The sequence below is a fragment of the Magnolia sinica genome, chromosome 8, assembly GCF_029962835.1.
Source record: "Magnolia sinica isolate HGM2019 chromosome 8, MsV1, whole genome shotgun sequence".
Lineage (NCBI taxonomy): Eukaryota > Viridiplantae > Streptophyta > Magnoliopsida > Magnoliales > Magnoliaceae > Magnolia > Magnolia sinica.
In genome coordinates this window covers 13,916,107-13,988,195 of record NC_080580.1, presented here as the reverse complement: position 1 = coordinate 13,988,195, position 72,089 = coordinate 13,916,107, and the positions used below count along the sequence as shown (strand labels likewise).

The 72,089-nt window shown below is 39.1% G+C and overlaps 5 protein-coding genes and 1 non-coding gene across 10 annotated transcripts; 3 read left to right on the top strand and 3 right to left on the bottom strand.

Moving 5' to 3' along the window:
- Positions 1 to 2,697: 2,697 nt before the first annotated feature.
- On the top strand, positions 2,698 to 3,108 carry LOC131254139 (RING-H2 finger protein ATL51-like). The gene has a single exon (XM_058255145.1). The coding sequence runs from the start codon at positions 2,698 to 2,700 to the stop codon at positions 3,106 to 3,108; it is 411 nt and encodes a 136-aa protein (XP_058111128.1).
- Positions 3,109 to 16,799: 13,691 nt separating this feature from the next.
- Positions 16,800 to 18,002, top strand: LOC131253871 (RING-H2 finger protein ATL52-like). The gene has a single exon (XM_058254998.1). It carries the CDS (start codon positions 16,854 to 16,856, stop codon positions 17,271 to 17,273), a length of 420 nt encoding a protein of 139 aa, XP_058110981.1. The 5' UTR covers positions 16,800 to 16,853; the 3' UTR covers positions 17,274 to 18,002.
- Positions 18,003 to 24,254: 6,252 nt separating this feature from the next.
- Positions 24,255 to 24,746, top strand: LOC131254138 (RING-H2 finger protein ATL52-like). The gene has a single exon (XM_058255144.1). The coding sequence runs from the start codon at positions 24,255 to 24,257 to the stop codon at positions 24,744 to 24,746; it is 492 nt and encodes a 163-aa protein (XP_058111127.1).
- A 7,644-nt stretch (positions 24,747 to 32,390) lies between these two features.
- LOC131254470 (small nucleolar RNA R71) lies at positions 32,391 to 32,497 on the bottom strand. Its single transcript, XR_009175584.1, has one exon. It is a non-coding gene; the product is annotated as a small nucleolar RNA R71 (small nucleolar RNA).
- Positions 32,498 to 49,445: 16,948 nt separating this feature from the next.
- LOC131252935 (vacuolar protein sorting-associated protein 2 homolog 1-like) lies at positions 49,446 to 50,753 on the bottom strand. Its single transcript, XM_058253731.1, has 2 exons — positions 50,659 to 50,753; positions 49,446 to 49,849 (listed from the first exon to the last, which is right to left on the bottom strand). The coding sequence occupies exons 1-2, from the start codon at positions 50,749 to 50,751 to the stop codon at positions 49,712 to 49,714; spliced, it is 231 nt and encodes a 76-aa protein (XP_058109714.1). The 5' UTR covers positions 50,752 to 50,753; the 3' UTR covers positions 49,446 to 49,711.
- A 6,167-nt stretch (positions 50,754 to 56,920) lies between these two features.
- Positions 56,921 to 67,037, bottom strand: LOC131252934 (uncharacterized). Of its 5 annotated transcripts, XM_058253729.1 has the most exons (3): positions 66,779 to 67,008; positions 59,801 to 59,862; positions 56,921 to 57,941 (listed from the first exon to the last, which is right to left on the bottom strand). In XM_058253729.1, exons 1-3 carry the CDS (start codon positions 66,904 to 66,906, stop codon positions 57,763 to 57,765), a joined length of 369 nt encoding a protein of 122 aa, XP_058109712.1. In that variant the 5' UTR covers positions 66,907 to 67,008; the 3' UTR covers positions 56,921 to 57,762. The 5 variants fall into 5 exon arrangements, 2 of the variants coding, with proteins under 2 accessions (XP_058109712.1, XP_058109713.1); XR_009174754.1 differs by lacking the exon at positions 59,801 to 59,862 and having other exon boundaries at positions 66,779 to 67,037; XR_009174755.1 differs by lacking the exons at positions 56,921 to 57,941; positions 59,801 to 59,862 and adding an exon at positions 65,746 to 65,901 and having other exon boundaries at positions 66,779 to 67,037.
- Between the last annotated feature and the right edge of the window lie 5,052 nt (positions 67,038 to 72,089).

The following is a 72,089-nucleotide window of genomic DNA, read 5'->3' as shown; positions in this document are numbered from 1 at the left end:
ATGTTGAGACTCAAATATTGCATAATTTTTTCCATTTATATTTTGGTTTTATGAACATGAATCAACTTAATGTTCTATTTTACTCATGTATGTGTTGCAAGGAGAATTTAAGAGCTTGGATTGAAAAAGGATGCTAAAAGCATGGATTTGATGCTCAAGAATCACCAGGGCAATGGATGAATCTTAGGAGACCAAGATTGAAGAATTCACATGCTAAAGATCTAAGAAAATCAAGTAAGGAATAAAAAGAATCGAAGATTTGAAGTGAAGAATCTTAAAAACGTCTTGAAAAAGTATATTCTTAAACTTTGAAGTTTATTTTGAGAAACCACATGGCGTAAAAATCTATTTTAAATAAACTGCGCAGCAAGAAGTCTATTTTGAGAAACTGCCTAAATTTGAGGTAATTTCTAGAGTTTTCCAACTTTGTACGAAAATTAGAGTTCCCCACTTATAAATAGGGCTTCCCAGGGCATTCCTAAGCATCATTAAAAGTATTCAAGAGCAAAATTTAAGGTTTTTAGAGGGTTTTCAATTTTATTAAAGTTTTATAAGTTATTTTTTCCTTTTAAATATTTTCTATTTACATTTATTTCTTTCTTGTTACTTTCTTTCTCTATTCTAATTATGTTTTTATAAGTTCCTTCCAATCCAAGCTAGAATGGATGCACATTAGTTTAATGTTTTCATAGTTATGATGATTGATTATTTTAATGATGAGAAGAATGGTGTATACATGTTATCTATTGTTTAGGTCTAGGTTTTTTATCCTCATGTGAGAATTATATGTTTCCATCATATGAGATCCACATTGATGGATAGGCTTACCCTAGATCATTTAGATTTCCTAGATAGGAGAGGTTCTCAACTTGTTATATTTCTTTGATTTTCATTATCTTATAGATATGATTTCTTAAAATCATTGATGCTTGAGAATATATATCAATGGTGCAAATCCATGATTTTCTAATCTTTTACATCATTTATTAAAATATTTAAACTATTTTATTTTCCGATTAGGCTGACCATAGTGCTCAGATCCTAGTTGTGTTATCCAAGTCATCATGATTTTGGAACATTAACCTATGTGTAGAATTTTGAAGTTTGGGTGTTATTTTAATTCAATTGAATTACATTCATTTAAAACTCTTAAAATTAAATCATCAGTTTAGTTTTTTTTATTACTTAGTTTGTTTTGCATTTGATTTTCTCCTTCTCACAATTCGTCTCCATGTGCGATCAACTCTATATTCACAAGATATTACTTACGAACCTCTGCACTTGGAGGCAAGCAATCAGTCACCGAACTGGTTCGATCCGTGTTCGATTCAAGTTAGGTTCGATCCGAGTCGAGTCGAGCTCAGGCAAGCTCAAACTCGGTTCGAAATTTTTTCAAGCTCAAAAAATCAGCTCAACTCGGCTCGAACTCAGTTTCTAACCAAGTCGAATTGATCTTTTTCAAGTCAAGTTGAGCGAGCTAACCGAGCTAACTCGTTTCGTGTACAGCCCTAGTTATTGGAGATAATTATAAACTTTTTTCTTTTTGAAATTCTGGTATTCTTGATTTTCGAAAGGAATTTGAAAATTTACAAAAAAACTCTCATTAAAAAAACACCTTATATTTTGAAATAAAATCATAGATAATACCAATCTTAGAATATACTAATTTAATAGTCTAGCTGTCATGCATATATTGCCCCCTCCAATGTGGAGCAAAACGTGGATCAATCCAAAGCTTCAAGGTGCACCATAATTAATTTTGGTGGGAAAAATGTGGTGCAAGTTCAGTTGACTTTCCCGCCAAGGTGACGGTGTCACATGCGTATATCTGACCCATGCAAAAAAGGTAGGCTGCACCATCAAGATCACCTCTTTCAAAAATCAGTCTGATCCACTCTTTAGGTGTGCCGCAGGTTCACCTCTTTCAAAAATCAGGTTGATCCACTCGTCAGGTGGGCCGCACCTGCAGATTAAGTGAGGTTCATTAGCCACATGGAGTCATAGATCAGCCCAATTTTGGCCAAGTGATCTTCATCGCTCGACCGACCATTTGAATGGCTTCAATGTCATACGCGAAGTCACAAACAACATTTTGGCAGGAAAGCCGGCAGTTGGAGATCATCTCTTACCAAAAGCAGAAAGATCGGAGCCCATGGTTACTACATCCAAACCATTGATCTGATGGCCCCCTTCACAAATGAACCATGCCCAAAATATCTCTTCATTTGGAGAAATCTAACCTTTCCATTGTTGGCATGTAAGTGCATCATTAAGAAGAAATTCACCAATATATAGTCCACATTCAATGGAGAAAATACAAACGATTAGATGGTAAGGATCGACCAACTTCAGATATTTTTTTACAATGGTCCATCCATGATGGGGCCATAGGATTAACTGCTGGGATAAACCAGCCATGGCCCCTCATATGTACAAATTCTACGCACGACATCACAAACAGGAAACTCAATCTCCTTGATAAAATACACGATATTTTCATTTTTAATGCACGTATTGTCTTGCATGGGAACGGACAGAGACACAACGTACTCCCACAAATATATAATACCCATAGTAGGACCATGTTGCACCCTTGCAATCATCGCCGTTAGTTTTTTTGTTTTTTTTTTTCTAATCTTTCTTGCTCTAGCTAGCCTTGCCAATCTCCCTCTCATGGGCCCTCTCATGGGCCCCGTCATGGTGACCCTCATCGGCATCATATCGACGGTCGTCGTCGTCCTGATCTACGATTGCATTTTTCTGAGATGGCGTGAACGGCGCCGGCTTGGCCCACCATCTTCATCACGTGAAGAAAGGAGTAGGTTAGGGAATTCTATTATACAAATGATCCCAGCGTATAAGTACCGGAAAGAGGCGCAGATCAACGGTTGTGAAAGCGAATGTGCGGTGTGCTTGTGCGAGTTCGAGGAGGGGGACGAGGTACGCCTGCTGCCTGAGTGCTTGCACTCTTTTCATGCGCCTTGTATCGATATGTGGCTCTTCTCGCATTCCAACTGTCCGCTCTGCCGGACCCATTTGGTTCCTCCACCCATTCTACAGCCAGTGGTTGCACCAGAATCCGGTGGTTTGCGGAATTTGGTTGCGTAGTCAATGGTATTCTCTTGCGCGTGTGTGACATATGTGCCATTCATCAGGTAGGGTCCAATGGGCGACGGTGAACTGTTGTGGGCCCGAAGTTTAGGAGGTAGGGCAAAGCTGAATATGTTGAAGTTGTCACTGACCATTTATACACTGCGTGGGGTAATTTGATGTGTGGACTTGATGTGATTTAGATGGGCCTCACCTGATGAACGGCCTTCATGTTGTACATGTGTATCAAAGATGAGCCACTTTACTTCTGGTTCAAGCAAGTGAGAACCGTTGAAATTCATCAGTTATGCCATGATAGGGCTTGAAAGTATTTTTGTTGCGCATTTTATTGTATTCTAATATTTAGGAAGGTTTTGTATTCATCTCTAAAATTGAGATAATATATATATATATATATATATATATATATATATATATATATAATCTTTTTGATTTCTAAACTTTAATGGCTGGAATTTTCCCATCTAGTAGATTTTTGGCATCAATGGGAATTCCAAATGGACCTATCATGTGAACAAGTTGTATTATTTATTGATGAGGTATAATTTTACAAACTAAATTAAGATAAGAAAACTATACAAATCATCATATCAACTGTTCTATCCATATTTTATGCTTAGTTTGCGTTAGGTGGATTGGCTTTTAATGTTGGTAATGTACACGAATAATTCATGATGGATTCGTAGTAATAATCACGGATCATATGTGCTTGTTACATTAATGACAAATTATCCTTTTATAGAGAAAAAAATCTTTACTTTTCACTGTAAACCTGCATCCAATAGAAATACACGATGATTTTTTATTGAGATACATTAGTAGTCGCAGGAAATTCACAGGCAATCTGCTTATGCTGATAGTGGGTTGGATGGAACTATTGGCACTCAGACCTAAACACATCTAGTATGAGCATGGGATACAGTGAATTGGCCTTGAGATTGAATTTGGCATCAATGGTTATTCTTAGTGGTTGTGGCTATCATGTGAACAATTTGTATTATTTAACAGTGAGGGCTACTTTTACAAATTAAAAAGATGAGCAAACTATATAGATTATTGGATCAAGTGCTTTAATCATAATTTGGAATCAGTTTAAGTTAGTCAACTTGGCCGCGGTGTCGGTAATGGATGCAGATGCTCTATAATCAGATTTATGGCTCAATGAAAAAGCATTTATATGAAGAGAATCTTTACTTCTTTACTGTAACCTCCACATCTAATAGGAGTGCGCAATGCTTTTTCATTAAGCCACACCAGTGGTTTCAAAAGATTCCTGAGGCACTCTGCATCCTCTGGTAATGGGCAGGATGGAACAAATTAGTGCTCAGACCTGGACAAATATGATATGGGCATGGGCCATGGTTAAAGGAATGGCCTTCGGATTTAATTTGAACCAGTTAAATAGTTGGACTGGGCTAGCTGGGCCCATCTTTGGCTGTTACGAAATTTTTTCATGGAGTGGATTGTGCAAGGCCCATTAGCTAATATATGACCAGGCTTAGGCCTACAATTTAGACCTGTACTGGAATTGGGTCTGGATCATAATGTGGGTCCACATAGAGATTGAGTGGACCTAGCCTGTTTATCAATCGGGCATAGATAATGACTTACCCAGACCTAAATTAACACATGGCCATGAAACCTAGACCTGGTTTGAGCTGGGGGTGGCAATCTGGCAGGCTAAGGTTGGGCTGACCTAGCCCAGACCAGCCCTGACCAAGGCCCTCCATACAGGGCTGAGCCAGTAAGGGGAGATTTAAATCATCAAAGTTTGGGTATCATTTATCTATGAGAGTCCCCGATTGTTTGTATCATTAAAACGTGAGCTGGGTCCAATGAGTTTCTTTAAACTACACATATGGATGATATCAACTCATAATTGGCTCTAAACTGTTCGTTTTTTAAGATTGGGCCAACCGCGTCAGTCTCTGAGCCCATAGGAGCCCAAGCCGCCCAGCCCATTGCCACCCTCAGGTTGTAGGCTACATGCAGGAGAGGTGGGTAAGGGTGGGGGAGAAAAAAAGGAATTCCCTACTATGTAAATCTCCACCACTGATTACAGCGAAGTCGGTAAATCCGAGTAATCCATTGGTAAGCATGTACTTTACAAAATTCGGTAAATCTTGATTCTCAACGAACGGAAAATTATCATCTATTGAGCTTTATGGGCCAAAGTTTTCACACCCCGAATTCGGCACCTGCGTACAGAGACTTTATTTTCGAGTTCTTGGGTATGAGCTTAAAAGAAATGGACATGTGTTCTCATTCAGGTTCATATTCATTTATACACAAATCATTAGAGTAACGCATTTTAACTTAGCAGATTCAAAGAAAGGTAGAAATATCAAAATTCAAAAATATAACGCTAAAAATCAAAATGTACAATTACATAAGTGATGTCCACCCAAATATGGATTATACAGATCACAATAAATTCAACAAGTATGATAAATATAATTATCAAATGGATAACGATATAAGTCTACTGGGGCACCTAGAGCACACCACCAACTAATGCATATTCATGAGTCATTTGCATATGTCAAATAAAAAGCGTCAAACGCCAACATAGTAAAGAAATATCTCCAAGATTTAACTCAGGACATTTTAGTGATAAGCATGTTCATGACAAATACATATTCGTACATGTAATACTCTTCAGCATGTTATCTCTAACGCACAAATAATGAACAAGTTACACATGTTATCGACACAACTAATCGTAGGTAATGATGGCATAATAAAACAAAAAAATTTATAATTTAGTTGTTAAGTGCATTAATGTTATGATGAAATGATGCATAATTCTTACAATTCAACATTCTCTTAATAAGCGACTTCAATGCCTATTTCACAGAATGTCAGCACTCCATCACTAAGCAACTCCAACACCTTTCGCAAGTACATATCGTATGATATGTATGATTGACCAAGTGATTATTAATCACAGTTCATACAAATTAAATGTTGGCGAAGCTAGGATACCGCCATTATGTTATGAATCATTAACTAGATCACATGACTCGTTGTAGCATGTAGTGACTCCTCAACAGCGTCCATTATTCTAAATTAAGGGTTCATTACTTAAGGATGACAACAAATAATGTAAGGGTCGTCACACATGCACATCTGTAGCAAAGTCACGACACCAATTCTATTAATAGTACAGTAGGCTCATGGTCTTCACTAGTGCTCAATGTTCACTATAGAGAGGTTTGTCACCCAATTTTGTACCGATATGGCAGGCTCATCAACCCATTTTTTATCAATATGGTGTCACCCTAGCATAAGTCGACAGTTCGGACACATTGTCCCATACCACCATGCCCACTTATGAGTCTTTGTAGGATCATAACGCATTAATGGTTATGAGTAAACATAAATTAATGGTAATAATGGTATCCAAGATTCTATCAAATATTATACGATCACTAACTATAAAAATGATCAAGTCCTACATTAAATTGATGTGATCAACTACGAAAGTCCCCTTGGCAAACATGCATTGGGTGTAAGGAATCATATATAGTTCTAACTACTGTCGATCGTTCGTATTCAACTCTGATCAACCGTATAAGTCTAGGATAGCCACCCTAAAGCAAGTTATCCACTTATTTAAATAATTTGTGGAGCTCGATCCACCACAATAATAATTTAGATTTATCAACTTCAAGAACATAATCATAAGAAAATTCAATACCACCAATGTATACTAATTGAGCACATGTATGAATCAGTACAATCCAACCAATATCAATACAGTCCAACCTATATCAATACATGACAATTGAACACATATACAATTCAGTGCAATTCAATTTACATCAACACAATTCAATATATATCAACAATTCTTAACATTCGACATCAAAGAGTTATAATATTATGAGTTTCATATCACTTGAGCATTTCATCGAGAATGTTATTAACCAAATAGCAAACAAACACATTTAATCATATAAAATACTCAGTAGAAGCTTGAGGGTATATTTTCACCTTAGAGTCGAAAATCCTCGATTCGTATGCGGCCCTAGCGTCAGAAATTTTTTCAAAGAAAAAAAAACGCTCTAAAACCTAATTCATCAACAATCTCATCGTTAGTAATGTGAATTCTGACCTAATTAGATTTAATCAGGGGTTAGGAATTTTACTTAACTTAATACGAGCAAATCCCTACTTGATTTAACGAGTTGGGACATGAAACTGGCGTACAACAATATCCACATGTGCATACGCCAAAATACGACTTCCACAATAGCATGAGCCATTCCTACTTGATTGTTAGGACCCCAAGTCTTAGCAGGAATAAACCTTAGAAGAATGATTTTCGAGAAACAATGGAAACAAAAAGATATTTCTAACCCTATTGGCTCAAAAATATAGTAAACGAAAGAAAGAGATAGAATGATAGCTAAGAAACCTCTTACCTAGCAAGGGGTAAAGAATTCGACTTGGAATCGTTGAATTTTGGCCGTGGAAGACGTGAAACCAAGAGTATAGGGGAGATATTGCAAAATCCGATGATCACGGGGATCTGACAATGTGATCCAGTACTGAGCCCCATCGTTTCTCACATCCCTCTTTTCTTTCTCTTCTTCTTTCTTCCTTTGGCTAAGGCGCCAAATTCGTATGAAATGGAGGGGTACATGAAGGTTTGCTATTTATAGTGCCAATTGTGATGAAAATTACCTTAATGGCCTGGTATTTGTTATATCAACCCTATAGGAAGTCATTTTTAGTTGTTGGGCCCAATAGGAGATATATTAGGTCGATCTACACTACAGGATAGTTGCCCTAAGTAGAGATCTAAGTATGAATATAATCGGTCTGCCATTTGAATGCACTAATTGATGGGTATGATTAAAAGTCAATTCGATCGTCATCGATGATTGATCGGGGATACAGTTATACGAATATGTGTAAGGTATTGTCCTAAGTTAGCTTCTAAAGTTTGATCATATCATCTAACGGTTCGAAAGCCACAACTTAGACCAAGAGTGAAAGAGGGACATTTAACTTAAGTTCCTAATAGACTCTAAAGGTATTCACGCATCTTTTGCACTCACTTTGCGAGATCAAGTTAAACGATTTGAGATATAATCTCAGCTCGATGTCCAGCGATGGACACCACACCTGCTAAGATGAATATATCTTCCTATAGTTTCGAGTTCAGCAGCTCACTAACCAAAGCCTAGAGCTAGTTTGGTTAATTAAGGCATTTTTTAAATGAACTGGGTGACGAGATTTCTTGTGCACGGCAACTAGAGTTTGGAGTATCTAAGTTCATATTGTGGCCTATTCGTAATTAGTGAAAATTATGATTCGACTCTAATCACCCTAATCAATGACTCTAATTCAACTATATTAGAAACTATCTAAATTAGTAAAATATACTACAAATATAAAATACTAATTTAATTATATAGGATATTTTTTAGTAATTTATCATCAAGTCTAATTTAGCCTCCTCCAAATTTCATTCCATTTTAAGTAGAGGTGGGCATCGAGTCGAGTCGGATAGGATTGGGCCCAACTCAACTCGATCCGAAGTTTTCAATACCTGACCCGAACTCGATCCGATCCAGGACCGAGTCCGGGTCCTCTAACTCGATCCGATCCGTTGTATTGCTGGCTTGACTCGAAGCGAGTCCGACTCAGTTAGGAAAATCGAGTCAGATCGGGTTATGTACGGTTGGGATCGAATATTCTTGACCCTAAAAGAGTTTCAATGGTAGACGTTCAATCCCATTGCTTTTTGTAGTGTGGTCCACTTAATCTTTAAATCTATCTTATTTTTCAGCTCAAGCCTTAAGACGAGCCCGCCGAGTGTATGGATGTTTTAGATATAATACATACCTCATGATGGGACCCACAGAACTTGCTGACGACAACACGCCAAACCAGTTGTGCTGGTGCGTGGTACACCTACCGATTCGCGTCCCAAGGTTTTTCCTTGGGACGTGGATTTTATGCTATGTGGGCCCATAGTGATATTTGTAAGAATTCCACACCGTCCATTAGTTGTGAGGGCTCATTTTAGGACATGATACCAAAAAAATAGGTGGATCCAAAACTCAAGTGTGCTGGACGAGAGGGAAAACAGAGGAATTGGTGGTCATTGAATCTACACTATTTCCTCTCGTAAGGGCCACTTGAGTCTTGGATATACTTCATTTTTAGTAGCATGTACTAAAATGAGCTCCCAAAATGGATGGACGATGTGGATTTGTCACAAACATCACGGTGGGACCCACCTAACATCCCAAGCAAGAACGTGAAAGGCTTGCTTATGTCGTCAGGGAGCTATGCTCGAGGCACCTCGAGCCGTGTGAGAAGATGGATTGGCTACTCTCCATCCCACCAGTCAAAGGATGGTGAGTTGGTGCTCTGTGGGCCCCACCATAATGTATTTACTTCATCCATGCCATCCATCTATTTTTCTAGATCATTTTGTGGTATTAAAAAAAATGAGGTATATCCCAATCTCAAGTGGACAACATTACAGGAAACAATGGTGAATAAACATTATGCAGATCGAATCGAATCGGATCCAATTGAATCGGATTGCGGAACGGGTCGGTCCGGGTTACCATTGATCTGAAATCGATCCGATTAAAAGTCGAATCTTGCTCGGCCAGCTCGATCCGACCCGATCCTGGCCTTCGGTTCAGATCTGTTCGGGTTGGATCGGGGCGGATCGGGTCGGATCTGCCAGATCGGGCCCTTTCTGCTCAGCTCTAATTTTAAGTTTCATCAAAATTCTTAAAATTCTAGAAGTACTAGCTTCCTGAAACCAACAATTTTCTATATAGTTTTTAAAATGTCTTAAAATTAACATGCTTTAAATTATTATTTTTAAAAAAACTAGACTCATCAAGCTTCAATTTGGCATTTGAATCACCTCAATTGGAGTTCTAAAAAATAAGTATGAATTTTTTATGTCAATACACTGAAACTATCCGTTGCTGAACAGGGGGTGGCTATGACTCCACCGACTGCTGTCTAATTTTGGCAGTGGCACCACTGGGGTTTGTCCAAAAACTCTTTTTTCACGATAGCACCACTAGTTCGGTAGTGACACCACCAGGATCAGTCATGCTCTATAAAATTCGAACTTTCACTCTTTTTTTTTTTTTGCAGTTTCGGTGGACCCCACATCACTTATTTTAACCCCAAACACGTACAAAAGTATGCATGGATATGCACTCAAATCGAAAAATCAAAGGTAATGTCTAAGGATGTCCAACTCCCAAGTTGTCAAAAATCTGAGACGTTACAAAAGTGCTCATCCATATCAAATCCAATCCACCTAAATGAATAAACCCACTTGTAGATCATGGGCTCCAATCATAAAGTGGGCCGCACTATTGGTGCACTAAACACGTGAGACCAAATTGATGTTATGATTATCTAAATTGTATGATTTTTATATGTCATTGATCATCACTAAACTTAGCCGAACCCAATATCGGATTAGGCCAGTTCAATTCGGAGCTAAGCTAACCGAAAGTTGTGTCATTTTACAAAGTATCGAAGGACACATCAATTTCCACCGGTGTATATATTTGTGTGATCTGTGGATCACTTTATACTTTCTATCATATTTTCTTGTATTTTATATTTATTTATATATTTATCTTTTTTATACTTTTTTATTCATTATAATTAATAGAATGGAGGAAGAAAATATCGATCCATAGATTACGACAAACTTAGTCAATTTACAATCTCAATTCTCAATGGACGGAAAATTATTATCTATTAAGTTTCATGGGCCAAATACTCACCCCATGTCGAATGTGATCCACTTAAATGAATAGACCCACTTGTAGATTATTGGTTCCAATTATTAAGTGGGCCACACTGTTGGCAAACTAAACACATATGACCAACCTGATGTTAGGATCATCCAAATTATATGCCTTGTATGTCATTGATCATCTCTAACCTTAGCTCAATTCAAAATCAAAATACACAAGCTCCGTTCCGGGTTGAGCCAACCCAAGTTGCACCATTTTACAAAATATTAAATGACACATCAGTCTCCACTAGTGTCTACACACACATACACACACACAGTGTGTGTCGAACATTTACCCCATTAGCCATATGCAACATTCCATGCTGGGCCACGGCCTTAAAAATCAAGTCAATTCATGACTTGCTTGGGCCACACCACATACAACAATTGACATGGGTTACTCTCCAATTAAAACATTCATAATCATTTATTGGGCCCACTGAGCAGTGGTTCACAAATCCAGCTCATGCATTATATGTCCCACTTGGATGAGGGGTCAGACCAAGTTTCGGCCACATACCAAACTCAGGTGGGCCCCACCAAATGCTTTTATATATTTTAGTCATGTCTTCACGTGGTTTTAGATGATATGACCCACCTGAGTTCCCTGTATAGCTGATTCTTGGGATATCCAATAACCTAAAGGGGATCCATCAAATGCGCTGTGTTGATGTTTGACACACATCATGGTGGGGCCCACACAGCTCAACCTCATGGGAAGTTCCCATCTGGTCGACCTCATAGTATCATTTCCATATATGTGTGTGTGTGTGTTTTATTTTATATATTTTTACTTATTATAATTACGGAAAATTATCATCTATTGAGTTTCATGTGCCAAGTGCTTGCCCATATAAAATTTGATCCACCTAAATGTGGATAGACCCACTTGTTGATCATGGGCTCCAATCATTAAGTGGGCCGCACTGTTGGCACACGAAACACGTTTCGTGAAACCAACCTGCTTCCAGAATCATCCAAATTGTATGCTTTATATGTCATTGATCATCACTACATTGCATATATGTTTATATTTATTCGGCATACGTAGTGGAATTAGCAATCCTTAACCAAACCAACGGCCACGGAACGAAATCCCCTGCAACAGCTGTTGCAGTAAGACTGGAATAGCGTGCTAGCCACTGTGATGTATGTGTGTCGCATCCATCTGTCCATCCACTATGGCTGGGATGGGATGAGTACACCTTCTCGGAGCCACCGTGTTGTTTACAAGCCATCCAACCCCTTTATCTGGTGAGCCCCACCAGGATTATGATATATCACACTAAGTAAAAGTGGAAGGTTTAGGCCTAAGTTTACATTGTTGCTGCGGTGCAACCACCCAAGTTTTAGATCGAGCTTACTTTTGTTATGTACTGTGAAAATGATACGATGCAACTGATGAACAGAGCAGATTTTACACAAACATCACAGTGGGCCCCACAGATACCAGGTGTTGCACGCGCTTCCTAGAACCTGTGTTGCACGAGTTTCCAGTTTGGGCTGTCTAACGGGCCTGGCCTGGGGTAGGTGTTGGACTGGCTTGTCAACTGTTACGGGCTGGGCCTGTTCAAAAAACTGATTTTTCAGGCCCGATCCTGGCCCATTGGCTCCACTAGGTCCAACAGGGTCACATCACCGTAGATCAAGAGACTTAGGGGTAGAACTGTACACAAATCAAGTTAGCTCCGTTAACTTGCTCAACTCGACTCGGCTCGACTCAACTCAGAAAACTTCGACTGCATTTGAGCTGATTTTTTTAGCTTGAAAAAATTTTGAGCCAAGTCCAATCTAAATTAAGCTTGATTTGACTCAACTCGAAATTTGACTTGAACTTGACTCGGACCGAATCGGTTCGACTCAATTCGAGTTCGCTTAATATAAATGTTTTGTAAATATTTATATGTAAATAAATTATATATTATATATTATATGTATCAAAAATCTTAAAATCTAAACTCGAAATCAATGGTTAGGCTTGAACTCAAAAGATAGAGCTCAAGCTCGGCTCAAATGTAGCTCAAGCTAGCCCAAGCTGTTGATTGAGCCGAGCCAACCTGGCCAACCAGGCTCGAAGACTGAGCGGAGCCAAGTTCGAGCCGGGAACCTTACTAGCTCCGCTGGGCTAAGCATGCCATCCAGTCCCTTCCAATCCGACCGGCCAAACGGGCCCTTAGGGGTATCGTGGGGCGTGCTCATGCCTTAAATTCAGAATTTTGAATAGGGTGGCCCGATGGCCTGCTTGAAACTGTTCAAAATCTGGGCTGAGACTTACCCAGGCCCGGCCCGTGGACAGCCCTACAGGAGAATACGGAAAACTTCGTGCTAAATAAGGCTAATCCAGTACACATTAGGTACCATTTTGTAGATGCACCAATCATACCATCCAAAAATTTGGCATGTTTCCTTATAAGATCTGAGCCGAACAATAGGATGCCAACACCATGGATGGCCCATGTTTTATCTGTGGACTGATGATCTAAACTTTTTCCAACCACCCAATAGTGGGAGGTGAATGTATAACTATGAATTCCTTACATCCACAGTTTTCAGGATAATTAAACGGTTCAGATTCATCCTCATATCACCGGTCAACGGTTTATAGATGCGCTACACTAGCCATTAAATGAACGAGTGGTACCATGAGGGTTTTCTTAGAACCAATGTCATTATCTTTTGTCTGATCTTTTGGACACGGCCATGTCCACGTCTCCCTCTGATGGAGGAAGGATCCCTACCCTTCCACCTCTTACCAATCTTCATCACCACTGTTCATGATCATCCGGAATTCTGGATGGTCATTGTGGTGAGGATCTACCATCGCCTTGCCTTTGGGTGGTGCGATGACACTTGATGGCCCACCGGAAGAAGAAACTATGAGTGGCTTTGATAACGCCTCGATACTTGGCTCTACTCTCCCTCGAATTGCTACTTTACCTAATTAAAATCATGTTTTTGTTACGTGTTTTTCCACTCGGCTCTATCAATGGACCATATTATCAGGTTCATCCATGAGTCTTCTAATCTTCTCTTGCAAATATCATGAAATTTCATCATATTTTGCAACATGGATTGATTAATCATAAAAAATACCATGATATTTGGTGCAACCAAACGTACCCATAAGTGGCGAAATTCGGGGTGTGTGCGTGTGTAAAAAATAAAAAATTAAAAAAAAATTTTAAAAAAAAAGTTAACTAAAAGAAGCTGCATAACCTCTCTTTGGTGAAGACTCGTTCGATACTTAAATCGACTCGGAATGAAATAATAATAAAAAAAATAAAAAATCAGGAAAACCCACTCACTGGGTCAACTCAGAGTTTTCGGTAGTCGAGACTGAAACAACTCAACTGAGTTACACGACTCGACTAGACAAGACTCCCAGACGAGTTTGAGTTCTAAACCCACTCCTGGAGTTCGAGGGTAATTTGGACATTTGCTTCGATTTTCTTAAGGAAAGCGCCTCTCTGGTGGGCCACCCTCTGGGCGGGTTATTGTAAAAAAATAATTTTTTTTTTTTTTAAAAGACAATAATAGTTGGACAACTCCAACGTGTGTATTGCTGGCTGCATGTGGACTGCTGAAAATTTGTTTGATCTAACCATTCCTTTTGAAGGCCACTGATTAATTGACCACCACAGCCCAAACCATTCTCTTTCAGGGTGTATGTGGCCTATCCACGCGGTGGCCCACCAATCAACGGCTCAATCAGAACACCCGCTTGCCACGTGGACCATGATGAGCGAGCTGCATGTGAGTCCTGGTAATAGCTGGCACGTGTACGATGATCCTAACTATACATCCAGGAGACTCACCTTCGATGGACATTTTTATTTGATTAGACTATCTTAACCATCTAATAAATGAGCCTTTTCTCACTTAATATGCGATGTAGAGTGGATTCGCGACACTTATGTCTAAGATGGACCAGGGAAGGCTTGATCAGAGGAGTAGGTGATTCAGATAGTCAAAACCTTAGAATAGGCGTATCTCATAAATAGTAACAAGTTATTCAACATACCATATGTGTTTTGGACAGGAGAAGCTACTTTAGCTAACCAACCTAGCCATGCTGGTTGCCCACACTGAATTTGTGAGATTCCATCACATCTATGATCGAAAATTTATTTTATTTCCATTTTTCCTATTTATGTCATAATATTGGTTAAGCTAAATAAGACCCTTATAGTAAGTTGCGAATTTTAGAGAGTTTGAGTTGGAGTTTAATTCTTAAACTTCTTCCAAGGTTTGGTATCAGTATTTAAAGGATTGTAAATTCATTTTTATCATTTATGAATGTAATTTTAAATTTTTACAATTTATTTATATATTTTTATTTTTTCTTGTGAATTCAAGATATCTTTATGAAGAATCCAGAAAAGGTACATAGATTTAAGGTAATTATCCTATTGAGAAAGACGGTGATCGACCTCATCATGTTCATCCCTTCGTCAATATATCAATCGTTGTTGGTTTAAGTCATTACGTTAATTTCAATGCTGAAGGGCATTGCTATTTTTTGCCATGGCCTACTCACTATTACAAGCATGAAATAGACATTTCCAATGTCATCCATGTGTTACAATCCACTCTCAACAAAAACAAGTACCACTTTGGAATGTAGGGTTGCTCCAGGTGTCATCTTACAATAAGCTTATGTTACAAGTGCTGCTTGTGAGGCCTTCCTTGGTGTGTATATAACATCCATCCTGTCCATCGTAAACACTCACCATGAAATTTAGATGCCCAAAAAATCAGACCAATCCAACCATCACATGATCAATGAAGTGAATTTGGAGGTTTTTGAACGGTTATCCATATGACATATGATGGCCTCTAAGGACATGTTTCATTTTTCAAAGTAACGACAAATGCAGTGCAAACATGTAATAATTACTTCCTAGGGTAATTACCTCATCATTTATTAGGGTTGATTTTCCTCTACTTTTTCAACACTAAAATCGAGGTTGCCCACAAATATATGTGGGGCCCATCGTGATATATGTAAATTATTCACACCATCCATCCGTTATACCAACTGAATTTAAGGCATGAGTCAAAAAATGAGGTAGATTCAAAGTTCAAGTGGACCACACTATAGAAAAAAGAAATTAAACACCTATCTTTAAAAACTTCTTGAGGCCACTGTTTACTTTGGTGTGGGCCACTTGAATGTTAGATTTGTCTTATTTTTTGGGTCATGCCTCAAAATGTTGTGGTAAAATGAATTGACGAAACGGATATATCATATACATCAAAGTGGTGTTTAGAAATGTAAACAAACACTTTTAAACCGATTCCCAAGACAAAATCCCGATGGATTTCTAAAAGGGTGAAATGGTAATAATTACCCATTTACAAGGTAATTTACACTTCTTTAAAAAATGAAACAGGCCCGCTAACGTATTAAGTATAAGTCATATTATAATAATAGTATTCAAAAATTCAGGCTAACTTAATAACTACTTTGATTTAGGCAATCATTAGGTGGACCGTACCATGGAAAATAATAAACAATCATCCAAAAATCTCTAAATTCATGCAGTGGGTCTGGCTGATGATGATCGTTGAATCAGCCCTTTTTGAGGCGTTCAACTTTCCCGGAAGGGAGACCCCGATGGACAGGATGCCATCCACATGCAGTAATAAACTCCAGTTTTATGGTCCACTGGACTACCAGTTCAGGTAGTCTTTCCAATCCATCAGTTCAAACAATGTTGGAGGCACAAACAATACGAGGAATCATGACACACGAGTGGGTCCCACTATCTTCAACGACTTGGGTGACCACCTGAATTGGTAATCCAACGGAGACCACAAGACTTCTCCCTTATATGTAAGAGTCCGGATGCATGCGCGCTCGTGGTGGGACCGTGCATGTTCCTGCAATCGACGCCGGTGTATTTATTCCATCTTTTGGCCGTAGCCAGCCCATGTTCCTATGATGGAGGAAACGCCTCAAAAGATCCAGTTCTCACCGTTCCTAGCCGCCCTGATCGTGATCGTAACGGCCGCTATCCTGCTCATCTTCTACCATTGCTTAGGCTGCAATCATCGCGGCCCACCACGTGGCCCACACAACCAGCAGTTCGCACCGGCCGAAGAACAAACGAGCGGCTTACAGGCGTCGATCATACATCTCATCCCCGCATACACGTACGGCGAGGAAGGTCTGGCCAGCAAAGGCGACGATGGCACGTGTGCGGTGTGCTTGTCTGAGTTCAAGGACGGTGAGTCGCTACGATTGTTGCCGGAGTGCATGCACTCATTCCACGTACCTTGTATTGATACATGGCTCGAATCGCACTCCAATTGCCCGCTTTGCCGGACTGACATGACGCCGTCGCCGTCGCCGTCGTGATGGGAGGGGGTGCACCGGATCTGGTAGGTTGCAGGACTTTGGAGGTTGATATTTGAATTGGTAGGGAGGGTGGACTGGCATGAGGAGGTGACGGAGTCAGGTTCCTCTACAAACATTTGTAGATAAGCTTATTCTACAACATGCTTTGTGGGGCCCACCATTATGATTTATTGACATCTAATCCGTCCATCATGTGAATCACATCAATTTATCGTTGGAAATAAAAAAATTATTGGGATTAAAAAATCGGTTGGGCCACAGTATGTGAACTCATGAATTAAATGTCTAAAATTATGTGGTCTGGTCTACCTGAGTTGGTCTGATGTTGTTCATTCATCCTTGCGGGGTCACATATTATGAATGGATTGGATGGCATATATAAAACACAGTGGGCCCACGGACAATTTGCTGGTTTCAATGGTGGGTGTCCCACCCAATAATTTACCTTGGTATGGCCTATTTACATTCTCTATTAGGCTGATTTTTGAGAAGTGAGATAATGTTGAAAGGCCTAACATTTTGGACGGATTGGATATCATTTAATCATCACCATGGGCCCCACATACCACCTTGTAGTATAAGCTTATTCTACAAACGTTGCGGAGGAACCGGCCTCAAAGGGTGTTTCTATAATTCTCATAGATGTTGTACATGGATGTATGGTTTTGGTGTATATGAAATTGGTTATGATCCATTGATTAGCTTTGAAATCTTGTACTATAATTCTTGATGGGGTCCACATGGATGCAAGGTGTGGTGGTTTGGACCATCCATCCAGCCGGTCCATGGGTTATGTTCAAAAGGTCATACTGGTTGCTGATCCTGCCCTCTGATTGGTGGAGTTTAAACCACGGATGAAAACAAAATAGTCAGTGGTCCACATTAAAATTAATTGTATTGACATCTGATTATGATTTTTCGGATCTTAGTTCATGGTGGGCCCATATGATTTACTGTTCAGATTCAGGTGGGCCAACCACCTGATTTACAGTTATATAGAGAGAGGGATGTTGGAGGTTTATTACTTGCACCTAATTGCTTTCCAAGAATCTTCTGAAAAATTATCCTAACTTGATCACACAGTTGTCACATGTAGAGACTGCCACTTTGGGGCCCACCAAGTAGGTTTCTCTCTCACATCTGACAACCGTCAAAGATCGAACGGTTGTCATTTTTTCCTTATAAAAATCAATGTATAAAGGTCGTGTTAAAAGAGGATTTTATGATACGATGGCCCACGTCCTTGCATAGCATACATGTGTTTTCCATTCTGAGAATTGGAGCCCATGCATTTCTAATCCAGACCATTTGCCTGTTATATCCTACCATACATGGACTGTGACAAAAATAAATAAAATCCTTGATAGAACAATCTCAACCCTTTGATTTGTGGTTCACGGATAGACAGAAGCAGTCCTCATTCAAATGAAAGATGTCCTAATACCTACGGCCGGGGTCTTCCAATTGGTAGATTTATGGGGAGCTCTCCATCCACAATGGGACTCTACAGATCAATGGTCTGGATTATAGAACCATGGGCCTTATCCAAATGGAAAACCATGCATACCGTCCAAAGATGTGGGTTGATGTACCCTATAATTCCTCTATCCAAAAAAAGCGCGGGAACCAATCCAAATGGAATTTTATGTGGGGTAGCAAGATTTTGCTGGGCCATCACCTTCCAAACTGTCTTTCCATAATTACATGCTTTGTTTCTTTAATCTGACCATCCTAACTGAAAATATACACCGAAAATTCAGTGTATATTCATCTCTATGATTTGAAAATATATAGCTTTGAGCCCTGGTTTCTATGAGAAAATATTTGATACTCTTGGTTGTGATGGATAATACACAGGTACTTAAAAATTACTAAGAAATTACTTACATGGCATGCAAATAAATCAAGTTAAACTGTCCAAATTATGAGTCTTGGTTTAGATGAGTATATGGACTAGAAAACACGCTTATTATGACCATTGGATTGGTAAATGTTTATTGGACGGTTAAAAATGAAATATATCTAATAGACTTATTTCAACAAACAAGTGTCCGCTAATCAGAGGTTAAGATTACCGAAACAATCTGACTCATCGACAGTGGGTTTGACAGTATAGTCGGCTTAATTTCTGTTCATGCATGCCACGTGTACAATTTCTGAGGGCTAGCGTATCAAGTTGCCACACGGCTCAACTAACAAGATACATTCCTCCGTGAGGAAAACTAAGATGGTCTTGCAGAGACGAGGATGATACGCAGTCACTGAGAATTCCTACACGTGGCAGAGAACCAACTCAAATTGAACTGGCCAGATTGTAGGTCCCATCTTACTTGTATCAAAGACCATAGATTATACTTGTTTGATAAGATAATTATTGGATTGGTGTACATTTATTGGACGGTTGAAATTAAAAAATATATATCCAACAGCTATATTTCAGCAAAAAAGTGCCTACCAATTAAATGGTTATGTTTGTTCAACCAATCCCATCTAGGGTCCTGACTTATTTAAAGTGGGATCCACAACCTACGCTGTTTCAATCCAGTCAATGCATAAATCGTACAATTTTTGTGTGAAACGTATCAAGCATCATACGCCGCAATATCATAATTGTATGACATCCAACCCGTCCAATTTTAAGTTGGCCATATCATGAATATCACCTAGTGAAATAATCAGCACCACCCACGAATCAGGTTGGCTGGATCAATTGGCGGCTGTGAATTTTTCTCTGTTGTGGCCCACCTGATGAGTGGATCAGCTTCATTCTTGTGTGCAAGATGTTCCACATGATAGGACTAACGTTTCTAATGGGATGGATATTGTGATCAGTAGACGAAATGGCACATACCCACTACTTGAATGATACGTTATTGTCCATACAACAGGACGCGGATTGGGTACAGCTAGAGACGGACGGTCCTCGAAGGGGCTCTGTGGGGACTTTGATGTTTTTTTTATCCACTCCGTCGATCCATTTTGACAGATCATTTTATGGGATGATCCTGAAAAAGAGGCCAATCAAAAGCTTGAGTGGACCACATCACAAGAAGCAGTGATGACAATAACACTCACGGTTGAAACCTTCCTAGGGCCCACCGTGAGGTTTGTTTGCTATCCAACTTGTTAATAAGGTCACACAGACCTGGATGAAGGGAAAACATAAATACCAGATCCATCCAAAACTTCTGTGGCCCCGTAGGCTTTCAACGGTAGGTGTTCAATCCCCACTGTTTCCTGTGGTGTGGTCCACTTGAGCCTTCGATCTGCTTGCTTTTGGGGCTCATATCAGATTGGAAGTATATATCACTCAAGATGATGATGCATTTTAGGGTGCTACTTTGATGCAGGAATTTTAAATAAAATAAATAATAATCTATACTTCTTACTACTTATAAAAGCCAAAATATCATTTTTCAACTTTCAATTTTTGCATGATAAAAATACTCTTGCGTGTAACATCGGTTGGCATACTTGGATATACCTTTACTATTATTATTTATTTTATTTTATTTTATTTTCACATACACCCATGTACAAACTTCACTTGAGCACTCGAATCCTATACTTCAGTTTTGAAATACTGGGCCATGCTTGCATCTGTTCCTGCTTGGATAGACATTTCTTCAAGTCAGGCCTGGCATGTTGACAGACCTAGATACTTGATAGAACATGGGTCCATAACGGCTACCAGCACCTCATTTCCCAACTGAACAGGCTCATATCTGATTGTTAGTAGTGTGCAGTGGATGTGTTATATATAGGAAATTAGGTTTGAACACTTGTCTAGTCGACCATACATGTAGGATTGAATTTGGATTGTAGGACTTCTTTTCTCTCTCTCTCTCTCTCTCTCTCTCTCTCTCTCTCTAATAACCCATATGTCATGTGCCAAAAATAAGTTAGAACGGTCATCAAGGCTGTACATGTACTGCTGAATTTGAACCGTTCAACAATTCTTTCTCTAATCACCCGTCTTTCATAAATAAGGGTCATCTGCCAGATCAAATTATTTTGTGTTTTACTCGAGATTGTGGTGGAAGTTGTACGCTAAAGCCTTATTTATGATTTAGGCGTATTTAGCAATTTTCAAGCTCTACAGTTTAGAAATCAAACTATAAATTTATAGGTTTGCAGAGCATTTTATTTTATGATAAAGCATTTATTGCAAAGATTTTTTTATTTTTTATTTTATTTCAAGAATTTGTTAAGTATTTAGTGTTTTTTTTTTTTTCTGAAAGATTAAACTTTTCCTCCAAATTGATAGATTTATGGAAGAATAGATTTGTGAAATCCCCAAAAATAAATAAATAAAATAACTTTAAAATATGCGGATTTCACAATCCTTATACCTACCCCAAAACAGTGGGTTGTTTAAATGGATAACCCACTTAAGTTTGGTTGATCTGAATTCTTCATTGAGTCCAAAACACATTTCATAGTTATCGTACAGAAATATTAAAGCCCCGAATGAGATGGTTACACTTGCCTAATTTCATAGTTATCTAATCCATCTTTGATTAGGCCTTATTGTCTACAGCCATCCATTTTCAAAGCCATGTATGAGATGTCTACAATTGCCTAACAAAAGTGATTCTTTAGAATTACAAGCAATCCATGATAAACACTAACAAATAGATGAACCAAATTATTCATTGGACCTACTTTTTTATGATTTATTTTGACCGTCCATATCAAAGACATTTATCAAATGCTTCATATTTATTAGATCTGTGTGATGTTTGCTTAATGGCCCGTAAAATATGAACTGAACCCAATAAACAGTCAGAGATCAGTCCCAATGCAACCATAACTTCATGCCCAACTGCGGTTTTTTTTTTTTTTTTAATTTATTAACCATTTTGGCTGTTTCTTTCCTTCTCTTAATCCCAATACCATTCAAGCAAAGAGAATACACCCCATGACCATGGGCCAACCTAATGCATGGTTTTAAATAATGGCTGATATGTACTATATATCGGCCACGACGGATGTGATAAATTGATAATTATCGTTATCAAAGAAAAACCACAAGGAAAAAATAAGAAATAAATAAATATTATGTTATTTACTTAATCCTTAAATAAAGTATAAAGTCATTCATCAATACATGGAAGAATTTTTAACTGAAAAACCAAATATATACAAAGATACAAATAAAATATTATTTTAATATTTTTAACTTTTTAAAATTTTCACAAAAAAACACCCAATAAATCAGTCGCATGATGATATAATTGGTATAATACTGTTTATTAATGTCTACGGATACAGAATAATTTGAACCATGAACTTAGGTCAAGTAGACTTTGGGGATATCTTATAACAGTAGTAAAAACTAAAATATGATAGAGCCATCCCCCTGCAGACACGTGGCAGGATGATCTGCCATTCAAGATGGGCCAAAAGTGGGCCCATTCATGGGTAACCCATGTTCCCAAAATCAGACATATCAGTAAACATTAGTTGTTTTTTATTTTATTATTTTGTTAGTCACTTTCCAGCACTCCAGTTTGACAGTTACAAGTTTCTGTTTTTAACAATTGCTTTGAAGGCAACTGATTATATTCACATGATCATCCAATCTATGGGTGTAATTAATTGTTTTCCAACTATACTAGGCCCCACAAAATGAAAGGTCCTCATTAATACATAACCTATTTGTTGAGACAGGTATCATCTTATTCACAATCCATGGGCTCCACCGCACTATAACTAAAGGTTTCGTGAGGAGCAGGCCGCTTATCCTATCATCTCATAGGATATATCGATGAATATAGACTGTTGTACTTTTTTCTTTTTTTCTTTTTTTTCTTAGGCAGGCTGTGGCCCTAATGTTGTCTTGATTAAAGGGTCCAAAGCATTAAATTAATATGCAAATGGACGGCTGAAATGAAACATGTGCAATAGACCCATTCAATGGTCACATGGTCATGACATATGCTGACTCGAAGAGTCTACATTTTTGGGTTAAGGCTCATACAACCTCTCTTCTACAAAAAAAAAAAAAAAGAAAAAAAAGAAAAAAAAAAAAAGAGCCTATCTTCTACAAAATATGTGTAGTTTATATGGCTATGACCATAGTTTAAAAACACCAAAACTCTATTTGAAACCCAGTCGAGTTGAATTGACTCGATGGGTTTTTTTACCTTTTCCATCATATTTTATTTTTAAAATAAAATTAACATATAAATTGTGTTGAACTAAAAGGGCAAGGGAAAGGTGCAAAAGAACTAAAATAGAAGTAGCAAGAAAAGACGTGATGATAGTTTAACTAAGATCCGACCCTTGGAGTGGAATAGCAGGATAGAATTTATATAGCGGATGCCAATTACTTAGGCTTAAATGATGAAATTGAAATTATGTCCAAGTTATGCTGATCTGAATCGAGGTTTATTGGGTTTTGGCTTCTTTCTTCTTTCTTCTTTCTTCTTCTGTTTGTTTGTTTCTGTTTTTGTTATTTTTTTTTTTTTTTTCGAGCTTTTGTTGAGTTTTAACATTTTTGTTTTGAACCGAATAGCGATTTATTGAGTTGACTCAGCGAGTCAAGTCAAGTTTTTTTGGAGTTTTTAAATGGTTGGGACATTTTGATCTCTCTCTCTCTCTCTCTCTCTCTCTCTCTCTCATATGAGACAAAGGAGAGGTCTAAGGTCATGTAGCATGTAAGTTAACATAGACGCTCTAATCCGGGGCTGAGCCTCCTCTCCTTTTCCATCACTTTCAAATGGTTTTTATAATCATGTCTATAGCTCACTTTATCATTTCCAAAATGCCCTTCGCCCATTAAACAACTAATATCCATCGTCCACATCCTTCACTCAACCGCAACCTCACTAATTAAAATCCCTTTAAGCCACATGGCCCATTAGATTACTACTGACTAAACCATTGTCTTCTTCTAAACTACTTAATAAAAACATTTACCAATCGTTGCTGGTTTCCCGACCAGGTGGCCTTATACGAGATACTCTCAACCCTCTCATGGCATCTGCGCCGTCCGCTTCATCCGATTGGAAGGGCCACTTCTCAACCTTCTACTACAGCATTGTAGCAGTTGCCTGCACAGCCATCTTACTAATGACAGTCAAATTCATTGCTATGGGATGGTGCTGCCTTCATCGTCAAAACCATCGGAGGTTCAGTGAGCCTCTTGAAGACACGATTAGTGCACCCGAAAGTTACAATGGGCAGTCGATTCCGATGCATAAGTACCAGAAAGAAGACACCCATGTGGGATTTTCAGCAAATGAGTGTGCAGTGTGCTTGATGGCTTTCTTTGATGGCGAAGACGTCCGGCAGCTGCCCGAGTGCAAGCACTCCTACCATGCTCCTTGTATTGATATGTGGCTCTTCTCTCACTCCAACTGCCCGCTTTGTCGTGCCACTGTTACTGTGCCGAGTGTGCCCTGCCAGGCCCCAGTAGAAGGGGAAGATATGCATCAAGGTTCGACAGACCCCAGCGACATGGCTTGAGTACTAGTTAATTAGGTGCACCTAGCATTACAAAGGTGTTTTTCCCCCCTTGAAATGATAACTAAGAAACTGTATGTAATACTAGCTTTTGTGAGATGAAGATTGAATCATTTGTTATATAAATCATAGTTTCAAAACGCAAAACCCAACAGAACTTTCTTTGCCCCCCTTTCCTTAGTCATCTATCTCTGGCCACAAATCAAAGGGTTAGAATCTCCCTCTCTGGGAGATGCACAAGCCACGAGGATTAGAGGATTTTCATATGAACAGTCTGGATTTCCTCAATCATCTATCTAGGCGACTAATCAAAGGTTTTAATATCTCCTCTCTGGGAGATACAGAGGCCAAGGGATATCATATGAACAATCTGGATCACAAACTGCCGGCTCCACATATACAAAAAGATGTCTCCCTCCACATCACAAATTCAAAAACTGAACTGAATGTTGCACCACAAGTTATGGTCCACCCAGTGAACAACTTCCAACAGTAACTTCCTATTAAGTGAACAGCCCCATCCACTCATCATGTGGGCCACACTATAGAAAACAATGTCTAGCCATATATATATATATATATATATATATATATATATATATATATGAATTTTGCACCATGCAATACTCATGGTGGGGCAAACCTACTGGACGGATGGGATTTGGCTTCGACACATGAAAGGTTGGAAGCTATTGGGTGGGCCATAACTTTTTGTTGGATTGGTAGGTTGTGGTACACTCCATTTTTAGATCTACCTCATTTTTAAGCTGACGCCTACCAGTGAAAACAGATACATGGTGTGGATGTTGCATAGTTATCACGGTGGGATCCAGAGAGACTTTGTTGCGTAATCCCCTCCTACCATGCTTATGAGCCAGCTACTTGCAAAGATGAAGAGAAGTACGAGCGAATTACTCTCATCAATGAATTGAGAAAGACAACCCTTTGGCCGATGGGACAGCCACACTTAAAATTACTTATTAATACCCCTCTCCACCACTAAATGCAGGGGTAAAGTTGGCCAAACGCTATATACAGTAAATAATATTTATAAAGAACTTTAGAGCATATAAAATAAGTTATTGATGGTGTGTTGGATAAGACTACTGATTTTATGTTAGAGGTGATGATTTCATTTGTCACTGATGCAACCACAGCCAATCAACTTGCTCATAACCAGTGTTCTGAGTATTGGAGATATTATCAGACAAAAACTCTTAAAATTTTCAAGTATCCACGAAATGTAGTTGATATATCACTATGTATCAATGCATGGGCGATATATTTGAAAAAATATTGCAAAAATCTCCTCAGTATGAATAAATCCCAGGAGTCACTTGTATCAGTGATATTTTTGGCAATACTCTCTTGAAACAGAGTATTTGCATAAATGGCAGAATTTTGAGGTACCTAAAAAAACTGGGCATTTTTTAAAAATCGGCACCTCATCTTCCTTCTTGGTGGATCGAACCTCACATTTAGGGGAGAAATCATGGACTGAAAGCTTCGTGAGCCAGAATCAAGAAATGAAAAAAGGAGTTCACTCGTCTTTCATTTTCATGAATCAAATCTCCCGATTTCGGGAAAATTTTAAGAAATGGGAAAACATGCGTAAATCTGCAAAAAAATAAGAAAAACTCAAAAGAAAATAGAAAATTAGTTCTTTTATTTTATTTCAACCACTCTTCCATTTTCGTAAATCAAAACCCTCAATCTTGAGGAAAAGTTGGGAAAGGGAGAATACGTGTGTAAATCTACAAAAATTAGAAAAAAAAAATAATTTATTTTTAAAACTTTTTTTGAGATCTAGTTAGGGAGTGGATTTAGACTGCTCCTCATCAATTTTTGGAACTTTTAATAATTGAAACTTTATTTAAATTTTAAAAATGTGAAAAATATGTTTTATTTTAAAAAATAATAACATTGTTTCATGAAAAAACTTAGTAATGTATTCTTTTTATGTATGGATTTTGAGTGATTTGTTGCAATTTTTAATAAATAACTATTTTTAGAGTTTTAATAAATTATGAAAAAATTAAAAATTTGTTTATTTTAGAAAAAATAATTATTTTATTGTATAATTATGTACATGTATGGATAGATGTATGATATGTGTGTGTGCACAGGCACGCAAGAGTGCCCGAATGTGTGCATTGATGGATGGATGGATGGATGGATGTGTTATGGATGCATATATTATGCATGTATGGATGGATAATGAATGCATGTTTGTATGCATGGATGGATGGATAGATCGTATATGCATGTGTGTATATGTATGGTTGGTTGGTTGGTTGGATGGATGAATGTTGGGTTGGATGGATGGATCATGTATGTGTATATGTATTTATATATGCATAGATGAATGATCATGTATGTGTATATGTATTTATATATGCATAGATGAATGATCATGTTCTATAAATGGATGGATGGATGGATGCAGTAGTGTATATATGCATGCATGCATGGATCGGTGTATTAGGGTATATGTGGATGTATGTAGGGATCGATGAATAAACATGTGTGTGTGTGTGTGTGGATATATATGCCTGGATGTATTAGTGTATGTATGTATGCACAGATGGATGGATGGACATGTATGGATGTAAGGATGCACGACTTTTAAAAAAAAAATTAAAAACAACTTTTAAGTAATATTGTGTTTCTAATGATATTATTGGTATGAAATGAACTCATTAATTTCCTAAGACAGTATATGCTTTAGGCCCCCATTAAATAGGAATTTATTATATATGCATCTTTTTTATAATTTTTTTAATTCCTAAATATGCAAATACATGTATTTTAGCATCTCCTAAAGTTTCACTAAAAGTTCTCGCCATTTTTCCAATGTTTCCCCGATGTTTTGTTGGTCAGCAATACATTTTCAAGTATCAATGATGATATCAGGATTATCAATATCTGTTTCTATATCCCCGGCCAACAATATCAATCTATGTTTCTATATCCCCAGCCAAAAATATATGTAAAAAGATATTGATACTATGGACATCGCCCGTAACCATTGATAGAAAAAAAAAAAAAAAAAAAACAAGAACAAACTCCTTAATTAACACACTATAAACAACTTATTTAATATTTTTAAGCACTTATCTAACTAATTAAAATATTATTTGTTTTAAGTTATTTAGTTTTGAATTATTGAATCAAGTGGAGTCAAAACCGACCAACCTGCCTAAAAATTGGGTTGATTTTTCAAGCTTTTTTTAGTTATGATTTTGATTTAGTGGTCCCACCAACAACAATTGAGGGTGAGCAACAATTTTTCCTAGCTCATTTTTAGGGCAACAAAAAAATGTGCACACTCTCTTCCTCTTCAATTAGGGCCCCATATCTTGCAGCAAATGGCAGCTCAAGGACTATAGTTCTATTAAGGGTTTGTTGAGGGTCGAATATTACATATCAAACCCCAGTTATTGCCTGAATTTATGAACATGATACTGTTTAACAGCCTATTTTAACCGTGTTTGTGTTGCAAGGTGACTTTAGGAGCTTGGACTGAAAAAGGTTGCTAAATGCATGAATTTGACGCTCTGAATTTACCAAAGCATGGGATGGACTCGAGGAGACCAAGATCGATATATTTGTACGCCAGAAATTCAAGAAAATCGAGAAACTGAAGCTCAAGTAACTCGAAAGACGTCCAAAATGAAAAATCACAGGCTTTCCACCATCTATTCGGCTTAAAACTTCATAAATGGCCTGGGGACCATAAATTAACCGTACATGTCAAAATTTAGCCCTTGAATCAATGTGTAAGTGACTCAATGGACAAGATCAGACAATAACCATTAAAAAAATATCTTGGACATTCTTGTGAGATCGGGACACAAACTGAACCGATGGAAAGAGCACGAACAATGGTGGATGTTCGTCAAATTTCACTTCTTTTGGACGGTGCAATAAAGAAGAACAAACAACAGACGTTTTTAGAAGGGAGAGTGTCAAATTTGTAAATATAATGAACTCCATATCCATGCAGGTAACTGGAGAATTGACTTGCTTCAACGATGGATAGTGACTCATAACATGTGGATGGTGTGACCCACCTAATGTTCAGATCTACTTCATACTTTGACTCATGGGCTTACACGTTACTAAGAAGAGAATGAACGGAGTAGATCTCCGAGAATGCCATCAGAAGTGGGCCCCACCTATTTTTTGTACAAAACATCCAAATAGTGCTAAAAACGTCCAGTGACGGACGTGCTTGCGATTGGGTTTTGACAATGGGCCCCATCCATCATCCTTTTTCATGATCTGGATCGTCCAATGTGTCCTGGGGGGGGGGGGTCTCCTTGGTGGAAGAATTATAGAAGATAGCGTGAATCGGATTTCAACCATTCAAACGGAGGACGGACGGTAAAATAGAAAATCAAGTGGGCCACGTCAGAAGAAATTCAAAACTAGCCATCTCTGACTGATTTTTTCTTGCGAGTTAAATGGGCAGACTGAATTTCCTTTCCAACTTCGATCATGGGCCCCACCAATCATTACAGCGCAAGAGACGCACGCAGGTCCCATATCCCATTCAAAAACGGAAGCTGACGCTGCTCTATACGCAGACGGATTGCGCGGAGCTTTTTGCGGAAGACGGTGGGCCACCATCATGGCCACCTGATCGATCTACATCATCCATCATGGAGCTCGGACGGAGCCATCCTGGACCTGACCTATTCAACTTATAAAATGAAGTGCAAGATGGTCAAAATCCTCAGCCGAAAGACGTCTGGTTTGCTGCAATACAGACAACGCCCATTTGTGATGGCTACTCTGGATCTTCTTCCGAGATTTCATCTTGAAATGTTCGATGATCTAAACCGTTCGAAATATAGCAAGTGAACGGTCGATCTTAACCAAGCAAAACAGCAAAACAGAGTTCCGGTTCTGTCGTGTTGAGCACGCTGTAACAAGCGTTCGTGTAACGTGCGGAAGCAGCGTTCGTGAAGCACGTTTTTGGCTTTCGATTTAGTGGGCCAGGGGTCAACAGAATGGTGATCAGAAACGTCCACAAGATGGAACCAATGAAGCCAGGAGATGGACAGATTTTCTTCTAAAATCTTACCTCGCAAGGTGTTCCGATTACGTTTGCTGGATGCGTAAAAGTCTCTTTCCACAGTTTCTAAAACAGAGTCTTTCCTCTTTCGCACCGCCTCTTGTGCGTAAGAGTCCAACTAATTTCAGCCACGACCGCCTGGCTTCCTATAAGAAAGAAAGAGAGAGAACGTGAAGGGGGATTCAATTTGCAGGGATCCATGGCTAGGAATCTTCTAACGTGAGAGGGGGAGAGAAGCTCGGTTTAGATGTGAAGCAAAGGAGAGAGAGTTTGTTTTGTTTTGTTTTTTTTCTTCTTTTCTTCTCTTTTGAGATTTAGTTTAATCATACCTATGGTTAGCTAAACCTCTTAGCTAGGGCTAAGAGGTGAAGCTTGTAGCGTGATTGGGGTGTTAGTTTTGCTTTGATTCATGGTTATTGAACTCTTATGGATTCTAGTTTAATTATTAAGGAATACTTTTAGTTTTTAATGGTTTATTGTGGCTCAAATTACAGTAGATCTGCAATAGCTTTGAATATGTTCTTTTCATTATGAGATTGTTGTTGAGGGTCAAATATTGCATATCAGACCCTATTATTACCTGGGTTTTCAAACATGATACTGTTTAACGGCCCGATTTAAATCGTGTTTGTGTCGCAGGGCGTGTTTACGAGCCTGGACTGGGAAAAGGTACTAAAAGCATGGATTTAGCGGTCTAAAATCACCAAGGCAAGCGACGGACCCCAGGAAACCAAGATCAACGGATGTGCACGCCAGGGATTCAAGAAAATCGAGAAGTTGAAGCTCAAGTGGCCTGAAAAGTGTCCAGAATGCAAGATCATAGGGTTCCCACCATCTGATCAGTTTAAAACTCCATACGTGGCCTGAGGACCATAAATGAACCGTACACGTAAAATTTCAGCTCCTGGATCACTGTGAAAGTGGCCCAACGGACAGATCAGCACATAAATTACTGATCTGGGGCCCACCTGATCTCTAGATACACCTCATCTTCGGTCTCAATGCCTTGAATCATGTGAAGAACCAGATGGACGGAGTAGATTTCTCACAAACATCTCTGTGGGACCCATACAGGTAATGCATGTACACGTTACGCAGGTGCACCGGGCGCACACCAAAAATCCAAACGTCGGTCAGCAAGCGCTGACCGAGCTCTCCCTCTCCAACTCAATTTCTTTCCTGCGAAAGAAACAGAGCTTACGGCTCTTTCTTGTGGGCCACCACCGTGATGCAATGGACTGATCCGGACCGTCCATCAGAAGCCCTTGCCCCCTATCATCCTCACCTAGACGGCAGAATTTCAAGAAACAGCGAGGGTAAGTTTTTGGCGCCATTGCCGGGGACTGACGATTGCGATTTTCTAAAATTAATTAGGTTTAGAATTAATCTAAGATTAGAATTTGACTAACTTTAGTTGTAGACTTTTTGAACTAACTTGTTTTCCTGTTTTATAGGATCCTGACATAAGTTTCTCAATTGGTAATTCCTTCCTAATCTCTCTACTTTTTCTACTTTTTAGAATTAGGGTTTAAATTTTTTTCTAGTATTTTTCTATTTTTAGGAAGTAGTTTATTTTTAGAAACTTTCCTCTTTTGTTTTTTACTTTCTAATTTTAACTCTTTTAGAATCTAATTTTGTTTCCTAAATTTCTACTCATAGAATTTTTTTTTGGAAACTAACTTTCCTATTGTGTAGGCCTTTAAGATAGAAATTTCTAATTCGGTAAGTTCTTTCTCTCCACTTTCCATTTTTCATATCTCTTTTTAATTTACTTTTAGTGTAGGACTTTCTTCTTTTAGAAACTAGTTTACTTCTATCTTCCTTTTTTAGGATTTTCTAATTCTAGACATTCTCCTTTTTTCTAACTTATTTTGTTTTATTTTGCAGGTCCTTAACTTAAGGGCTTCAATTTGGTAATTTCTTTCCAACTCTCCCTCTCTTTCTTTTTAGATTTTCTTTTCCTTTCTTAGGATTAAGCTTTGAATTTGATTGAGGGCTGCGAGTGTTTCATGCCCAAGTGGGCCCGTGATAACACTCAACGTCTCTTGACTGAAGGAGGATTGGTTAAGGGGTTGACTATCCATCGCAGGACTAGACACCGCTCGAAATCCCCTGAGTTAATTGAAGTTATGGCTGAAGACCAACCTCCTCTACTTCCACCCAGGGTGGAGGATACCCAAGATGAGAACGAGGTGCATCAGGCACCCCCGCCTCGTACTTTACGAGATTATCTACAACCGGCGGGAGTGAGTATGCCCTCATGCATGATATTCCCTAAAAACACAGGACAAATGGACATCAAGCCAGGAGTTATCCAACTCCTTCCCAAATTCCATGGACTTGAATCAGAGAGTCCATATTTACATTTGAAAGAGTTCGATGAGATTATAGCTACATTATGTTTTCCTAATGTATCTGAGGATACAATTAGGCTGAAACTCTTTCCTTTTTCCTTAAAAGAGAAAACTAAGACGTGGTTACATTCACTACGTCCTAGATCCATTGGCACATGGAACGGCATGCAGAGGGAATTCATAAAAAAATTCTTCCCATATCATAAAACGATTACCCTCAGAAAAGCAATCATGAACTTTGCCCAAAAGGAAGATGAAACATTCTTCCAATGTTGGGAAAGGTTCAAAGATTTGGTCAGTTCATGCCCACAACACGAATTTGAAACGTGGCGCATTACAAATTTTTTCTATGATGGACTGACATCTTCCATGCGCCAAATGGTCGAGATAATGTGTAATGGAGAGTTCATTAATAAAGATGTCGACGAGGTATGAGATTACCTCGATAGTCTTGCTGAAAAAACACAATCATGGGACTATTACCCAAAGTCGAACACCACGTCTAGGCCGACTCAATTAAAGGAGAAAGGTGGATTATATCTCTTGAAAGAAGAGGATGATCTCAAGTGTAAAGTGACTACTCTCATAAGGAAAGTTGAGGCCATGGAAGGAAAGAAGGATAAGGTTAATGAAATTGTTTGCGGCATCTGTGATTGCAACATTCATACAACTGAGAATTGTCCTACAATACCCGCCTTTCGAGGAGTGTTGAATGAACAAGCTAATGTCGTAAACAACTATCGAAGACCTTTTGCTGGACCTAATTCCAATACATACAATCCTAGCTGGAAAAATCATCTAAACTTTAGTTGGAGGAATGGACAAACGGCTACTCCTCCAGGTTTCTTCAATCAAAATCCAAATCAAGTGAAACCTCAAGAGGAACCGGTTCAAAATTCCATACAAGAGCTGGCTCAGGCAATGCGGGGAATTACAGATTTTATACAAAAGATAGATTCTCATATGATGGTTATAGAAAAGGGGATGCTTCCTGCACAACCTCTCCCCAATCCTAAACCGCAGTACGAGATTAATGATCCCAGTTCTTCAAATCAGATGGGGCACGCTAAATCCATCACCACTCTTAGGAGTGGAAAGATCATTGATAAAACTCTTCTGGTTAGGCCCGAAAAGCCTCAAGAACCAGAAGAGGACAATAATGATGGATCCAGTGATGCCCCACAAAAATTAGAACCGGAACTTTTAGAGAAGTCAGTTGCTCCGTTCCCCCAACGGTTGGTCTCACCAAAACCTCTCTCTAACTCTCAGGATATCCTAGAGGTGTTGAAACAAGTGAAAGTCAACATTCCTCTACTTGATGTGGTGAAACAGATTCCTTCATATGCCAAATTTCTGAAAGACTTATGCACGACCAAAAGACGGCAAAGTATTCAAAAGAAAGTTTTCTTGACTGAGAAAGTGAGTGCTATCCTAAAACAAGACGTGCCACAGAAATTCAAAGATCCCGGTAGCCCAACCATATTATGCGTAATCGGGAACCATCGAATTGATCACGCACTTCTTAACTTAGGAGCGAGCGTCAATCTGATTCCCTACTCGGTATACAAACAGTTAGGTTTGGGTGAATTAAAACCCACCCTAACCACACTACAACTTGTTGATCGCTCTGTTCGTGTACCAAGAGGGATAATCGAGGATGTGTTGGTCCAAGTTGATAGATTTTACTACCCTGTAGATTTTATCATCCTGGACACCGAACCTATCAATAACATAAGCACTCAGATTCCTGTCATTCTTGGCCGCCCATTCCTTGCCACTTCAAATGCAATTATCAATTGCAGGAATGGTGTCATGACTATATCTTTTGGAAATATAACATTGGAGTCAAACATCTTTTTCAATAACTGCAGAAACTTAGAGGAGGATGATGATTTCCACGACATTAACATGATTGACTCTTTCATGGAAGATACGACACCTTTAACCTTATCCTCCGACCATCTAGAGACGTGCCTGGCCCACTCCCATGATTTTGATGTTGACATGATTAGGGAGACGTGCGCCTTGCTTGATACTGCACCGGTACTTGAAGTTAACCGGTGGAGGCCACAATTTGAAGAATTGCCACAAACCGATGTAGTGCCTCTACCGTCTAACCTGATCAAGCCGCCAAAGCTTGACCTAAAACCTTTACCCTCTGGTTTGAAATATGTCTATTTAGGTCAAGATGAGACATAACCGGTGGTGATCTCTACCCACCTGGAGAAAGAACAGGAGAATATGCTCATATCTACTCTCATTGAGCATAAAGGAGCCCTGGGATGGACGATAGCGGACCTCAAGGGAATCGATCCCTCGATTTGTACTCACCGCATATATCTTAAGGATAATGCAAAAATCGCTCGGCAACCACAACGTAGACTAAATCCAAACATGAAGGAAGTGGTTAAGGCCGAGGTTCTTAAACTATTAGACGTGGGTATCATATACCCTATATCTGATAGTCAATGGGTGAGTCCAACTCAAGTGGTCCCTAAGAAGTCTGGAATCACCATCGTAGCCAATGCTAACAATGAACTCGTGCCAACTAGAGTCACTACTGGTTGGAGAATGTGCATTGACTACAGGAAGTTGAATACCGTCACAAAGAAAGACCACTTTCCTTTACCATTCATTGATCAGATCCTGGAAAGGCTAGCTGGTCATTCCTATTACAGTTTCCTTGACGGGTATTCGGGCTACAACCAGATAGAGATAGCCCCTGAAGACCAGGAAAAGACCACATTTACATGTCCCTACGGCACCTTTACCTATCGAAGGATGCCATTCGGACTATGTAATGCCCCCGCCACCTTTCAGCGACGTATGCTTAGTATCTTTTCTGATATGGTGGGACAATATCTAGAGGTCTTCATGGACGATTTCTCTGTTTACGGTCCATCTTTCAGCAAGTGCTTGGAAAGTCTTAAATGTGTGCTGAAAAGATGTGAAGAAAAGAACTTGGTACTTAATTGGGAGAAGTGCCATTTCATGGTTCAGAAGGGAATTGTCCTTGGACCCTTGGACATATCATCTCGTCTAAGGGAATCGAGGTAGATAAGGTAAAAATCGATCTTATCTCTAACCTACCTCCACCCAAGAACATCAGAGACGTGCGATCCTTCTTAGGACATGCAGGATTTTACAGGCGATTCATAAAGGACTTTAGTCTCCTCTCTCGTCCTTTATGTAATCTTCTTCAAAAGGATGCTCCGTACGAGTGAACTGAGCAATGCCAAGAAGCTTTCACCAAGCTTAAGGGCACATTAACCACTGCACCTATCATGCAGCCACCCGACTGGAGCCTTCCTTTTGAGCTTATGTGCGACGCTTCTGATTATGCTCTTGGGGCGGTCCTAGGCCAAAGAAAAGATAAGAGGCCCTACGTCATTTATTACGCAAGTAGAACTTTAAATTCTGCCCAGGTGAATTACTCAACTACGGAAAAGGAACTCTTAACTGTAGTGTTCGCCTTGGACAAATTTAAGTCCTACTTGATCGGATCCAAGATCATTATCTACACAGATCATGCGGCACTTAAGTATCTCCTTTCTAAGAATGATTCTAAGCCCCGTTTGATACGATGGATCCTTCTACTCCAAGAATTTGATTTGGAAATTAAAGATAAAAAGGGAGTAGAGAACGTAGTGGCCGATCACCTTTCTCGCCTTAATACCTCTGATTCCCTTGAGGTGACCCATATCAATGATATGTTCCCTGATGAACAACTGTTCAGAGTCTCCCATTCACCTTGGTTCGCTGATATTGCTAATTATCTTGCTACAGGTGCCATACCGACACAGTGGACTGCGCAAGATAAGAAGAAATTCTTCACCGAGGTACGCAACTTCTTCTGGGATGATCCTTATTTATTTAAATATTGCCCAGACCAAATCCTAAGGAGATGTGTACCAGACGATGAGCATCAGAGCGTCATCTCCTTCTGTCACTCACAGGCCTGTGGTGGTCACTTTTCTGCTAAAAAGACCACGGCCAAGATTCTATAGTGTGGCTTTTACTGGCCCACTATATTTAGGGATACTCATGAGTTTTACAAAGCTTGTGAGCGTTGCCAGAAATTGGAAGCATTGTCCCATCGAAATATGATGCCTTTGAATCCCATCCTTATCATTGAAGCATTTGATTGCTGGGGCATCGATTTCATGGGACCATTCCCCCAATAGTTTGGAAATCTGTATATTTTGCTCGCCGTGGATTATGTCACTAAATGGGTCGAAGTGATTCCATGTCGAATTAATGACTATCGCACGGTCATTAAATTCCTAAAAGAAAATATCCTTTCTCGATTCGGAACGCCTCGAGCCATCATTAGTAATGGGGGCTCACACTTTTGTAATAGACCATTCGAGAGCTTAATGAAGAAATAGGGTATCTCTCATAAGGTGAGCACCCCGTACCACCCACAGACAAGTGAGCAAGCCGAGACTTCTAATAGAAAAATTAAACACATTTTGGAGAAAACGGTTAACCCTGATCGTAAGGATTGGTCAATCCGATTGATCGATGCCTTATGGGCATACCGTACTGCCTTTAAAACCCCTATTGGAATGTCTCCCTTTAGACTTGTCTATGGGAAAGCTTGTCACTTGCCTGTGGAGCTGGAACATAAAGCGTACTAGGCGATCAAAAATCTTAATTTCAATCTGGACAACGCTGGCTCGCTACGCAAACTTCAATTGAATGAACTGGAGGAAATCCAGAATGATGCGTACGATAATTCGAGAATTTACAAAGACAAGATGACAGCATTTCATGACCAACACATTTTGCGAAAATCATTCACGCCTGGTCAGAAAGTCCTTTTGTACAATTCTCGATTACATCTCTTTCCGGATAAGCTTCGATCTCGTTGGACCGGCCCTTACATTGTTGTTACTGTTTTTCCTCATGGGGCCGTTGAAATTAGAGATCCCGACAATGGCAAGGAGTTTAAAGTTAATGGACATCGATTGAAACCATCTATCGAAAAATTTGATTCAGAGGACATGTCCATACCTCTGACTGATCCTGTTTACCAGGATTGATCTCCTAGTCTGATGGAGGTATAGGTAGGTTTATCGCTTTCATAGGACTAGAGTTGTTGCTTTATTTGTCTGGCTGAAGACGGTAAACTAAGCGCTCCTGGGAGGCAACCCAGCTCGTCATTTCATTTTATTTTTATCATTAGTTAGTTCAATGTTTGTGGGTAACATTACTGCAAACCCTCACGAGACTACAACTCGTCTACTAGGGGCAACCTAGGGGTTTAAAGGCTTGTTGCATATGCTAAATGCAATCGAGAGCACCTGCGAAAGTGGTATATGTAGGATTTTATCTTTACTTTTGTTGGTTTCTCTCTTGTATTGACCCCCTTTTACGTAAATATCTATGGAAAGCTTCTTGATTCTTTCAGGTATTATCTTCCCATCACTTCTCATTTACTTATTTTGTCCCATGTGCATTGCATGCTTATTTCTTTTACATTGAGGACAATGTAGATTTTAGGTTGGGGGTGGGAGATTAGGTTTCCTAATCAGTATTTTCTTAGTCTTGAGCAGAAATTGTGAAAATTTTTAAATTTTTCTAGAATTTCGTATGAATTCGAAGCGATTTTGACGGCCATCTTGGATTTAAAATTACAAGATAAGTGATGTTGGAATTGATGACTCTTGGATTCAACTATTTGTTAGATTTCACAGTTAAGTTAGAACTATTAATCCATGGTTAGAAGTTTTAAACATTGAGTGAATCATAATTTTACATGTCACATCTCGCTTACACATTAAGGTTTCATTCAATATTGAAGGATTAATTTGGTGATCACTAAGCTTGAAAGGAACCAACTTGAGAAATTGAAAAGATTGGGCGAATGGTTTTCACCATAGGTTTGCTCCCTACAGGTGAAGGTTTGATTCTCCAAGGTTGACATTCATAAACTTTTTGGCGACCGGTCTTTACCATAAGTTTGCTCCCTATAGGTGTAGATTCGATTCTCCTCCTTGGCTGTACTTTTTAAAAAAAAAGTTGACATAGTGTGAAAATCATCAAAAGCTGGAAGAATGAATCAAGCTTTGGTTTAGGTGTTGGTTATCATGAATTCTCTTGTGGTTACCAATGATATCCTGAAATTAAGAAGTGAACCTTAATGATAAGCCGAGATTACACAATACACTCATGGAATTCAATATTTAGAATCGTTCTAATTAATGGATTAATATTTGAGCTTGATTATGAAGTTTACCATGAGCTTGATTTCAGGAGAAAGTAATGCCAACATTCATGAATCTTAGAATTCGAGTATCGGAATTATTTTCATAAATCTCTTGAGTTTGTAGAAATTGTCCTGTAATTCTCAATTTATTTTTCGCATACCTTGCTCGGGACTAGCAAGATGCTGGTTGGGGGTTGTGTTGAGGGTCAAATATTGCATATCAGACCCTATTATTACCTGGGTTTTCAAACATGATACTGTTTAACGGCCCGATTTAAATCGTGTTTGTATTGCAGGGCGTGTTTACGAGCCTGGACTGGGAAAAGGTACTAAAAGCATGGATTTAGCGGTCTGAAATCACCAAGGCAAGCGACGGACCCCAGGAGACCAAGATCGACGGATGTGCATGCCAGGGATTCAAGAAAATCGAGAAATTGAAGCTCAAGTGGCCTGAAAAGTGTCCAGAATGCAAGATCATAGGGTTCCCACCATCTGATCAGTTCAAAACTCCATACGTAGCCTGAGGACCATAAATGAACCGTACACGTAAATTTCAGCTCCTGGATCACTGTGAAAGTGGCCCAACGGACAGATCAGCCCACAAATTACTGATCTGGGGCCCACCTGATCTCTGGATACACCTCATCTTCGGTCTCAATGCCTTGAATCATGTGAAGAACCAGATGGACGGAGTAGATTTCTCACAAACATCTCTGTGGGACCCATACAGGTAGTGCATGTACACGTTACGCAGGTGCACCGGGCGCACACCAAAAATCCAAACGTCGGTCAGCAAGCGTTGACCGAGCTCTCCCTCTCCAACTCAATTTCTTTCCTGCAAAAGAAACAAAGCTTGCGGCTCTTTCTTGTAGGCCACCACCGTGATGCAATGGACTGATCCGAACCGTCCATCAGAAGCCCTTGCCCCCTATCATCCTCGCCTAGATGGCGGAATTTCAAGAAACAGCGAGGGTAAGTTTTCGACCGTCTAAAAGGAAGACTGACGATGAATTGAAATGATTCACGGTCCACCACGAATCTGCCCCAAAACCAATCAGGTTCCACTCGTTTTTCGGGGGGGAACTAATGGATGGAGTGGATTTCTCATTGGACTCCGAACATGGACCCCATGGCATTCACTGCAATTGCTAACGCGTAAAATGCCGTGCGTCCGAGAAAACCAGCCGCTGTAGGCTGGTTCTGTGATCCCGATCACGATCGGATTGACAATCCAACCCATTCATAACGCAGAGGGGTGAAAACCAATCAAACCCATGTTGAATTTGGACTGATAAAATCCCGCTACAAAGGTCACAAGAAGACTGCTCTGCAGCATTCATAAATGTGCAGCATGATTGATTCCATGGACCACACCAGATCCAACCCCAAACCATCCATCTCTTATCAGAATTGCGAGGCGCATCTAATGGACGTGGTGGATCTCTTCACCGACGCTGATCTTGTGTCCCAGCAATCTCCCTAACGCAAGATGGGCAGAGTCCCACGAGGAGTCTGCTGCGAATGGAGAGGAGCAGAGGCAGACGGCTGCATAAGAGGGAGAGGCTTTGGACGTGGAGGAAAAAAATGGGTTTTTAGAGAGGAGCAAAGGCAGCCGTGAAGAGCTTGGCAGGGACGTGAGCAACAATCGCTGGAGTTTGGTATTTTTTGTTATATTTTTTTCTTTCTATTCTAATTTACTTTGGGTTCAGGCCAATCATGCTAGGCTAAACCTCTTAGCTAGGGCTAAGAGGGGAAGCCTGTAGCAAGATGGGAGATACTCTTTCATGCTTTCCATTTAAATTCATGAACTGAATTTGATTTGTGTTATTATTAAAGGAATGTTTTTTTTCTTAGTCTTTAATGGTCTGTTGTGACTGAAATTACAATGGGTCTGCAATGGCTTTGAATATTTCTTTTTCCTTTTTTTTCGATGTTTATGACGTCAGGAAGCCCTGTTGTTCACCATCGTCTCCTGGGCACGGTTGGATGATGATACCCTTCCTAACTTTCATGCATTGTTGATTGGTTGATAATTAGTTTAATCCTGTTGTTTGCTTTGTCTCCTGGGCATGGTTAGATGATGGAATCCATTCTAATTCTTATACCTTTCATCTCTTGAAAACCAGATCAAGTCAGTTCAGTTTAAATTCAATAAATCTTGATGCAGGCATAAGATCTCCCTGATCCCTACAAGTGGATCCTCTGAATCCCTAGTTTCCTTCCTTTGAATTCCTTAAGTTAGTAGATAATTATTTCACAAATTATTCCTTAAATTCTATTTGGTTTAGATCACCTCTTAGTCTAGTTCTAGTTCTACTTGGTTTCAGACAACGTACAAGTTTCAGTCCCTGTGGATTCGACCTCGGTCTTACGAGTTTATTACTACATCACAACCCTATACTTGGGGAGTGAACAATTGTGAACTTAGGAGGCCCTGTTGTTTGTCATCGTCTCATGGGCATGGTTGGGTGATGGAACCCTTCCTAACTTTACAATGCTCTCATGATTGGCTGTGACATTGGTAAATTGATGTTGTTTGCCATAGTCTCCTGGGCATGGTTAGGTGACGGAATCACTTCCAAATCTTCACCAATCTTATCTGTTGATGATTAGATTCATGAGAAGTTCAGAGATCTGACAAATCTCTTCTTACCAACTGGATAAGATAGGACTCTGATTCCAGTTGTGTCCTTGAATCAGTGCAAGGTAACTTCCCAATTGCTACAAGTGGATCCTTGGCACCCTAGTTTCCTACCTCTGAATTCTTTAAGTTTTAGATTAATATTTCACCATTATTCCTTAAATTCTATTTGATTTAGATTTCATCTTATTCTAGTTCTAGTTCTATTTAGTTTCGGATTACGTATAGGTTTCACTCCCTTGGGATTCGACCTCGGTCTCACCGAGTTTATTACTACATCACAACCCTATACTTGGGGAGTGAACAAGTTTTTGGCGCCATTGTCGGGGATTGACGGTTACGTTTTCTGAGATTAATTAGTTTTAGAATTAGGTTAAGATTAGGATCTTACTAACTTTAGGTTAAAGGTTTTTATTTTATTTTATTTTTAGGAACTAACCTGTTTTCCTGTTTTGTAGGATCCTAAAATAACTTCTAAATTGGTAATCCCTTTCTAATTCCTCTACTTTTTCTATTTTTAGAATTAGGGTTTGAGTTTTAGAAATTTTCTTATTCTAGGCTTTCTTTTAATTTTAGAAATTTTCTATTTTCTAGTATTTTTCTATTTTTAGGTACTAGTTTATTTTTAGAAACTTTCCTCTTTTGTTTTTAGAAACTAGGTTAGTTATTTCCCTTTTTAGAAATTCTTTCTAATTTTAGAAACTAACTCATCTTTCCTTTATTTTATTTTTAGAAACTTTCCTTTTTAAGAATTAGTTTATTTTTAGAAACTTTTTAATTTTAAGATTAGATTTTCTATTTTAGAAACTTTCTAATTCTAGGTCTTCTTTTTAGAAACTAACTTTCTATTTTAATTGCAGGAACTTTCTAACTTTAGACTTTCTATTTTAGAAACTAATCTTTTTTTGTTTTCTTTTGTAGGATCTTAACATAGGAATTTCTCATTTGGTACATTCCTTCTAACTTCTCCTCCTCTTAATTTTCATATTTTTGTAGGATCTTTTCTTTGTTTTTCTTAGTATTAGATTCAGAGTTCGGGTTTCACCATGTATATGCATGAGTGGGAACGTCAGTATACTGAGAAGAATAACATATATTGGGATGATGATTATGATAGAAAATAACATATGCATCAAAACTTTTCTGAAACTATCATCGAGAACCGATCGGAATATAAAGATCCACCAGTTAAGAAGTCCTTACGTGATCATATGCAAGAGAACAATTACACCCCACGGATTAACAAAACAGTACGTGAGTGTTGGGGTTATCATAACTATGGGAGTGAGAATTATTATCACCCATTCGAAAAAAAGAAAACAATGTGTGATTATATTATGAGTGATAATATGTATTACCAACCATCAGATTCTTCCACCTGTGATCTGTATGACTATAATCAGTGGAAACATCAAAATTGAAAAAATGAACTAACAACATGTTATAATGATTATTCTCTTGGATCTCCTACCTTTGAGATCCAACCAAAAACGATCCAAGATGATTCATTTCAGCATAACATGTCATGTCTTATGGAAATTAGAAAATCATTTGAAGCGCTTACTTCGTGCCTTGAAAAGATAGAGGAGGCTCGGTCATCCCAGCCATAATTCAGTCCAGAAATACAATGCAAGGAAAGTGATCCTAACTCGCCTTTGAAGAACTCTGAAATTATGAATGAAGAGTTGGATTCCATTAATAAGCATACGGTTCAATTTCCTGATGAGTCGATCTCGATGATTGTTCAAAAGAATGGTGAAGAGACATGGGTTTCTTTCAAATATAATGATGATAGCACACCTTCCTTACATGACACACAGGATCTCAATGATGAGGTATAGGTTAGTTTATTCGAACCTCAACTGAATTTATGTATAGAATGTGAGGAAAGTGATCTCATCTCAAGTGTGCACTGCACGGAATTAGACGAGAATGTGTATTGGGATGATGATCATGAATGAGTAGCCCAAATTTTCCTAAAATCAATCTCAAGTTTGGTCCAAGTCAATGATCGAGAAGCACACGAAGAGAACGGTCATAATGAGCTACTCCACTCACCTGACATGTCTGATCTAAAAGTGGAGGAGCTCCTTACAACCGACCCTTCTATCTCTTATGAGATATGTTTGGACCACTCCCCTGAATTAAATGATGATGTAATTCGGGAGAAGGACGAGTTGCTCGCTACGACCCTGGAATTTGAAACCACTCAGTTGAAGCCACCATCTGAGCTATACACGTTTGACAATTCAACGCCTCGATTGAGTAGTTTCAATGTACAAAGTGATCACATCAATGCTTCCCCCATCGATTTTCAATCTGTCTATGCAGGACTAGAGCAAGAGAGCGTACATCCGTCTACTTTCAAGGATGATGGATTTCTTGGACAGATCATCACGAGCTCTAATGTGGAAAATAAGTCATGCTCAGCTGAACTTCCTAACTCTTTGGATGATTGCTTGGCATACTTTGTAGATCCAAATGATCCCATGTCAAAAGATAAAGTGGATGCCTTGCAAGACAACATCTCGGTAGTCATCACTGACCGAGAGAACCCTTATTCTGAAGCCCCTTCTTCCTCAGATCGTAACTGTTTACCATTAAAGGAGGAGGAGCTGACAATGGAACCAAATTCTGAAACTTCAGAATGTGTTGAGACTGCATCATCTAATGAGATTATTTTTGAATTATATTTATTTGCAGTCTCTGATTCACCATGGAATACCAATTCTAAAAAATTTTCTAACACAGGTGAATCATATATACTTTGGATACCTCTAGCGAATCAACGACAAATTTTTTATAAGGTACATAAATTTCTCTGAAAAGTCATGCTCCAGGGCATCCAAGCCTATTGTAAGAAGGGCTTTTCGATGATCCTGTTGAGAAACCTAATGAGAAATTTATCCAGATATTGGCCGGAAGAGGAACCTTGCGGCATGATCGAGTAGTTTTTATCTGTTTTTATAGGACTAGGTTAGTTTGCTTAATGTCATTCTAGGTTAGTTAGTTTTATGCCATTAGGTTAGTTTGCTTTCCCGTTATTTTAGGATAGTTTACTTTACTCTTGTGCTGACTCGCTCTCACACTGCGATCTCTTTGGTAAAAGCTTCTTGATTCCTTCGTCCAGGTACAATCTTTCCATCACTTCTCATTTACTTTCATTGTCTCATGTGCATTGCGAGTTCATATCCTTTACATTGAGGACAATGTAGATTTTTGGTTGGGGGTGGGAGATTAGGTTACCTAATCATTGTTTTCTTAGTCTTGAGCAGAAATTGTGAAAATTTTTAAATTTTTCTGGAATTTCTTGTGAATTCGAAGTGATTTTGACGGCCATTTTGGATTTAGAATTACAAGTGATGTTGGTAATTTATGACTCTTGGATTCCATTATTTGTTTGATTTTACAGTTAAGTTCGAACTGTTAAGCCATGATTAGAAGTTTTAAACATTGATTGAGTCATAATTTCACATGTCACATATCGCTTACACATTAAGGTATCAGTTCGATATTGAATTGAAACTTGGTAATTGTTAAGCATGCAAGGAACCAACGTGAAAAATTTTGTTTATAAAGAAGGATGGGAAGAGTTGGGCGAATAATCTTCACTATAGGTTTGCTCCCTATAGGTGTAGATTTAATTTCTCATGGATGATATGTGAAAAGGGTTGGATATACAATCTTCACCATAGGTTTGCTCCCTAATAGGTAAGGATCTGATTCCCCTCAGCATTACTTAATTGAGTAAAAAGAAAAAGAAAAAGAAGAGAACTGTAAGGCACGTTCTGGTTTACGTTTTGGTTGTCCTGAATGCTCATTCAATCATCAATGTATCATGGAAATTGACAATTGGATCTCTTAATGATGCTAAGCCGAGATTACATTATACACATGGATCTCAATGTTTAAAATTGTTCTAATTGATAGATTAATACTTTGAACTTGATTATGAAGTCTACAGAACGCTTGAATACAGGGAATGTAAGACCCAACATTCATGAATTTTAGAATTTTAGTATCTAGTTTGTTTTTCAAATATCACTTGGTTTCATAGAAATTGTCCTGTAGTTCTCAACTCATTTTTTGCATACCTTGCTCGGGACTAGCAAGATGCTGGTTAGGGGTTATGTTGAGGATCGAATATTGCATATCAGACCCCAGTTATTGCCTGGATTTATGAACATGATACTGTTTAACAGCCTATTTTAACCGTGTTTGTGTTGCAAGGTGACTTTAGGAGCTTGGACTGAAAAAGGGTGCTAAATGCATGAATTTGATGCTTTGAATTTACCAAAGCATGGGTTGGACTCGAGGAGACCAAGATCGATATATTTGTACGCCAGAAATCCAAGAAAATCGAGAAACTGAAGCTCAAGTAACCTGAAAGACGTCCAAAATGAAAAATTACAGGCTTTCCACTATCTATTCGGCTCGAAACTTTATAGATGGCCTAAGGACCATAAATTAACCATACACGTCAAAATTCAGCCCTTGAATCAATGTGTAAGTGACCTAATAGACAAGATCAGACAATAACCATTAAAAAAATATCTTGGACATCCTTGTAAGATTGGGACACAAACTGAATCGATGAAAAGAGCACGAAAAATGGTGGATATTCGTCAAATTTCACTTCTTTTAGACGGTGCAATAAAGAAGAATGAACAACAGATGTTTTTAGAAGGGAGAGTGGCAAATTTGTAAATATAATGAACTCCATATCCATACACGTAACTAGAGAATTGGCTTGCTTCAACGATGGGTAGTGACTCATCACATGTGGATGGTGTGGCCCACCTAATGTTCAGATCTACTTCATACTTTGACTCATTGGCTTACACATTACTAAGAAGAGGATGAACGGAGTAGATCTCCAAGAATGCCATCAGAAGTGGGCCCCACCTATTTTTTGTACAAAACATCCAAATAGTGCCAAAAACGTCCGGTGACAGATGTGCTTGCGATTGGGTTTTGACAGTGGGCCCCATCCATCATCCTTTTTCATGATCTGGACCGTCCAATGTGTCCTAGAGGGGGGGCTTGACTCTCTCCTAGGTGGAGGAATTATAGAAGATAGCGTGAATCGGATTTCAACCATTCAAACGGAGGACGGACAGTAAAATAGAAAATCAAGTGGGCCACGTCAGAAGAAATTCAAAACTAGCCATCTCTGACTGATTTTTTCTTGCGAGTTAAATGGACAGACTGAATTTCCTTTCTAACTTCGATTATGGGGCCCACCAATCATTACAGTGCAAGAGACGCGCGCAGGTCCCATATCCCATTCAAAAACGGAAGTTGACGCTGCTCTGTACGCAGACGGATTGCGCAAAGCTTTTTGCGGAAGACGGTGGGCCACCATCATGGCCACCTGATCGATCTACATCGTCCATCATGGAGCTCAGACGGAGCCATCCTGGACCTGACCTATTCAACTTATAAAATGAAGTGCAAGATGGTCAAAATCCTCAGCCGAAAGACGTCTGGTTTACTGCAATACAGACAACGCCCATTTGTGATGGCTGCTCTGGATCTTCTTCCGAGATTTCATCTTGAAATGTTCGATGATCTAAACCGTTCGAAATATAGCAAGTGAACGGTCGATCTTAACCAAGCAAACCGGAAGCAAAACGGCAAAACAGAGTTCCGGTTCTGTCGTGTTGAGCAAATTGTAACAAGCGTTCGTGTAACGTGCGGAAGCAGCGTTCGTGAAGCACGTTTTTGGCTTTCGATTTAGTGGGCCAGGGGTCAACAGAATGGTGATCAGAAACGTCCACAAGATGGAACCAATGAAGCCAGGAGATGGACAGATTTTCTTCTAAAATCTTACCTCGCAAGGTGTTCCGATTACGTTTGCTGGATGCGTAAAAGTCTCTTTCCACAGTTTCTAAAACAGAGTCTTTCCTCTTTCGCACCGCCTCTTGTGCGTAAGAGTCCAACCAATTTCAGCCACGACCGTCTGGCTTCCTATAAGAAAGAAAGAGAGAGAACGTGAAGGGGGATTCAATTTACAGGGATCCACGGCTGGGAATCTTCTAATGTGAGAGGGGGAGAGAAGCTCGGTTTAGATGTGAAGCAAAGGAGAGAGAGTTTGTTTTGTATTATTTTTTTTTCTTCTTTTCTTCTCTTTTGAGATTTCGTTTAATCATACCTATGGTTAGCTAAACCTCTTAGCTAGGGCTAAGAGGTGAAGCTTGTAGCGTGATTGGGGTGTTAGTTTTACTTTGATTCATGGTTATTGAACTCTTATGGATTCTAGTTTAATTATTAAGGAATACTTTTAGTTTTTAATGGTTTATTGTGATTCAAATTATAGTAAATTTGTAATAGCTTTGAGTATGTTCTTTTCATTATGAGATTGTGAACTTAGGATCGTCTCATGGGCATGATTGGGTGATGGAACCCTTCCTAACTTTCACAATTCTCTCATGATTGGCTGTGAGATTGGTAAATTGTTGTTGTTTGCCATAGTCTCCTGGGCATGGTTAGGTGACTCAATCACTTCCAAATCTTCATTAATCTTATCTGTTGATGATTAGATTCATGAGAAGTTTAGAGATCTGACAAATCTCTTCTTACCAACTGGATAAGATAGGACTCTGATTCCAGTTGTGTCCTTGAATCGGTGCAAGGTAACTTTCCAATTGCTACAAGTGGATCCTTGGCACCCTAGTTTCCTACCTCTGAATTCTTTAAGTTTTAGATTAATATTTCACCATTATTCCTTAAATTCTATTTGATTTAGATTTCATCTTATTCTAGTTCTAGTTCTATTTAGTTTCAGATTACGTACAGGTTTCAGTCCCTTGGGATTCGGCCTTGGTCTCACCGAGTTTATTACTACATCACAACCCTATACTTGGGGAGTGAACAGGGTTGTTTGGATGCTTGTAAAATCTTTCTTGCCGATGAACTGTTTCATTCTGATGTGTTCGGCTAACTAGTAAGGGCTTGTTTGGCAGATGACAAAAATGAGTTCATCTCATTTTAGTTAATGGTAATTATGTATAAGTGATCATAATTGCCGATTAGTTAATGGCAATTATATATCAAATATCATGATTGTGGGTTATCAAGACAATATTTAATCATTACCAAAAAGAAATTTGATCTCTAATACATAATTACAATTAACTAAAATGAAATGAACCCATTTTTAGGTGTCTACCAAACAGGCCTTAAAGTGCGTACCAAGTAAATAATTTATTATATCTGGTTACAACACCTATGTTCTTAGGAATTAAAAAGTGATGTTATAAATTGAATAATAATAATAATCACCCCTTAAGGTTAAGGAGTTCACTTGTAAACAGAACACAACTTAGACCATTTTTATCCCATCCAAACACATGGTCTAAAGCGTTATAGCTTGGGGTTTACAAGCATCCAAACGACCCCTCAAGGGCCTGTTTGGGAGCTTGGGAGGGAGAGAGAGAGAGAGAGAGAGAGAGAGAGAGAGAGAGAGAGGATTGCAATGGAAGGGTTTTTTTTTTTTTTTTTTTTTCCAAGAAAGCATTTAGAATGAAAACTAAAAAGATGGCGAGGGCTGGGAAAATTATTTAGGAATTTTTTCTATGAAAACATATTCTCAGAAAATGCTTTCCATCAAAAAGCGTACTGCCAATCAGGGAACAGTGAAATTATTTTCCAGCCAAATACTAGCCCATAAATTTCGTCATCAGTATTGAGTGTGTAAAGAGGGTTTGAACGGTTGACCTTTCGACAGTTGCCAAACTTCAAATTTTGAAATAACTAAAAAAAAAAATAATATGAAACTTTAAATGGCTTGAGAAAGGAAGGAGATCCTGTCCACCTGGGTTTATACAGTCCAAGTGGCATGTATGATGATCTAAACTATTTATTCATCATAAGACTTGAAAAAAATGTAGCACAGACCCAGAATCGAAATGACCAGACAATGCTAAACATGTAAAAGTGTCATGAAAAGTTCAGATGATCAAACACATGCCACGTGTATGGTATAAAAAATATTGCAATGACAGATAATCCAAGTGAACTACTTCAGAAGAGATAATGGCCTACTTCAGCACAGTGGAAAATCGAGGGGCATTTGTCAACCAATACCTCATTCCTGGAAGGCAGTTTGATGGATCCAGACCATCCATCTAGTTGGACCAATTCATGGATGGCTGGCAGTTGAAAATCGGTGCCTATCTCACCCTCACAGATGGCAGCTTCAAATAGTAAGTAAAAATGAAAATGACTGATGGTAAACATTGAACAGGAAATGTGATGGCTGCAAGGGTCGTCCATTTAGATAATTTTCAACCATCAACATCCATGTACACGAAACACTGGATGGATGGCCTGGAAATGCCACCCCCCACCAGTCCTTATCAAGCATTATGGCACCAAATGCCCCTTGAGCCTCCACCACTCTAAGAATTTGGCATGCCTACAATAATACTCCAGATACAGGAGTAGCATGGTTCTCATTAAGCTTACATAAACCGGAACAAATATATGCATCAGTATATATATATATATATTCACTAAAATGACACATTAAGCAGCACGAGATGTGATTTTATTAAATCCGTCAATTTCAAGCACTCAGCAAGCAAAAGCAGGCACGATTTCCCTAATATTACATGGCCCAAGCTACCACTTTCATTTATATTGCTGCATAGCACCTCATGTGATGACAGGATGAGAAGACTACATCTTTCTGAGATTATCTAGCCTGGCCTGCAAGTCATTATCTATGCCGCAGTCTTCATTCCCTGTTGCTTCAGCCTGGGCAACCTTGTTTGTCGCAGCTGGTGCAGCCACTGCAGATGAGGGTGCCTTGAGGAGCTGCAAGAAACAATTGGACCTCAGTATGAGGCATTGTAGGGTGCCCGGTGAGAAGATGAGTGATTGTTTTGTACGTTTGAGCCAGAAAGGTATGGGTGGGGCCTGCCATTTGATAATCTAAGCCATTGTATATGGAGGATCCCATCAGGGGATGGGCCACCCCAGCATGTCCCCCCACACTATCAGATAATCCTGTGTGTCAGGTGGAAATGGACAATCCCTCCCTCCCCCTCCATGTGAGATTTACGATTATCCCCTTCTGCCCTTGGACCCACCACATCAACAACTTCCTCAATCACACAACATCAACTGCCGTTTGGATCAAAGTGGCATTTAAGTGCTTGTTTTGTACGGTTGACCCAGAGGTACAGGTGGTGCCTGCCATTTGGTAATCGATGTGGGAGCTTTACAGCTATCCCCCCTCTACCCTTGGGCCCACCATATCAATAACTACCTCAGCAGGGGTTTCAAGCCTGGTTTTCAATCAAATAGGCAAAACCCAATCAGATTGGTTTTCGGTTAGTCGACGTCTTAGCACCTTCTTTGTTGACTGGGAGTCCAAAAACACAACATCAACTGCCATTTGGATGAAAGCAGCATTTAGGCCTAAAAAGCCCCTTTTGAGGGTGCATCCAGACAGTCCCAAAAAGAGCAACCCCTGATGAAGTGTATCAACCTGAGAAGATGTTGTATTGAACATTCTATATTCCTCTCCCTAAGCATCCATGACTGAGTTGCTGTGCATGCAACAAGAAGAGAAACCATCTGCTCAAATTCTAAAAATAGAACAGAAGGAGAGATAGCTGTACCTGCTGATCAATGTCGATTCCAATTTCGTCAAGAACCTGGCTCACAAGTTCTTCAGTTTCTTCCTCTTCTTCATCTCCTTCCGACACTGACATGACATTATTTGGTTGGTCTAGCTCATGTGAGACTTTGGTTTAATAGACGTGCCCCATCAAACTACTTGCAAATATATTTGTAATATACATTCGTGGGAGCCGCAGGTGACTTAATCCTTGGTGACACCTTTCATAGCCTCACCCATCGCTTGTGTCGATTTCAATGTCTACAAATATCACAAAACCCAAAAACTGAATTCAGAATATGTATTTTCTATTTACAATAATTCCACAAATCAAAATGGTACCTTCTCTCCTATCTTGAGTTTCACCCCATGAGGATTTGGGTGTGAGCACCATCATAGCAAAGATGAACTACATGATCCTCTGCCTGACAATATGTACAACATCCTTCGATGAAGTTTGTACAAGCTAGGAGCATTGTTAGTGGTCCAGATTGATCTGGTGGGACTCTCACAGAAGATCCTAACCATTCGACCCTTGGCCATTTTTCAGTTGAATGCCGCCTGTTGCTTTTTTTTTCCTAAACCGTAGTTCTAAAACTCAGTAACTCGAATGCAAAATTGGCCGAGTCAACTCAACTCAGCAGGATTTCGAGCTGAGTAACTATGAAACTCAGTTGTAAGCCTGACTCAGCTTCAACTCGGCATCGCTCGTCAAGTCAACTTGCTGACTCAATCGAGTCAACTCAACACGACTTGAAGTGAGTCATTCGCTCCATGAGTTTTTCATTTTTTATTTTTTTATTTTTTAAAGTAAGAAGGGGCTTTCAAACACATGACCTATAGCATAGGAAACATCTCTAACCAAGAAGCCAAGCACCGTGGGTTTGATTCTCCATCCATTATTTTAATTATTTTATCCTATGCAACTGGTTTTAGATATTTATAAATAATATTTAATTTAATTATTAAATATGAGTCAAGTCAAGTAAAGACCCATCTGAGTCTTCGAGTCGAGTCAAGTTTTCGAGATTTTAAACTGTCCTTAACTGCCTATCTGCAGGCCAGTGATCAAATAGGATATTCCAATCTGGGATATTTTTTGGCATTCCCCATCCACGGTGGAGCCTGTCAGATCAATGGTTTGGAGAAAGATAAAATAGAGATTCAACTTCAATGTAAGCAACAAGTAACCAACTGATACTTGGGCCATTCAGGGTACGGTTGGGGGAAAAAAATTAAACAGAATGAGAAATTCTGTACCATTATTACAAATGTAAAATGAGAAGTGAGAAATGCAGAAGATACCTGAATTCTTAGAGATACTCCTTGGAGTTGTGATTTGAGAGCATAGAATTTTGTGATCTGATGACGTGTTCTGATAAGGTCTTTTGCCGTTACTTTCACAGCCCCGTGAAAGAGAACACAAAAACCAAATCATGAATGGTTGGTTTGTATGATGACTATGAAGCTTTAACTGATATCATCGATCTTGCTATGCATGAATTCCATCAGATGCTAAATGCAAATGGTAAACAGTAACACAATGCTATGACATAATTTCCGCATCCCAACATCTTACAATGTTGAAGTTTATAAAGAAAATAAGAATGTAGCAAAACAATCATGTCACTACAACAAAACCGAGCATAACCAGCACTTTGGGGTTGACCTATGGTCAAGGAATATAAAGAAACTAACAGCCTTCGAGGTTCTACCTAAACTGGATATATCTGCCGACCTAGCCATGGATAAGCTAACCTTCTCCAAGAGAGAGAGTGATTATGAATGCAGCTAGGGAGCTAGGGAAGATGACGGATTTTGGACAGGGTCGCGTCAGGTGGTGCACGATTGGGACTGGTGGTGTGTGATTGGCGTTTTGCCAGAGTTTGGGGTGGCGGCAATGGGGCTGTTGGTGCGTGATTGGATCTATGTCTGGTGGTCGGGGGTTTTTCTGGGCTAGGTTTAGTTGGGTTTGCAGTGGTGGATCGGAGATGGAGCAGGAAGTTGCTGCAATTTGGGTTGTTGACGCTATTTGTAGGGTTTGCCAGAAAGGGGTTTGCAGATTGGGGATGGGAATTGAGAATTGGATAGGGGATGGGGTTTGGATAGGGGTTTGTTAGATCATTGCTTTACTCATGCATATGCGGATTGGCATGAAGGATGACTCTTTTGCTGGGCCCTCCAGGCTGTGAAAAAACCACACTCTTGTGTTTACTTGCAGGGAGGGTAGATCACTCTCTCAAGGTCTATATCCTTTCTTTGATCCTTTCTTTATTGGGTTACTGATTTCCCGGCTACTTCATTTACTTACTAATTGAAATTTCTAGTATGAATTTAGGCAATTTGTCCCCACCTTTTCTATTATTATTCTCATTTTTCTTCATGGCCCCTCTTCATATATATTGTCATTGAGATATCTATTTGAAAATGGATGTCTTGTTATTTATCAGTTTTTATTCTTTTGCATAATTGTTGTGATTTTTTGTCTAAAAGTTGCCATCCACATCTGTGTATGAAGACTCTGATCATCTACTATCCTTTTCATTTGTTAGTTTTGCTTCTTTTAGGATCTCTTTGGATGCTTTGTTGAACCGTATTGCAATTATTCAAATTCATTATGAGAAGATTATGGCCAATTTGTGACTGGCACCATTTTAATTTGTTGTAATTCCATGGGCTTTTAAGTTGGCCAGTTGGACTTGAAATGACAATAATTGTGATTTGAGTGGCTAGCCTCACTAGTCATTTACTCATTGAATTGAACTATTGCAATTCAATTTTGGGTGAGCATCCAAACACGGCCTTAACTGTTGGGACTTGGAGTCCGATATTAGTTTTCTTCCCCCATGCTTATTACATTTCTTTTCCTTTTTCTCTATGGGTTTTGTATCAGTTCCTCAATTAGATTTTGGGATTTATAGTTTTAGATTCTCTCTAGCTATTCTTTTGGACAAGTGTTCTCCATTTTGTTTGTCTTTTGCTTATTTTCCTTGGCTGTCAAATATTTAAGCTCAGTTCTGCATTTCTGTTTTGTTCTTCAACAGGTGGAATGAGAGGTCTCCTATAATGTGTTTAGGTTAGATGAATTTATCCCTCGGAAAACATCAGCATAAATTAGCCAACATGACTTGCACATGATTGTATAACAATGCACCCTGAATGCAATTAACTCTAGTATGATGTGAATGCAATTGACTCTAGTCCGATTTTATTTTATTTTTTTCCATTTCCATTAATGACAATTTGAATGCATTTAAAATGGCAGGAGAACCAGTATGCTATAGTAGATGCTTGCTACCCTCAGTCAGTATGTTACGATTGCACTCACTTTGAATGTTTCAAAGTTATGTTGTTTTCATAGTTAAAGATAATTGTGAAGCATCCACTTTTTTTCTTTAGTTGTTTTCATGATTTTGATATGTGATTTTTCCCTGAATTGGCTTCTGTAGGGATGGAGATATATTTAGTTTTGTGCTTGTAAATCTAATGGTTCATAGCCATTGTCATTCATGAAAACCTTACCCAAATATTCATTTTATTTGTATTTCTTTAGTTGTTTGTAGAATTTTGGTAGGGAACCTTCTCCCCCCCCCCCAAAAAAAAAAAAAAAAAACTAGAGAGAGAGAGAAGAAAATCAGTGGTGTGAGTCTTCTTTTTTTTTCTATGCATTATTTAAATATCTGCCTTGCAGACACTCCTTTGGTGGGGGTTGTGAAGCATGGGATGCTTCCAATGCCTTAAAAAAGGCTGAGGGCAATGAGGGGAGGAAGTGGTACTGGCTGTGATTTGATGCACTTATGTTGCATGTTGTCGATAAAAAGCATGTAAAAAGTGGGGAATGGGGTTTTGGGTTTTTTTTTTCCCTCAATGTTGGGAATGCCTTTTGGGATTGTGCTTTCACTGTTACTTTTGTGTTGGGGCCATAAAGACAGACATTGTTGTGGTATCAAAAGGAATCTGTTCATGGATTGTTTCTTCTTGGCTATTAACTATGATGAGAATGACATTAGATGGATATAATCTGTCATATAGATTGTTGCTTTTATAGATAAACTTTTATAATTTTTGTAGCTTCCTTATGTTATTGTAGGTTCATTACCTACGAAAATTTGACAGTTACACAGGAGTGGCCAATCTTAGTAGCTGCAAGGATGGAGTGAAGGAGATGGTGCAAACTATTCAGGGAGGATTCTGTAATGGGGATGGAATGTCAAATCTCCTCATACGACACAGTCTGCTGTCTCAAAAAGTCTTCAGCAGGAAAAAATTGAAGTACCATTGCCTTCATAACAACTTGGCACAGTGCAAGGCAGAGCGTGCAAGTTGGTGATTGGCAATGGTAGTTCCGGAAATTATATCAAAGATGATGTGGAAAATTGAAGATAAATGTCAAGAGGCTCTGTCAACCTCACCGAGTGGCATGGTTTCAGTATGAGAACAAAATCAACTTGAATCAAACAGATTTCAAGCCAAGACACTAGGAAACTCGTTCATGAGTGTGATTAGGTTCCTTCAATTTGGTCTTTGAGCTAGCTTCAAAAAAACCCCAAGTAGGCATTCTCATCAACCTAAACACTTACATAAATCCTTACCTATTGATGTGAACTTGCAATCGACGCACTTCTCTATTGAAACAAAGATTACCAGATTTTGTTCTGAGACACTGTTTTTGTCATCTAAAAAACATAATTTCTTATCATTGATTTATGTTCTCTTTTTTAGTAATTTTCAGGTAACAAGTTTTAGAAATTCCAATCTTAGTTCTATAAAATGTTTGAAATTTCCATTACTGCACATTTGGGAAGTACCATCCCAACCTCCTTAATTATTGGCCTTTTTTTAATTTTTTTTAAAAAAATTTAACTATACTCTTATCCATGTTTTATATTGAACGGAACTTCTTCTCAAGATACTGGAAAACCAATTGTAGATGCTTCTTTGGGAGAGATTATGACTATATGTGAGAAGATCACTTGGCTTCTTATAGATCTGCTATCATAAAAGTCAGTATACTTTACCAAATTATGTGATATTTAAAGCATGTTGTAAGTTTTCCTGTCCATGCATAGGCCTTGCACGATAGCAAACACAGTGGGCTTCTATCTCTTAAAGTTAGTGCCTTGACTTGAGAAATGCTAATGTCATCTTCCTCATTCTGCTTCGCCTTTTGTATAATTTATTTCAGGGACATTTGGTCAGGTTTTGGAATGCTGGGACAGGGAAAAAAGAGATGGTAGCCATCAAAGTTGTCCGTGGTATTAAGAAGTACTGGGAGGTTGCGATGATTGAAATTGATGTGCTTCAACAGCTTATAAAAATGATAAGAATGGCACTCGGTAAGTCTCCCTCATAATTATCATGATTTAAATTTCATATTATGCCTTTATGTTGCTGGATGGAACTCAAATAGGTTTAAATGTAAAATATAAAATCGGGTGTATTCCTTGCAGTTGTGTGCAAATAAGTATTTTGGGATTTAGAAACAGCTAGATCAGCTGCCTTAAAAGGTAGAGATTGATTTGAGACAGCTAGTAATCCATCCCAAAAGTCCATTAAGTGGGTGTTTGGATTCATGTGTGTAGAAGCCCAATTTGGATGGAAGTTCATTAGGCAACTTGTGAAACTCTAAGGTTGTTAGAGTATTTAGGAACAGGAAAGGAGAAGTGCATTTGGCATTTTTGTGTCCATCTTCTTTAAAAATGCTGCTTTTAGTTGATATATATGCCTATATTTATCCATTTCTATTGCATTCTTGTAGCTTAAAGAAAGATATGGGAAACTAACTTAGAGTGAAACAAGCTGCAAATCTCATCAAATTCTCAGACTTGTGAGCCCTGCTTTGGCTATAAAAGTTACTTCTGACGAAGATTTGGTTGCAGAAATTGAAAAAACTGATAATATTAATTTCCATTAATTAATGGATTCCTGCAGACAATTGAAAGTTCTGCTTGTGTGTTTTTTTAACAAGGAAAATTCAAGCACCGTTGCTGCCAGCAAGGTATGGCATTACCTCTCTCTCTCTCTCTCTCTCTCTCTCTCTCTCTCTCTCTCTCTCTCTCTCTCATGTCATGTTATGTATTACTTTTCTTAGTGCATGTTAATGGCAAATGGATGATTGATGATTTTTTTTTTCCTGATTTATTAATATTTTCTCCTGATGTTTTTCAATTTTTTAAGAAATCAAAAAAAATAATAATAAAAATAATAATAATAATAATAAAATCCTACAATTTACAATATGATTTGCAATCTGATACAATTTGAGCCCTATTATGTTTCATGATATGCTAAAGATTTTAACAACATTGGTCCAGGAGCATGAATGTATGTCTCACGAAGTTAGTCTATTGGGAATTTGGGACACCAAACAAGGTCAATGGAACAGTGAGAGGCGATCAAAGGAAGAATGGACAAAAGGAATAGGGAGAAGGAAGTCTACTACAGGGAGAGTTTTGAGTTTAATGGAAGAAGCAATACCTTCTGAAATCTGTTTGGTGAGGGGAGATACCAATGGAAAAGAGATTCGAAGAATTAGAGATCTGTTTTGGTGAGGGTGATACCAATGGCAAAGAGATTCAAAGAATTATGGTATCATTACCTAGGAACCAACCAAAGAAGTACAGTGAACCAAATACAAAGTGTGGCCAGGGGATCTACATGTCAAAGAAAATGTTATAGGTAATCTAAAGGATTTAGTGATGCTTGGATGATACCTTGATAAAACTCATGCTCAATTCATTGCTTAGCTGGCCAAGACTAAATAACTTCACCAATCCTTTTTCTTTTATATCTTATTTAACTGTGACACATTGAACCCCTGACTACAATGTTAAAACACTTTAGATGCTACAGCCCTGGGCAAATACAAAATGCATAATGTAATTATATCTAATCCAGTTTAACACTTCAATTGAAGTAGAAACACCATACTCATGCCATATCAATGCCCTACGATTGTTGAACTGGGATCATACTTGAAAATAGCATGCCTCAAGATTGAAAGAAAGGATAATAATCTACGTATTACTTACAGCTACCATTGCTAAAGCAATAGAGAAACCAACTTTGCACGTAAACAATCTTCCATACATTGCAAGACAGTACGTCAAACAGAACAAAATAGAAACATAAAAAAAGGGGAAGATAAGTATACCATCTGCCCTTGCTTTGCAGATTTCTTTATCTCAAGAATAAGCTTCTTCTCTTGCGTTTGTAGACCTTGCCTCTCCCTTTCTATCTCTCTAATAGATTTGTCTAGCATTCTCTTATTCTCCCTAAGGAGTTCTGCATAACAGCAGCAGCCAACAAGCATTAACTTGTTAATTTCTGACGAGTAAAACTATAACCATATGACTGTTTTTCATGTTCAAATAAATTGAACTACAGTAATTTCAATCAATATAAAAAATCAAGTGATGATGCTAGACCCACCCACTCAAACTAAGGGACCAGCCCCAATTTGCAAGCACTATTGTTTCAAGTCCAAAAGTGCTTAGGGAGTTGAGATGGATGAGTGGCAAGACGAGGAAGGACAGAATTAGAAATGCATGCATTCAAAGGAACTTCAGAGTAGCACCAATAGGTAATAAGATGAGGCAAAGTAGATGTAGGTTGTTTGGTCATGTGACAGAGACCAAGAACTACGATGGCTAGGAGTGAGTTGGTACAACTTGAAGGCTCTAAAATGGCAAGGGAAAGGCCCAAAAGGACGTTGATGGAGGTAGTAAGAACAGACTTCATGACCTACGGCCTAACTGAATGTCCAGCCCTTGATAGGATGAAGTGGCAGAACAGGATTCATTTAGCTGACCCCAATTTTGAGAGAGAGAGATTCTTCAAATCTTCTCATTTCTCAAGCAAGCCCTTATAGCCTGTATAATTCCTTGGAATAGTGTTATTAAACAAATTGGAAAAAATGCCAAAGTAGGGTGCGTGCATATGAAGTAGGAACCATTAAACGCTACCACAGCATGAGAGTTTTTCCTCATTAATCATCTTTCTTAACGAATGCGGTCTTATGGTGCGACACATGGAAATTCCTAATAAAATATTAGATCTACTTAAATGAACAAAAACAATATTCCTAATTTTATGCTCCAAAAAGATCCTTTTAAGAATAGAGACCAAATGAAATTCGTTTATGAAAGTTGATAAAAATAGAATTCTAAGGGATCTACAAATTTTAGTTTGATTTTCAATCTAGAAAGGAAAAAATAATTTATTGTAAAAAAATAAAAAATAAAAAAGAGTGATTCTCCACACGCTCAACCTGGTACTTTGGAAGGAAGGAGACTTTTCTACTTAACACCACTTCCACACATCATGGTTAGCAAGCTTGTTTGCCATTGCAGAACCTTGACTGCTTGCAAATTTCCCCTTTTCAATGACAGGCAGCAGTTGGGCTGTAAGTACAATGTTCAGGATGATGCCAAGATCTTATTGGCTTGTACGACATGTTCAACAGAGATGTATTGATGTGTAATCGGCTCCTTTCTATTCTTTGCAGTTAACTACTTGAGAATGTCCTTCAAATTTTGATCCAGTTGTGGTACATGAGTGTGCCTCATGTTTGTGTTATTTGATATGAGGGAATTCCCGTGCTCAGTGGTTTCTCTCCCAGCTGTCCTCCAATGATCATCCTTTGTTTTCTTGCCTTTCTGTATGCATTTATTAGCAGGCGGGGTGTTAGTATTGGAGGGACCGTGCTAGCATGTGAGCAGTGTTCAGAGTATCGGAACCATGCATCAGTGTTCAGAGTATCAGAACCATGCATCAGTATCACTGACACTCAGAAAAAATATCTGTTAATTGTCAGAAAATGGTCATAGCCTTAAGTGTTGTTATCATGGCTGTTATGAACATTATTTCACATAAGCTGCTATAATAGGTGTCACATGGTAGGCCATTATAGCAGGTACTTAACAAGATCCCTCTTAAACTGTTATGGACCACTGTTAACCAACTTGAGTTTCCTTCCATTGGTATTCATGTTGACGATCTACACTCCAAATCACAACTACACTACTTTTTGTTTGATGAGGGTGGGTTTGACTGAACCACATGCAATTTAAGGCTTCATCACAAACAATATCAAAATATCTATAATAACAATAATTAGTTTCAACATTTCCTCTTGACTAAACCGTGTTCACAATTCCATTCGCCTATGCATCCAAGGGCAGTGTTCACATTGAGGGAAAATGGCCTACAGACAAAAAAAGTTTCAAAAGAAAGCAATCGGATTGGTGAAAAAGAAACTTATTTAAAAATACCGGAAGAAAATCTCAAAATGAAGCAAATTAAGTCGATGAGTCGGCATTGGCCTTCATTGTTGGAGTGTTGATAGCGGGATGTGGTCCTGAATGTCACCAATTTTGGGTACTTTACACATCATACGTTTCATATAATCATTAGTTTAGTTTGTTTGAACCATGCGAGGGCAATTCCATATTAATGGGAAAACCAGAATTTGTATTTCAATTGGTGCAGGTTCAGTGCATATAAAAAGATGTTTCATGGAATGACTAAGACACTTGAGAAAGCCATTAAAAAAACTAAAAATAAATAAAAATAAAATAAATCAAGACACTTGAGAATGATTCAACCTACATGGATAGTTCAATGTGCCCATCAGTGCCTGATCCAGAGATGTGGATCATCCAAGGCACATTAGCACGGGATACTCCTATTCGAACTGGAGTTTGAAACCAAACTTCTCCTTAGGAGGATAGCTGGGGATAGTAGACTATGCAAAATAGTCTATTAAATTGCATCTGTGGGAGTTTTGTGCTCTCATTGCCAGTCCCAAACCTGGATAAAGTAGGGTTCAGGTTGGCAGCCGGTGTCAAACTCATGCCAGAATTTCCATCATGAATCTAAGGAACAGGATTCATGTAGCCAACCCCAATTAACTGGGATAAGGCTTAGATGATGATGACAACTTAAGAATGATTCACATGTGCTGAATTTAACCAATATTCAGTTTCAGCTTTGCAATTGGATTTCAACAGTCACAAGTTCATTAGACAAGGTGGAAAGATAAGAGTTGTCAAATGAGTTTTAGTAGTCATGAAATTTGGGCTGGGATCTTGTGCAAAATCGTTTGGAAGCACTGATTTTGATTGTATACATCCAGAGAGTGTAAGAAGGCAAGGAGGTCAAGGAATTTGTGCATGTCTTTAGTCCCATGGTTGAATGTGTCATTGTTGGTCATAGCAACGACATATTGGATTTCATACGAGATAACAGTGCTGATTTGGTTTTTGGCAGAGTGGATTTTGAGATTGATCCTAAGGAAGCAGTTTAGCTCCAGAGATTTCTTGGCCAAACATTTGAAAGTGGAGTACACTTTGAAAAAGGTGAACACAAAGGAAAATGAAGTTGACATGGACAGCGTGTTGAGTTTGCTAGAGAAGTCGGGATCCTACTTCTCTAGGCTTCAAAATAAACAAAGGATGAATGGTTGGCATGGCAAGATTGTTGATTTTACCACAAGGCTGAGACAGTTGGTATGTGGTACAAAAATCGCATTTTCCAGAAACAAACCTTGTGTCTTACTTTTGCAAAGGAACTTGCATCTTATTAAAGAGAAAAGTTGGATGCCATAGGTGAGCAGAAAGGCTGATAAGGTTGGCGAGGTCAGTGTTGGACTTGCAAGAGAGTTTAGGTTGCACTTAAGTTCTCTAGGTTTCAAAAGAAACGAGTGTTGTAATGGATTATTAGCATCAAGACTGAGATTATTAGTTGCATGAGCTTAAGGGGAGAAATGGGATTGCCGTTGGAAATAAAGCTTGCCTTTTGAAGAGAGAAAAGGTTTGGTTTTGAGGATCTTAGCTGTCCACAATTCTAAAGAGCAGTTCGAGGTACTTTCAGCATGGCAAAAGAATGGCTGGATGGAAGGTACTCGTCGGTTTTGTTAGAGAACTAAGATTGGATGGTGAACACAGGTCCATACCCTAATGCAAATAGAATCATATAGATTGAAACTAATTGCATGTGCTGAATTCTGCAGAGCAGATTAGAAGCAAAAAGATGATAAATGGAAAGATAAATATGTGGATATTGGGGGTCATGGCCCATCAACTTGGCTTTTGGTGAGGGGCATTTTTCAAAGGCAAAATTGTTGTGTCACATGTTAAATTGGAGGGCATGTTTCTATGGATAAAAATGTCTTTTCACTTATGTCTACAAGTTAGGGCAGGGATGGGTAGGGTTTTCCCTTGTGCTAGCAAGAATGAGAGGGGAGACGGTTTCTCTCCAAGGGTGAGTTTTCCTCATGAATTGGCAAGGTTGCGGAGAGAAGAGGTGGGATGGTTTTCCCGAAAGTTCTCTTAGTGCATGATAAGAAGAGGCTAGAGATGTGTATGTTCATTGTATTTGAGCATTGTCTTTCTTGTATCTTGTTGTTCTCCTCATTTTTTGGTGGAATTATTTGTCGGTTTCTCATGGATGTGGTCACGATGTGACAAACCATGTATCTCTTGTGTCTCATTCTCTACTCTTTTTCATGTACACCCAAATCTATAGTGATGATTATTTCACATTGTTTTTGTACAATTGCTTATGCACATGATCAAAGCGCTTCCACAAGTGGGAATTTGGTTCATTTACCGGATTGATGAACAGTGGAGTCACCCCACACAAAGCTGGTGGTGTACTTATGTGGATTCAAACCTCTACAATAAAAATCCCATGGCAGGAAATTTAAAGAAAATATTTTCTTATTTTATAAGATCATGGAACCTAGTTCATATACGGAACCTGCTAACCCATTTATAGGCTGAATTACATAAGCATCCAAGTGAAGATACACCAAGTTGAGATTAACACATCGCATTGTGGCATTGACATAGCACGCTATTTTATTGGTCCTGTATAACACTACTCTAGCAGGGATGAGAAACCTAACCCTATGGTATCTAATTGCAACCTACCCTATGGTATCCAATTGCAACCTACACTCAAAAGTTGTATTTTTCTCTCTGAAATACTGAGATATTTATCTTACCAATTTGCATGTATGTAGGTGCATACCATGCGGAACTCAGTATATCCTGGATTTATCTTTCGAAAATGATTTTGGCACCCTCTCCAAAACTCTGACAGGCAAATACACCCATCCTTAAAGCTTTTGGTGATACACTAGCAAGCACTGTACAACTACATAACCAAAAGTGGAAAGAATGGGTGGATCAGGATGCATCAGTCAAAGCAGGTGTGGATGGTGGCTTCCTTGTGCTTTTACCATCTCATCTCTTGAATCTTGTTGTGGTTGCCTGATTTCTACTCTAGTTTATGATTATCACACACATGGTTTTAGGTATTCAATTGGCCACTAGAACCACTGAACAATATGATAATCGGGTTTCAGGTTGCAGGGTTGGATTATATAGTGAAAGGATTCTAACTCAGCGCATGGTCTTTAATTCAACTACAAGACTAGTAATCACCCAGAACCTGTTGGTGGGTTAACCTACAACCAGCCTCTCATGACAAAGGTGTGGCCCATCACCTGGCTCAAAACAAGAATGGTCCACTGATAGGCCACCCTGGACAGAAACAATGGATGTCAAAGTTGCAGATGCTAACAGTCCAATCCAACATGCCAGTGTAGCCAGTTGTTAGGATTTGCATTTGATGTATGGAAGGGGACATGAGAATAAATCTGGGCTGTTTGATTTTATTTGCTGAGATGCTTTTTATTTGTTTCCTATTTAGTATCACACTGCGTGTTCAAGTTCTATGAGAATAAGGGAAGGAAGTTGGATCTTTTCCCTAATTTCTTCATTCAGTGTTTGCACCTAGGATAGAGGTTTCCTCTCAAAGTAGGAGCCGCGGTAGATTCTACTCATTTTAGAGTACAGATCTACCAATTTGGTATCAGTGCCGGATCTTCGGCATTGCCAAAGCAACAACCAGAGAATTCCACCCATTGAGGACAAGGTGGGGCGATTGGAAGAGGGACTACAGCAGCATTTCGATTCCTTGTGCAAGATCAAAGAAACTTTGGCTGCCATGAGTCTGCGGTACAATTAGTTGGCAACTTCAGTCCTTGAGGATTGAAAGCCTGATCGAGATGGCTGATCTGAGGGGTTTAACGGTGGGACCAGTAGAGATGGTGAGGTACCAATTCAGGCACACTACAATACCTTGACTTTCTAGAGCTTAGAAGTAAAGCTCTGACCAGTTGGATCTATTGCACGGAACAATTTTTTCAATTCCAAAAAACAACCGACAGGTAACAATCAACAAGTTCTCAGAGCATTTTTCCATTTGGAAGGTGATGCCATAAATGGTATGAAAAGATGCAAGCCTCACTTTCTTGAACACATTCCATCAAGGCTCTTTGCATACGATTCAGACCCAGTTATTATGAGGATTTCGACACATCCCTCTTGAAACTATGACAAACCTGATAAGCCTGGGAGTATCAAATAAATTTTAAGAGATGCTAACCGTGTCAAAGAGTAAGTTGAAAAGGCAGTGGTCAGATACTTTATTAGTAGGCTGAAGGTGGAGATCGGGTCTGAAGTTCAGATGTTTCGGCCTACCACATTCGTGGTAACAATTGGTTTGGCATGCAAGCAGGAAGAAAAGCTTCAACACATTCAGTGCACTGTTCAGGAGGTTATGTTGGAGATCTTAGTACATGCACTGTTTGACTGTCTCCGCCACACAATGAGAATGTCTGGACTTTTGAAACGCCAATTGGGTGTCGATTTTGATCAGTTCAGGGGAGTACACAACCTCATTAATGAATGGTTGGCACACAGCCTAAATTGCCCCATTCAAAGCACTGCATCGTTTGCAGTGAGGGTTGTTGATGGTAACTAGTTGGAGTATATGAGCCGTTGGATAGTGTCAAGCTGGAAATACAGCAGTACCGCTTCGTAACCAACATGTATTTATTGTTGGTTAAAGGAGCAGACCTCGCGCTTGAAGTCCTGTGACTACAATAGATTGGTCCCCTCCATTAGATTCTCGACAAGCTCACCATGGATTTCACAGTGAAACGAGACTCCTACCGGATGATGGGGCAACCTAGTGGGGGAGCTCGTCTCGTTAATTTGCACTCGATGGAACAATTACTGTGACACCAACCGAATGGCCTGGTCATGCAGTTGGTAGCTTCTAGTGACAAAAGGTAAATCAAATCCTACACCTCCCAATTTCATTAAAATTCTTGAAAATTGCTGTTATTTTTACAGAACCAAGGGGTCCACAAGATCACAAGATGACCACTATAGAGTAGGCACAAAGTACAAACTTTCAAACCTATCGATACCCCCATACTTGGAAAAACAAACTTGAAAGAATAGTTCACAAGATGCTCGAAAACAGGGATCATATGGCCAAGTGTGAGTCCCTATCCGTCACCAATTTTGCTTGTTCAGAAGAAGGATGGGCACATGGCAGTATTGTGTTGATTGGCGTACCCTTAATAACACTATTGCAAAGGACAGGTTTCTCTTACCAATGATTAATGAATTACTTGATTAATTGCATGGTGTGTGCTATTTTTTAAACCTCCATCTTTGATCCATATATAATCAAATATGCATATTGAAAGAAGATATTCCAAAGACAACTTTCCACACTCACGAAGGGCATTATGAGTCCCTTGTGATACCGTTTAGTCTCACAAATGCACCTTCAACTTCCCAGAGTATGATGAATGATATTTTCAGCCCTAACTACAGCTATTTTAAAGTATTCTTCGATGATATTCTAGTGTATAGTTCTACGTGAATGACGAAACAAGGCATGATATATTTTCTCTAATTTCTCTATTCAATGCTTGCACTAGGAGAGAGGTTCCCTCTCGAAGTAGGACCCACCGTAGATTCTACTAATTTTAGAGTAGAGATCTACCACCTATCCAAAAAGTGGACCAGCCCAATGCTCTTCATACAAGTAATTTTCACAATTGGGGCCACCTTTTGACTGGCTCAAATGCACATGTAAGACAGTGGGTGTTAGGAACCTAACCAATGCGCCAAAATCCCCAGGACCAATGGAACATAAGTTAGGCTCCTTAAACCCTTGGGATCATAACATTCCACCACACTCTAAAGCTGACATTTATGGTGGCACTCACTCTGGCCTCTTTTCTAGGTAGCCCTTTCCAGGGCATGGCGGCTGCACTCTGGTTATCCAAGTAGACCTTTCCACTTTGTGGCTACACTTTGGTTGCCCTTTCCATGCCACGGCGGCTTTCACTCGAACACAGGACGTGGTGTTAGCTCTGATAACAATTGTTAAGAACCTAACCAATGCGCCAAAAGGCTCTGATACCAATTGTTAAGAACATAACCAATGCGCCAAAAGCCCCATAACTGATGGAACATGTAAAGTTAGGCTCTTTAAACCTTTGGGATCGTAACAGTGGGTGCGTTAAGGCAACATACAACAAGCTGTAGGAGATCATTAAGGGCCTGTTTGGCCAGGCAGATCCCACAGTATTAGGAGGGATGGGATCGACAATATCCTGGGATAGGCATGACGAGCCAAACAGATCCGGTGAACTTGTCCCGGGATATGAGCAATCCCATGGATCTTAAGACAATCCACTGACATCACCATCATTACCTTAAAATTGATCCTATCCCTTGTTGGATGGATTGGAAGGTAAAATCCCAGGATATGCATGGCGTGCCAAACAGACCCATTGAACTTGTCCAGGGATATAAGCAATCCCATGGATCTTAAGACAATCCACTGACACCACCATCATTACCTTAAAATTGATCCCATCCCTCCTAATACCATGGGATCTGCCTGACCAAACAGGCCCTAATGTAACCACAAATCTAAAGCAATTTGAAATTAACAAAGATCTGTAAAATCCTCAATTGGGAAATAATCATGATTATGAGTACTATGATATTCTCGATTCATCAAAAGAATTCTTACAAACAATCAAATCATCCAACTAATTCCTTAATTACGCGTTTTCATTCAGTTCGTGTTCTAAATTTCAATACTGATAGAGAATTTTAAATAAATAAATAAATAAATAAAAGAATAAATCATAGCTCATTGAAATAAAATTTCATTTAAGAGAATTAGAATATCAAAAAAAAATTACAGAAGGGGTATAAGATTGGGAAGATGTATATTACCTGCCGAAGTCTTTCGCTTGCCGAAGAGGAAACTCATGGTGGGAATTCCGACGCGGATTGCAAGCATTGAAGAGAGGTGGATGAGGGTATGAAGAGATGGAAAAATCCGTTCTTTTTATTTTCAGCATTCTCGAAAGGTTGCTTCGCTCGATCAATGGTCTGGCTTGTTATTTACGTGGTATTGGTTTTGCATGGGTTGTCGACTCGAGGATAGGCATGAGTTTTAACTGAGAAAAAATGGGGCCCACGTGTCAATGATCTAGACCGTAAATATGTCGGACTGGCTGGGGCGGGGAAACGGATTGGCTACTCCCCCTGACACCAACTCCGTGGCTGGTGGTCGGTGCTCTATGGGCCCCAACATGATGTATGTATTTCATCCATTCCGTTCATCCATTTTTACATATCATTTTATTGTTTGATCCCAAAAATGAGAGGGATATAAATCTCAGGTGGACCACACCACATGAAAACAATAGTGATTGGATATCAACCATTAAAATCCTCCTATGGCCCACTATACTGTTTATTTGACATCCAATCTGTTGATTAGGTCATTAAGGGCCAGATGAAGAGAAAAAACAAATATCAGCTTGATCCAAAACTTTTATGGCCCCCAAAATGTTTTTAAGGGTCTACCCTCATTCAACACTGTTTCCTATGCTGTGGTCCCCTAGAGATTTGGATATATCTCATTTTTGTACCTACACTGTAAAATGATCTGTAAAAATAGATGGATGGAATGGATGAAACACATACATCATGGTGTGGCCCACGTAGCACTGACCACTAGCCATTGGTTGGTGTGCTGGGAGTAGCCAATCCGTTCCACTAGGGCGGACGTGGACTTCCTGCGAAAGCATTTCCCAGGAAGTTCCTACGCAAGGATGTTGGATGGGGGAAGTCGATTGCACAGGGTCCACAAAGATGGAAACGGATTGGCTACTCCCCTAACACCAGCCAGTGGCTGGTGGTCAGTGCTCCGTGGGCCCTACCAAGATGTATTTGTTTCATCCATGCCATCCATCTAATTTTACAGTTCATTTTACAGTATGAGACCAAAAAAAAAAAAAAGATATATCCCAATCTTAAGTAGACTACATTACAGGAAATAGTGTTGAATGATCGTTGACCATTAAAAAAAAAAAAAAAATTTGGGGCCATAAAAGTTTTGGATCAAGGTGATTTTTGTTTTTTCCCTTCATCTGGGCCTGTATGACCTAATCAACATATTGGATGCCAAATAAACAGTACAGTGGGCCTCAGGGAGATTTTAATGATGGATATCCAATCACTATTGTTTTCATGTGGTGTGGTGTACCTGAGATTTATATACCTCTCATTTTTGAGATCAGGTCATAAAATAATCTTTAAAAATGGATGAATGGAATGGATGAAACACATACATCATGGTGGGGCCCACGGAACACCGACCACCAGCCACGGGGCTGGTGTAAGGGGAAGTAACCAATCCGTTTCCCACAAAGATGCTGGATGGGGGAAGCGGATTGGCTGGTGTACCTAACACCAGAAATATAGTTGCTGTATTAACGTTAGTAAGTACTGTGGATTTGATTATAAGGTATTTGTTATATCCAAACCGTCCATCCATTTGGCGAGCTCGTCTAATTATGGCTTGACATGAAAAATAAGACAGATCTAATTATCAAGTGGACTACACTGCAAAAAGCAGTAGGGGATTGAACGTCTACCATTGAAACCCTTTTTGGGGTCACGAAGTTTTGGATCAATATGAAATTTGATTTTCCTCTTCATTCAGGACTTTGTGACCTTAGGAACAGATTGGATGGAAAATAAATGTTATGGTAGGCCCTACGAATTGTTTAATGGTGAAAATCATTATCTCCGCTGCTATTTGTGGTGTGGTCCGGATGATCTCCGGATACGATTAATTTTTTGTATAATGCTTTAAAATGACCTCTGAAAAGATATGGATGGTGTAGATATAATAAATACATCACCGTGGGCATGTAACTTTGAACTCCTTTAAACCGTCCGTACAACCCGGAGCTCGAGGAGTGTCAGTGGTCGTCTTTGCACGACACGTACCTACACCAGCAATACATCTGGTCTGAGGTACACCAGCCAATCCGCTTCCTTGGGCCACTGCTAGAGGTGGGCATCGGTCTTGATCGGAGCGGATTGGGATCAACCCGATCAGATCCGAAATGGCCATGGATGGACCCGGACTCGATCAGATCCGGAATCAAATCCGGGTAACTTGACCCGAACAGATCCGATACATAATTCGTCTGACCCGAACAGAGTCCAACTCGGTCAGAGAAACCGAGTCTGATCGAGTTGGGTACGATTCGGATTCGTATGAATTTAATTTAATTTTTCATATAATGTGGCCCACTTCAACCTTTAATATATGTTATTTTTTTTCTCAATGCCTTAATTGATATCTCAAAATGGATAAACGGTTTAGATAAAACATATACATCAAGGTGGGCCCCACATAGCTATACAAAAACTATCCGTTTTTGTGTTTATGTTTTTACCGAACGTATAAAATAACGTGCACTGCACGAAAGCACCCAGCTTCTTTTTTATATATGTACAGTGAGTGGGACTTGCTGTAATGAACTTAACAAGTTATGTGGGTCTTATCATGGGGTATGTGTTATATCTAAACCGTTCATCTATTTGGTAAGCTCGTTATAAGGCTTACAATGAAAAATAAGACAGATATAACTATCAAGTGGACCACACGAAATATTTAATGGTGAAAATCATTTGAGGCTGCTACTTGTGGTGTGGTCCACATGATCTTTGGATATTAATAATTTTTTAAATAATATACTAATATGATCTCTAAAAACATATGAACGGTGTAGATATAATAAATACATCACTATGAGGCCCATATACCTTTAATCTCCTTTGAACCGTTCGTACAACTCGGAGCACGAGGAGCGCCGGTCTCGTCCTTGCACAGAAACGGACTGGCTTACTCCCGCTTGTTGACGTGCCATGCAAGTAACCCATTTTCATATCTGAGTGAACTCTGTTGGGGCCCACCATGAATGCATGTGGTGTATCCATGCCGTCCATTTGTTTTTTCAGATTATTTTAGCTGTTGAACCCAAAATTGATGAATATTCAAAGCTCAAGTGGACCACACCATAAGAAAAAGTAAAAATATTATTTTTTACTCCGGATCTGGCCGGATCGGAACGGTCCGGATCTATTCGGATCGGGTTTTCGGATCGGAACGGTCCGGATTAACCACTATCCGATCTCGATCCGAAAACTAGTCGGATCTAAATGATCTTACCCGATCCTACCCGATCCAGGCCGTCGGTTCTGTTCGGAACGGGTCTGATCGGGTCGGATTCACCGGATCGGTTAAAAAATGCCCACCTCTAGCTACTGCAATGTATGTGAGAAATCGATTCCTTCCTTCCCTTTTTCTAACTCATTTATAAGAACGTGAGACACAAAATGCGGTGAATGTAAAACTCAAATAGATAACACAAGAAGTAAAAATGGAGAAAGAAATTACTACCGTTGAAACCTTCCTAGCCTCCACTTTGATTTTTATATGCTATCCAAACCGTTTATAAGGTCACTCCAAATGGGATGAAATGAAAACACTAAAAATATGTCCTGATATAAAAAATTTATGACCATAAGAATGCTTCAATGGTGCTTACTAAATATCCCCTTTTTCCTCTCGTGTGTGCCACTTGAGTGTTGGACACACCTCATTTTTTGCTTCACACACTAAAATGTGCTCACAAAACGTATGAACGGGGTGGATGTCTCAAAAACATTTTAGTGAGCCCCACCCACCATCTTGCGAAGGGAACTTATGCCAAAGGCTTTCTCAGGGAATCCGCGTCCGGCTGGGAAGCGGATTGCGTACTGAGTAAACTCGGTAGGGTCCACCGTGATTTATATATTTCATCTTCTCTGTCCAGCCATTTTAATAGATAATTTTATTGATGAAGCCGAAAATTGAAATATATCCAAATCTCAAGTGGACGTCACCACGGAAACAGTGTGAATTGAAATTCTACCGTTGAAAATTTATCGGGGCCCACAGAAGTTTTGAATCAAGCTGATATTTGTGTTTTCCCTTCATTCATGTCTTTGTGATCTTATAAACATGTTGGATGACAAATAAATATTACTTCGGCCCTAGTAAGGTTTCAACTGTGGAAGTCATTATTCCCACCGTTTCCTTTAGTGCGTTCCACTTGAGCTTCGGACATATTTATATTTTGGACTCAACCACTAAAATGATATGTAATAACTGATGGACGGTACGAATAACCCACATACATTCACAGTAGGCCCAACTTAGTTTACTCAGTACGATAAAGGCATACTGAGTAACTTAGTACGCAATCCCATTTCGTCCGGCTGGGGCGCGGCTTGGGTAAAAACGGATTGGTTACTCCCCTGCTACCAGCCAATGGCTAGTGGTCGGTGCTACGTAGCCCCACTATGATGTATGTGTTTCATGCCTTAAATCGATTTTTCTATATCATTTTATAATACGTGACAAAAAATGAGGTATATTCCAATCTCAATTGGACCACCGTCACAGGAAACAATGTTGAATGAATGTAGACCATTAAAAACTTGTTGGGGCCATAAAAGTTTTGGATCAAGCTGATCTTTGTTTTTTCCCTTCATCTGGGTCGGTACGACATAATCAACAGACAGGATGTCAGATAAACAGTACAGTGAGCCTTAGGATATCCAATCACTACTGTTTTCCTGTGGTACGGTCCACCTGAGATTTATATCCTTCTCATTTTTGGGGTCAAGCCCTGAAAGGATCTTTAAAAATGGATGAGCGGAATGGATGAAACACATACATCATAGTGAGGCCCATAGAGCACCAACCATCAGCCACCAGGCTGGCAGCAGGGGAGTAGGCGAGTAGCGATCCGTAACGGTGGAGCCAACTTTAATGTATGTTCCTTTCATCCACGCCGTCCATACGTTTTGAAAGATCACTTTAGAGAAGAATCCCAAAAATGAAGCAGATCCCAATCCCATATGGACCACACCACAGGAACCAGTAGTGATTGAATAATCACCGTTAAAAAAACTTAGGGGCCACTGGAATGTTTTTTTGCCATCCAAAAAGACCTGGATGAAGGGTACACACAAATATAAGCTTGATAGCCAACAAAATGTTTTAATGGTCAATCGCCACTGTTTCTTGTGATATGGTACACTGGAGATTTGGATTGCTTCGCTTGTGTGACCATACCCTAAAATGATACGTAAAAACGGTTGGACGGCGTGCATGTAAGGAACATACATCAAG

Bases quoted from the DNA above. Each gene is read 5' to 3' on its own strand.
- LOC131253871 (XM_058254998.1), top strand. From the start codon at position 16,854: ATGATGGAGGAAACGCCTCAAAAGATCCAGTTCTCACCGTTCCTAGCC.
- LOC131252934 (XM_058253729.1), bottom strand. From the start codon at position 66,906: ATGCTGAAAATAAAAAGAACGGATTTTTCCATCTCTTCATACCCTCAT. The intron at 59,863-66,778 runs GTAATATACATC...TTTTGTCTGTAG, and splicing joins CAAGCGAAAGACTTCGGCAG to GCCATTTTCCCTCAATGTGA. The intron at 57,942-59,800 runs GTTTAGTCAAGA...GCTGTTATGCAG, and splicing joins CGAATGGAATTGTGAACACG to AACTCCTTAGGGAGAATAAG.
- LOC131254139 (XM_058255145.1), top strand. From the start codon at position 2,698: ATGGTGACCCTCATCGGCATCATATCGACGGTCGTCGTCGTCCTGATC.
- LOC131252935 (XM_058253731.1), bottom strand. From the start codon at position 50,751: ATGTCAGTGTCGGAAGGAGATGAAGAAGAGGAAGAAACTGAAGAACTT. The intron at 49,850-50,658 runs GTACAGCTATCT...TGTTTCTTGCAG, and splicing joins GAATCGACATTGATCAGCAG to CTCCTCAAGGCACCCTCATC.
- LOC131254138 (XM_058255144.1), top strand. From the start codon at position 24,255: ATGGCATCTGCGCCGTCCGCTTCATCCGATTGGAAGGGCCACTTCTCA.